Genomic DNA, 72,089 nt, shown 5'->3' on the forward strand with positions numbered 1-72,089 from the left:
TCTCTCAGTTTTTGTATATTTGAAAGTATTTTTGTGTTATATTTGGTTTTGAAATATATTTTTCTAGAGCTGGAATTCTAAGTTGATGTTTATTTAATATTCATGTTTGCTCTTTAAAGCTCATTTCATTGTCTTCTGGCCTCCATGGTTTTGTTGAGAATTTAACTGTCATTTTTATTGTTCTCCTGAATATAAGGTGTCATTTTTCTCTGGATTGTTTCAAGATATTCTTTTCACCTTTGTTAGAGATTTGACTATAAAGTATCACTTGCTGAGCTTTTTACACCTCTGGATTTATATTTTCACCAAACTTGGGAACTTTCTGGCTATTAATTAACATTTTTTCAGTCTTATTCATACTTTTATTTTGTTCCGAGACTTTAATTATACATATGGTGGATCACTTTACATTATTCACACAGGTCATGAATCTCTACAAATTGTTTTCAGTATTTTACTATCTTCAGCTTAGATGCTTTTTAATGTATCTGTCTCCAAGTTAACAAATCCTTTCTTCTGCCATGTCCAATTTGTCGACAATCCATCTGGTGACTTTTTCATTGCTGCTACTGTAATTTTAAGTTTTAGGATTTCTCTTTGGCTCGTTCTTTAGGGTTTCCATTTCTCTCCTGTGATTCCCTATTCATTCCTTGGCCTTCATTATGCCTTCTCACCCCATGCCCACACCTTTAAAATTATTCAATATACTTAATTTATGGTAAATCCAGCAACTGAGTAATCTCAGGGTCTATTTTTATGGATTTTTCTCTTGACTAAGCACTCAAGTTTTCTATTTTTCACATGTCTACTTATTTTAATGGACACTGTGGATGATAACATATAGAGACACTATATTCTGTTATAGTGTTCTACAGAATGCTGATTTTTATCTTAGTAGACTGAACATCTTGAACGTGTGGTGTCTTGATTTTACTCTCTTATGGGATATTTATTGCATTTTTTTCTTAAGAAAATCTCTTAGTTCTGGATCATAGTATTTACTCCTGTGACATGACAAAGCTCCATGTAAAGCCCCAGGTGTTCAAGTTCCAAGCCTTTCTAAGTGACTAGGATCCAACTCTGTCTCCCCTATGGTAGGCGGAAACTAAAATATCTCCTGAACATTTTCAGGCTTCTAGCTGTTGCTTTCCACTGAGCTTTTCATAATGTTTCCCATACATGTATATTACAGGCATCAGCCAAGGACTGAAAAAAGTTTAAATGCAGATTTTGTGGCTCCCCACTCTGTGGCATTCTATTTTCTCAGGGTTCCCTCCTCATTTTCCAGCCTCTTTGACAGTCCTGAATTTTTTTTCTCTAATACTTCAATTCAGAAAGACTGAGTCTTCCTGCTTGAGATTCAGATGTCTTAATGGAGACTGGCCTCCATGGAATAGATGTACAGACATGAAACTGACCATTTTTGGTTCCATTCTTTCAAGGATTGAATCCATTTTACTTTTTCTCCCTGCTTTTGACCATTCTTCAGTGCCTTTAAATTATTGTTGATGTGTTTATAAAATAATTTGTTTAAAGTTGATGATTGTTAATAGTGAAAGGTTCACTCCTATGCAAAATACACTGCTATTACTAGAACCAGAATTTCCAGTGCATCATTTAAAAACAAACCAAAAAGCAAGAACTGTTCTATCATGTTCCATGGAATCAGTATTCCCTGTTACATCATTTTTGCTTTTCCAGAACATGTATAAAAGTTCAGTGTGTCCCATAGTTAAGAGATCACTGATAACTGGATTTATTTTATTCAGTTACATATATTGGACACCTATATTGTAGATGGCAATGTTTTAGGCATTTGTGGAGACAAAAAAGGTAAAACTCAATCACAGCCTTCAAAGATCTTGTAGTCATTCATTCACTCAGCTAATGATTATTTAATGCCAATGATAGTGAGAAAAATAATGAAGGTTTTGCTCTAAAAACTGGGTGAAGTCTAAAGAATGAACCAGGAATTACTTAAATAAATACAAGATCATATAAAAATAATGAAAAATTCTGTAAAATGTAGTAAAAATCACTTTCTAGAATATAGAGGATTGAAAGTGTGATTTAGAGTGAGAACTACAAAAGACTTTATTGAGAAAAGGTATTTGAGCTGAAAGTGTAAGTTAATTAGGCAAAGAGAGGGACAGAAAGGAGGACCTTTATGTCAGAGGGAACAGTATAAGCAAAGACTCTGATGGACCAGGGAGTAAATGAACTTTGAGAAATATTTATGAAGTAAATAAACAGTTCTTAGTGAGAATTGAATGTTAAGACTATATGAAGGACAGGAAAAAATCAAGGATTATATTAGATGTTTGGTGTTCCAAGGCATTAGGTATGGTACTATTTACAGTGATATGGAATGCAGGAGGAGAAGCTGATAAAGGCAGGGTTAAAGGCACTGGGTTGGTTTAGACATGGTGAATTCGAGATGCCTTGAAGAACCACTTGATGATATTAACTAGCATATAGGATGTATGGTACTGTGGCCATAAGTGGATATGTCAGCCATTCTTTTTTGAGGTGGGTGGGAGTAATTCTTTCTTCTTTTTGAATTTTATTTATTTTATTTTTTAATATAGCAGGTTCTTATTAGTTATCTATTTTATCCATATTAGTGTATATGTGTCAATCCCAATCTCCCAATTCATCCCAGCACCACCCACCCCACCCCACTTTCCCCCCTTGGTGCCCACACATTTGTTCCCTACATCTGTATCTCTATTTCTGTCTTGCAAACGGGTTGATCTGTACCATTTTTCTAGATTCCACATATATGCGTTAATATACGATACTTGTTTTTCTCTTTCTGACTTACTTCACTCTGTATGACAGTGTCTATGTACATCCACGTCTCTGCAAATGACCCACTTTTGTTCCTTTTTATAGCTGAGTAATATTCTATTGTATATATGTACCACATCTTCTTTATCCATTTGTCTGATGATGGGCATTTAGGTTGCTTCCATGACCTGGCTATTGTAAATAGTGCTGCAGTGAACATTGGGGTGCATGTGTCTTTTTGAATTATGGTTTTCTGTGGATATATATGCCCAGTAGTATGATTGCTGGGTCATATGGTAATACCATTTTTAGATTTTTAAGGAACCTCCATACTGTTCTCCATAGTGGCTGTATCAACTTACATTCCCACCAACAGTGCAAAAGGGTACGCTTTTCTCCACACCCTCTCCAGCATTTGTTTGTAGATTTTCTGATGATGCCCATTCTGACCAGTGTGAGGTGATACCTCACTGTAGTTTTGATTTGCGTTTCTCTGATAATTAGTGATATTGAGCAGCTTTTCATGTGCCTCTTGGCCATCTGTATGTCTTCTTTGGAGAAATGTCTATAGAGGTCTTCTGCCCATTTTTTGATTGGGTTGTTTGTTTTTTGAATATAGACCTGCATGTGCTGTTTATATATTTTGGAGATTAATCTTTTGTCCGTTGATTCATTTGCAAATATTTTTTCCCATTCTGAGGGTTGTCTTTTCGTCTTGTTTCCTTTGCTGTGCAAAAGTATTAAGTTTCATTAGGTCTCATTTGTTTATTTTTGTTTTTATTTCCATTACTCTAGGAGGTGGGTCAAAGAGATCTTGCTGTGATTTATGTCAAAGAGTATTCTTCTTATGTTTTCCTCTAAGAGTTTTATAGTGTCCGGTCTTACATTTAGGTCTTTAATCCATTCTGAGTTTATTATTGTGTATGGTGTTAGGAAGTGTTCTAATTTCATTCTCTTACATGCAGCTGTCTAGTTTTCCCCTCACCACTTATTGAAGAGACTGTCTTTTCTCCATTGTATATCCTCACTTACTTTGTCATAGATTAGTTGACCATAGGTGCATGGGTTTACCGCTGGGCTTTCTATCCGGTTCCACTGATGTATTTTTTCTGTTTTTGTGCCAGTACCATATTGTCTTAATTACTGTAGCTTTGTAGTATAGTCTGAAGTAAGGGAGTCTAATTCCTCCAGCTCTGTTTTTTTCCCTCAAGATTACTTTGGCTATTTGGGGTCTTTTGTGTCTTCAAACAAATTTTAAGATTTTTTTTGTTGTAGTTCTGTAAAAAAATGCCACTGGTAATTTGAGAGGGATTGCATTGAATCTGAAGATTGCTTTGGGTAGTATACTTTATAGTATAGTCATTTTCACAATATTGATTCATCCAATACAAGAACATGGTATATCTGTCCATATGTTGTGTAATCTTTGATTTCTTTCATCAGTGTCTTTTAGTTTTCCAAGTACAGGTCTTTTACCTCCTTTGGTAGGTTTATTCCTATGTATTTTATTCTTTTTTTGCAATGGTGAATGGGATTGTTTCCTTAATTTCTCTTTCTGATCTTTTGGTGTTAGTGTATAGGAATGCAAGAGATTTCTGTGCAGTGATTTTGTATTCTGCAACTTTACCAAATTCACTGATTAGCTTTAGTAGTTTTCTGGTGGCAGGTTTAGGATTATCTTTGACTAGTATCATGTCATCTGCAAACAGGGACAGTTTTACTTCTTCTTTTCCAAGTTGTATTCCTTTTATTTCCTTTTCTTCTCGGATTGCTGTGGCTAGCACTTCCAAAATTATGTTGAATAATAGTGGCAAGAGTGGACATCCTTGTCTTGTTATTGATCTTTCAGGAAATGGTTTCGGTTTTTCACTATTGAGAATGATGTTTACTGTGGGTTTGTCATATATAGTCTTTTTTATATTGAGGTAGGTTCCCTCTATGCCCACTGTCTGGAGAGTTCTTATCATAAATGGGTGTTGAATTTGTCAAAAGCTTTTTCTGCACCTATTGATAGGATCATATGGTTTTTATTCTTCAGTTTGTTAATATGGTTAGTCACATTGATTGATTTACGTATACTGAAGAATCCTTGCATTCCTGGGATAAACCCCACTTGATCATGGTGTATGATCCTTTTAATGTGTGTTGGATTCTGTTTGCTAGTATTTTGTTCAGGACTTTTGCATGTATGTTCATCAGTGATATTGGCCTGTAGTTTTCCTTTTCTTGTAACATCTTTGTTGGGTTTCAGTATCAGGGTGATGGTGACCTCATAGAATTAGTTAGGAAGTGTTCCTTGTACGCAAATTTTTGGAAGAGTTTGAGAAGAATGGGTGTTAGCTCTTCTCTAAGTGTTTGATGGAATTCACCTGTGAAGCCATCTGGTCCTAGACTTTTGTTTGTTGGAAGATTTTTAATCACATTCTCAATTTTAGTGCTTGTGATTGGTCTGTTTATATTTTCTGTTTCTTCCTGGTTCAGTCTCAGAAGGTTGTGTTTTTCTAAGAATTTGTCCATTTCTTCCAGGTTGCCCATTTTATTGGCATATAGTTGCTTGTAGTAATCTCTCATGATCCTTTGTATTTCTTCAGGGTCAGTTGTTACTTCTCCTTTTCCATTTCTAATTCTGTTGATTTGAGTCTTCTCCCTTTTTTTCTTGATGGATCCGGCTAATGTTTTATCAACTTTGTTTAACTTCTCAAAGAACCAGCTTTTAGTTTTATTGATTTTTGCTATTGTTTCCTTCATTTCTTTTTCATTTATTTCTGATCTGATCTTTATGATTTCTTTCCTTCTGCAAACTTTGGGGCTTCTTTGTTCTTCTTCCTCTAGTCCTTTTAGGGTTAAGTTTAGGTTGTTTATATGAGACGTTTCTTGTTTCTTGAGGTAGGATTGTATTGCTATAAACTTCCCTCTTAGAATTGCTTTTGCTGCATTCCATAGATTTTTGGTCATCGTGTTTCCATTGTCATTTGTTTCTAGGTATTTTTTGATTTCCTCTTTGATTTCTTCAGTGATCTCTTCGTTATTTAGAAGCATATTGTTTAGCCTCCATGTGTTTGTATTTTTTACAGTTTTTTCCTGTAATTGATATCTAGTCTCATAGCATTGTGGTCAGAAAGGTACTTGATACGATTTCAGTTTTCTTAAATTTAGTAATGCTTGGTTTTTGACCCATGGTATGATTTATCATAGAGAATGTTCCATGAGCACTTGAGAAGAAAGTGTACTCTGTTGTTTTTGGATGGAATGTCCTGTAAATATTAATTAAATCTATCTGGTCTGTTGTGTCATTTAAAGCTTGTGTTTACTTATTAATTTTCTGTCTGGATGATCTGTCCATTGGTGTAAGTGAGGTGTTAAAGTCCCCCACTATTATTGTGTTACTGTCGATTTCCTCTTTTGTAGCTGTTAGCATTTGCCTTATGTATTGAAGTGCTCCTATGTTGGGTGCATATATATTTTTAGTTATTGTATCTTCTTCTTGGATTTATCCCTTCATCATTATGTAGTGTCCTTCCTTGTCTCTTGTAATTGTGTTTATTTTATTTTATTTTTTTAACATCTTTATTGGGGTATAATTGCTTTACAATGGTGTATTAGTTTCTGCTTTATAACAAAGTGAATCAGTTATACATATACATATGTTCCCATATCTCTTCCCTCTTTTAAACTCTTTTATCTGACATGAGAATTGCCACTCCAGCTTTCTTTTGATTTCCATTTTCATGGAATATCTTTTTCCATCCCCTTACCTTCAGTCTGTATGTGTCCCTAGGTCTGAAGTAGGTCTCTTGTAGACAGCTTTTATATGGGTGTTGTTTTTGTATCCATTCAGCTAGTCTACGTCTTTTGGTTAGAGCTTTTAATCCATTCACATTTAAGGTAATTATCGATATGTATGTTCCTATTACCATTTTCCTAATTTTGGGGGGTTTGTTGTTGTTGGTCTTTTCTTTCTTTTGTGTTTCCTGCCTAGAGAAGTTCCTTTACCATTTGTTGTAAAGCTTGTGTGGTGGTGCTGAATTCTCTTAACTTTTGCTTGTCTGTATAGGTTTTAATTTCTCCATTGAATCTGAATGAGATCCTTGCTCGGTAGAGTAATCTTGGTTGTAGGTTTTTCCCTTTCATCACTTTAAATATGTCCTGCCACTCCCTTCTGGCTTGTAGAGTTTCTGCTGAGAAATCAGCTGTTAACCTTATGGAGTTCCCTTGTATATAATTAGTCTTTTTTACCTTGTCATTTTAAATAATTTTCCTTTTCTTTAATTTTTGTCATTTTGATTGCTGTATGTCTCAGTGTGTTTCTCCTTTGGTTTATCTTGCCTGGGACTCTCTGTGTTTCCTGGACTTGGGTGGCTATTTCCTTTCCCATGTTAGGGATGTTAGGGAGTGCTATGAATATTCTAGGCCTCATACAAGTTGTTGAGGATACAATATTTATTTATTTATTTATTTATGGCTGCATTGGATCTTTGTTGCTGTACATGGGCTTTCTCTAGTTGCGGTGAGTGGGGGCTGTTCTTCATCATGGTGCATGAGCTTCTCATTGTGGTGGTTTCTCTTGTTGCAAAGCACAGGCTCTAGGCAGGTGGGCTTCAATAGTTGTGGCACGTGGGCTCAGTAGTTGTGGCTCACCCTCTCAGTAGTTGTGGCTCACAGGCTCTAGAGCACAGACTTAGTTGTTGTAGTGCATGGGTTTTGTAGCTCTGCAGCATGTGGGCTCTTCCTGGACCAGGGATAGAACCTGTGTCCCCTACATTGGCAGGCAGATTCTTAATCACTGCACCACCAGGGAAGTCTCAAGGATAAGATTTTAGACGAGACAAGGAGCTCGGATTCTTGTTGGGTGACACAGGCAAAACATACATAAACAAATGACTGAATAATAAAATTTCAGACAATTAGTGCTTTGAAGAATATTAAACTAAGGCAATAGTATTTTGGGTTGGAAGTATGTGCAACTTTGTGTAGAGCAGTGAAAGAAGTCTTTTCTGACGTTTCATCTGCAACCTAAATGATGAGAGAAGAGTCACAGGAAGATTTTTGAGTGGGAAATTTCCAGATAGAGAAAAATCTAGAGAATATCCCAAGGTAGGAAAGAACTAATATTTTCTTGTGTGGCTGGATTTTAGTCAACGAGGAGAAGAATTCTAAGGAGCTACTCATGTATGGATGTCTGCATAAAATGTCCTAATCAGACCAGCTTTCCAAATGACGGCTTTTGTAAGCCTTTTGACACCTTGTACACAGTCTGACCTGCTAAATCAGAAAAGTATTTAAATAGAGTAAGGAATGTCAGGAATATCACTTTTTGAGCATTTCCTTGAGACTGTAATAAATCCATAAAATAAAGCATCTGTGGGTCTTTTTTTATTCTGAGTCATCCTCATGTCCTCATTTGTTTGAGGAAAGAAGAGACAAGATTGGTATCTTTGAGCACGGTGTTCTGTTTTATGGGGCACAAAGGTAGGCTATGGTTTGTATGATTGTGAATGATTTCAACAGGAATAGTCAAAGTGGATCAGTAGTCAAAGAGTGGTATAGAAAAGAAGATAATGAAATAAATGATAATGGAATATTTTTTGTCCTGTTAAGTTACTTGATGTGATTTAAAGGAGGAATCCTCCTGACAGGAGCTGCCACATCCTCTCAACAATGCTTAGTGACAGTTGAAGTTCCCTGTTTCCTTCCAGATTGTCACTATTTGGGGGTGAGGTGGGGGATATGACAAATCACTTTTGCCAACTAAACAATGCTCCAAATTCATGTTATTTTCTCCCTCCATTCATAGTTTTTCAAGTGTCAGAATCTTCTGTGGAAAATGATTGGACCTAATTGGAAAGCATAAATGTGCATGCACATCTGAGTTGCAGACATGCATATAGAGCCATTAGTGTCTAACGGGACCTGTTCAGGTTATTTATGCCCTGGTTACTCTTTGGAAACAAGAATAAACTCCATGGAATTTTGTGGATGAGAACATCACAAAAACCTAGTCTAATAATTGTGAAATATATGTCCTCCTACGATTTTCGTAAAAATCCTTTTCTCCCCCACTTGTCTTCAGCATGTCCACTTAGGTTAATTTAGGTAGTCTGCCCAGGTAAATTGAAGTAGAGAGGTGAGATAAATACACAGATATTTTAGAAATAGAAATTTTCTATTTAGAAAAGAAAGCACCCATTTTGGCCTGGATATCTAGAGAGTCTTTAAAAAAATTTTTTTAAATACCATTTATATTCATCAGAGGACCAATTATTCATTTTCTACTTTATCAGGATAATTTTTTTTTTTGGCCTTAAGTATTTGGGGGACTTGGGACATCTAGTCAAATCACCTAGGCCCGATAGATTTTCATGGATCCTAGAAAATTAGCCCTAAAAAGATTCTAAAATATCATCCTCTCCTACAGTCTTTTTTAGGCTCAAATGCTGAAACATTTGATTAAGGCTATTCTGTCAGTTGGCAGAGAGAAGCCAAGTATTTCTAGCCCAGTGCTCTGTTGTCTAACCCAGAAAGAATAACTCATCTGAATGTCATTCCCACTTGGCTTCGGTTATTCAGGTGCATTCTTGTGGCTTCACACAGAGCCTGAGTACAAGGGGCACTTTTTACGACAGGTGCTTTGGCCCAAATTAGGTTAAACTCCCTTTCCAGGTATTTCTCTTTAAATACCCACACATGAATCTGTGGACAGTTGACTCGATGTGTAAGTTACCATTACGTATAAAAAATCTCAGCTTAGTTTTCTTTAGCAAGAGTCTGTCAATAACAATCCTTTCAGACTACATTGCATAGTCCCACAATTTTATATTTCACTTCCTATATTTATTTACCACAGACAGGTCCTAGATTAATATTTCCTCTTGGAAATTTCCAGAAATGCTTTTTTTTTCTCTTTCTTTTTTCTTTTTTTTTTTTTTTTGTGGTACGTGGGCCTCTCACTGTTGTGGCCTCTCCCTGTTGCAGAGCACAGGCTCTGGACACGCAGACTCAGCGGCCACGGCTCACAGACCCAGCCGCTCCGCGGCATGTGGGATCTTCCCGGACCGGGGCACGAACCCGTGTCCCCTGCATCAGCAGGCGGACTCTCAACCACTGCGCCACCAGGGAAGCCCCAGAAATGTTTTTTTATAGCACTTTGAGTTTGGTGGGCTGCAGTCAGATGGTCATGTATATGGAGAACCAAAGAACAGGCAGAGCTTTTACCACATACAATTGATATATGTAAGAAATTGTATAATTAGGTAAAATCTAACTGTTGTCTGCCTATACCATAACATTTCAATTTTAGGCAAATAAAAGGCTTAAATTTGTTTGCCAAGAACTGTTTCTCTCCTCTTATCTGTTATCTTTCTGTTGTAATAACCTGGTTATCTGATCCACTGTTCACTTCTTCGATTTTCATTTGCTCAACGTTCAATAGATATTTACTGAATACTGCTCTGTATTTGATACTGTTTTACAAGCCAAGAACCCAAAGGTAAATAAAACAAATTCGTGCTTCTCAGGGAGCTTACATTCTAATGGGGGAGCAGGAAAGTAAAGCAAGAAAATATGATAAGTGATTTAAAGGCCAAAATAATTGGACAAATACATAATTTCTTTCAGTACATTTCCTGGCATGGAGGAGTTGTTCAGAGCATGGAAAATTACTCATTTTCTAGAAATTGTAATCCAATAGCAGTAACACACCTCCCAGATGCCAAAAATCTAATGATGTCATCACCAGAATCCAGAAACTTAAAGAGACTGTGGAAAGAGAAAGCATTTCAATTTGGATATTGACAGAGTACTTCTCTTTGCATTTATTTCAAGCCAAATAGTTTTCCTTCCAGTTTTGTTTACATTTGGTATTTGTATCAAGCTCTTCTTTTCTTTGGATAATGCATTAACTTAAAAGTAGCCCTTATGAAGTAATAGTGACTTTTCCATGTTTGAGTAACTGTTTCAAAGTCATTTAATTTTCCAAGCAGAATTTGTTGTGTGAAGCTTTATACAGCCAAGAATAATTTATTTGCAAATGTAGCAATAGCATAGAATCAGCCAAATAAATCGAGTTTTTCCTCCAAATAATATTCTACTGAAAATTTAAATGTTTCTAATCTATGTTTCATTAGAATTTGAATACATATGTGCAGCTACTCAAAATGTTCTCTGATAGTGAAATATTATTTAGGAAACAGAACCCTGTAAACATAGACCCTCCTTTCAGCATACTAACACATTCAAATGTCCTACTCACGGCAGGTATTATGTGGAAGGCAACATTGTTTAAATGAAAGAATATAATTCAGATTATGATTAGAGTACTATAAACTAGCTAATTAAATTGGCAAATATAGGTATAAAGATACAGATGCATTCTCTTACAATAATTATTAAGAATTTTCCCTTTACTTCAGCAGTGTTTTTCAAAAAGGTTGTAATAAACATTGAAAGTTTAAGGGAAATTTTAAAATTATCTATGAGGTCATAAGCTTTGTTGCAATACTTATACAGTTCGCCTAAATGAGACAGGGGTTTACCTGTTAAGCTATCAGAACACTTAAGAGTTTGCCTGTTTTGCATGGCTGGTCCCATTGGATTTGCATCCAAATTCCCTAATTTGGATGCTAATAAATGTATATGGGGGCCTTGAGTTATTCAGTCTCCAGAACTTTGATATACCTCATTGGTATTGACAATAATAGCCAAACATCAGTGTTAGCTAGGTAACGTAGACACTATTCTTTCTTAGGGTGGGGATAAGTTTGTGCTGAACTAGCCTTGTCCTACTCTCTGGTTCTTTTGGCCATCATGTGTGGCTATAATCAAGAATGCAGCCCTTGTTTATTCAAAAAGCTTTTTGATGTCTATGGTGGAGGGATGAAAATTGGAGCCACATCTTTGGATGTTACAAGTGTAAGGTCTAAAGATCTAAATTAAGAGGCGGAGGGACTGAGGAAGGACTACCCATGATGTGCTGTTGAAACAGATAAAATTATGATTTCCCAGCCTTATATGGATGCTGGTTTCTAGCATTGTCTAAATGTCTTAGAAAGATCTGTTCCTTTTACGGCAACCAAAACAGCACAGACATGAGGATACCTCTCAGACTTTTTGCCCAGGAGTCATCACTGATACATCATGGGAACAAGCATGACTATGTTTATTCTCATGATTTTCCTGATGTTGCAAAAGGATTTAGTAAGCCTAGATTGATCACAAGACTCTCATTTTTCTCCCTTAGTCCTAGATCCTTGACCTACAGCAGTTCTTTTCATTTCCATGAGTGAAGTATATTCCATTATTCATTCACCCAGCCATTTAGAAAATATTTATTCAGTGCATATTATATACCAGGCTCTAGGCCATGCTTGGAGGACACAAAAATGAGCAAAACTAGAAACCTGTTTTCAGGGAATCAGAGCAAGCAGACGAGAAAGTGATCACGACAGCAATATGATTAGGTGGTGATAGTGGTATGAACGTGTGCCTCTGTGGAAATACACAGCAGAAAGTGCTTTACTATGCTTGAAGATACGAGGGAAGTTTTCCCAACTACATGAAACTTGAAGGATAGGTTTGAAGACTCTGAAGATGGTCAGATCTCCCAGCCCCTTCCTCCTCAACCTCCATTTCTTTAAATGAAAGTCTTCAGATGCTCACCATTTCAATACATTATCTTGACTAGGTGGTAATTCCCAGATTGTTTTTCCTATTTCCTTCATTAAACCTATATTTATTAGGCACCGATGGTACTCATAGCACTCTACTGGGCACTGAGAACAGTAATGAATGAGACGGATGATGGGCCCACTGTTGTGGAATGCATATGCTAGTGAGGAAGCTGATCATAATATCATAACCTGAGTACTTATTTAATCATGATTGTGTTGAGCACTATGCATGAGCAATACTAGTGCTCTGGGTCCATGTAACAAGCAACCTGGAAGAATCTGGGGTCACAGAAGTTCCTTGAGCCACTAAACTTTCAACTGAAATATGAGGCACAATATAGAATTTTCCAGAGAAAAAATGGGGAGGTAGGTGAGTGGGAATGTTGCTTTGCTGTGAGAGGACAGAGTGAAGGTTCTAGAAACAGAATGAAGGCCAGTTAGTGTCACCCAGAGATCACAGAAGAAGGTGAGGTGTGGTTCCAGAGGGCCTGATAGAGGAGTTAGATCATGAGGAGCCTTGTGGGTCAACTTTTTTTTTTTTAACATCTTTATTGGAGTATAATTGCTTTACAATGCTGTGTTAGTTTCTGCTGTATAACAAAGTGAATCAGCTATACATATACATATATCCCCATATCTCCTCCCTCTTGCCTCTCCCTCCCACCCTCCCTATCCCACCCCTCTAGGTGGTCACAAAGCACCAAGCTGATCTCCCTGTGCTATGCGGCTGCTTCCCACTAGCTATCTATTTTACATTTGGTAGTGTATATATGTCCGTGCCACTCTCTCACTTCGTCCCAGCTTACCTTCCCCCTCCCTCAAGTCCATTCTCTACGTGTGAATCTCTATTCCTGTCCTGCCCTTAGGTTCTTCAGAACCATTTTTTTCTTTTTTAGATTCCATATATATGTGTTAGCATACGGTATTTGTTTTTCTCTTTCTGACTTACTTCACTCTGTATGACAGACTCTAGATCCATCCACCTCACTACAAATAATTCAGTTTCGTTTCTTTTTATGGCTGAGTAATATTCCATTGTATATATGTGCCACATCTTCTTTATCCATTCATCTGTTGATGGACACTTAGGTTGCTTCCGAGTCCTGGCTATTGTAATTAGAGTTGCAATGAACATTCTGGTACATGACTCTTTTTGAATTATGGTTTCCTCAGTGTATATGCCCAGTAGCGTTATTGCTGGGTCGTATGGTAGTTCTATTTTTACTTTTGTAAGGAACCTCCAACTGTTCTCCATAGTGGCTGTATCAATTTACAAACCCACCAACAGTGCAAGAGGGTTCCCTTTTCACCACACCTTCTTCACCATTTATTGTTTGTAGATTTTTTGATGATGGCCATTCTGACTGCTGTGAGGTGATACCTCATTGTAGTTTTGATTTGCAGTTCTCTAATGATTAATGATGTTGAGCATCCTTTCATGTGTTTGTTGGCAGTTTGTACATCTTCTTTGGAGAAATGTCTATTTAAGTCTTCTGCCCATTTTTGGATTGGATTCTTTGTTTTTTCGATATTGAGCTGCATGAACTGCTTGTATATTTGGAGATTAATCCTTTGTCAGTTGCTTGGTTTGCAAATATTTTCTCCCATTCTGAGGGTTGTCTTTTCGTCTTGTTTATGGTTTCCTTTGTTGTGCAAAAGCATTTAAGTTTCATTAGGTCCCATTTGTTTTTTTGTTGTTGTTGTTGTTTTTATTTCCATTTCTCTAGGAGGTGGGTCAAAACGGATCTTGCTGTGATTTATGTCCTAGAGTGTTCTCCCTATGTTTTCCTCTAAGAGTTTGATAGTGTCTGGCCTTACATTTAGGTCATTAATCCATTTTGAGTTTATTTTTTTGTGTATGGTGTTAGGGAGTGTTCTAATTTCATTCTTTTACACGTAGCAGTCCAGTTTTCCCAGGACCACTTATTGAAGAGGCTGTCTTTTCTCCATTGTACATTCTTGCCTCCTTTATCAAAAATAAGGTGACCATATGTGTGTGGGTTTATCTCTGGGCTTTCTATCCTGTTACATTGATCTATATTTCTGCTTTTGTGCCAGTACCATACTATCTTGATTACTGTAGCTTTGTAGTATAGTCTGAAGTCTGGGAGCCTGAATCCTCCAGCTCTGTTTTTCTTTCTCCAGATTGCTTTGGCTATTCAGGGTCTTTTCTGTTTCCATACAAATTGTGAAATTTTTTGTTCTAGTTCTGTGAAAAATGCCAGTGGTAGTTTGATAGGGATTTCATTGACTATGTAGATTGCTTTGGGTAGTAGAGTGATTTTTACAGTGTTGATTCTTCCAATCCAAGGACATGGTATATCTCTTCATCTGTTGGTATCATCTTTAATTTCTTTCATCAGTGTTGTATAGTTTTCTGAATACAAGTGTTCTGTCTCCTTCGTTAGGTTTATTCCTAGGTATTTTATTCTTTTTGTTGCAATGGCAAATGGGAGTGTTTCCTTACTTTCCCTTTCAGATTTTTAATCATTAGTGTATAGGAATGCAAGAGATTTCTGTGCATTAATTTTGTATCCTGCTACTTTACCAAATTCATTGATTACCTGTAGTAGTTTTCTGCTAGAATCTTTAGGATTCTCTATGTATAGTATCATGTCATCTGCAAACAGTGACAGCTTTACTTCTTCTTTTCTAATTTGGATTCATTTTGTTTCTTTTTCTTCTCTGATTGCTGTGGCTACAACTTCCAAAACTATGTTGAATAAGAGTGGTGAGAGTGGGCAACCTTGTCTTGTTCCTGATCTTAGAGGAAATGGTTTTAGTTTTTCACCATTGAGAATGATGTTTGCTGTGGGTTTGTTGTATATGGCCTTTTTTTGGTTGAGGCAAGTTCCCTCTATACCTACACTCTGGAGAGTTTTTATCATAAATGGGTGTTGAATTTTGTCAAAAGCTATTTCTACATCTATTGAGATGATCATATGGTTTTTCTCCTTCAATTTGTTAATATGGTTAATCACATTGATTGATTTGTATATATTGAAGAATCCTTGCATTCCTGGGATAAACCCCACTTGATCATGGTGTATGATCCTTTTTTTGTGCTGTTAGATTCTGTTTGCTAGTATTTTGTTGAGGATTTTTGCATCTATGTTCATCAGTGATATTGGCCTGTAGTTTTCTCCCTTTGTGACATCTTTGTCTGGTTTTGGTATCAGGGTGATGGTGGCCTTGTACAATGCGTTTGGCAGTGTTCCTCCCTCTGTTATATTTTAGAAGAGGTTGAGAAGGATAGGTGTTAGCTCTTCTCTAAATGTTTGATAGAATTCGCTTGTGAAGCCATCTGGTCCTGGGCTTTTGTTTGTTGGAAGATTATTAAGCACTGTCTCAATTTCAGTGCTTGTTTTTATTTTCTGTTTATATTTTCTATTTCTGTATATTTTCTAAATTTTCTCTTTCTTCCTGGTTCAGTCTTGGAAGGCTGTGCTTTTCTAAGAATTTGTCCATTTCTTCCAGGTTGTCCATTTTACTGGCATATAGTTGCTTGTAGTAATGTCTCATGATCCTTTGTATTTCTGCAGTTTCAGTTGTTACTTCTCCTTTTTCATTTTTAATTCTGTTGATTTGAGTGTTTTCCCTTTCTTTCTTTTTTTTTTTTTTCTTGTGGTACGCAGGCCTCTCACTGTTGTGGCCTCTCCCGTTGTGGAGCACAGGCTCCGGACGCACAGGCTTAGCGGCCATTGCTCACAGACCCAGCTACTCCTTGGCATGTGGGATCTTCCCGGACTGGGGCACGAACCCATGTCCCCTGCATCGGCAGGTGGACTCTCAACCACTGCGCCACCAGGGAAGCCCTCCCTTTCTTTCTTAATGAGGCTGAGTAGTGGTTTATCAACTTTGTTTACCTTCTCAAAGAACCAGTTTTCGTTGTATTGATTTTTGCTATCGTTTTCTTCATTTCTTTTTCATTTATTTCTGATCTGATCTTTATGATTTCTTTCCTTCTGCTAAGTTTGGGGGGGGGGGTTGTTCTTATTTGTCTAATTGCTTTAGGTGTAAGGTTAGGTTGTTTGTTTGAGATGTTTTTTGTTTCTTGAGGTAGCACTGTATTGCTATAAACTTCCCTCTTAGAACTGCTTGTGCTGAGCCCATAGGTTTTCGTTTGTCATGCTTTCATTGTCATTTTTTTCTAGTTATTTTTTGATTTCCTCATTAATTTTTTCAGTGATCTCTTGGCTATTTAGTAGTGTATTCTTTAGCCTCCATGTCTTTGTATTTTTTACAGATTTTTTTCCTTTAATTGATATCTAGTCTCATAGCATTGTGGTCGAAAAGATACTTGTTATGATTTCAATTTTCTTAAATTTACCAAGGCTAGATTTGTGACCCAAGGTATTATCTAACCTGGAGAATATTCCATGAGCACTTGAGAAGAAAGTGTATTCTGTTGTTTTTGGATGGAATGTCCTATAAATATCAATTAAGTCCATCTTCTTTAATGTGTCATTTAAAGCTTGTGTTTCCTTATTTATTTCTATTTTGGAGAATCTGTCCATTGGTGGAAGTGGGGTGTTAAAGTCCCCTTCTATGACTGTATAACTGTTGTTTTCCTCTTTTACAGCTGTTAGCATTTGCCTTATGTATTGAGGTGCTCCTATGTTGGGTGCATAAATATTTATAATTGTTATATATTCTTCTTGGATTGATCCCTTGATCATTATGTAGTGTCCTTCTCTGTTGTATAGTCTTTATTTTAAAGTCTATTTTTTTCTGATATGAGAATTGCTACTCTAGCTTTCTTTTCATTTCAATTTGCCTGGAATATCTTCTTCCATCCCCTCACTTTCAGTCTGTATGTGTCCCTAGGTCTGAAGTGGGTCTCTTGTAGACAGCATATATACAGGTCTCATTTTTTTATCCATTCAGGCAGTCTGTGTCTTTTGGTTGGAGCATTTAATCCATTTGCATTTAAGGTAGTTATCGATATGTATGTTCCTTTTAGCATTTTCTTAATTATTTTGAGTTTGTTATTGTAGGTCTTTTCAGTGTCTTGTGTTTCCTGCCTAGTGAAGTTCCTTTAGCATTTGTTGTAAAGCTAGTTTGGTGGTGCTGAATTCTCCTAGCTTTTGCTTCTCTGTAAAGTTTTTGATTTCTCTGTCGAATCTGAATGAGATCTTTGCTGCATAGAGTAACCTTGGTTGTAGGTTTTTCCCTTTCATCTCTTTCAATATGTCCTGCCACTCCCTTCTGGCTTGCAGAGTTTCTGCTGAAAGATCAGCTGTTAATCTTATGGGGATTCCTTTGTATGTTATTTGTAGTTTTTCCCTTGCTGCTTTTAATATTTTTTCTTTGTGTTCAATTTTTGATAGTTTAATTAATATGTATCTTGGTGTGTTTCTCCTTGGATTTATCCTGTATGGGACTCTCTGCCCTTCCTGGACTTGATTGACTATTTCCTTTCCCATATTAGGGAAGTTTTCAACTATAATCTCTTCAAATAATTTCTCAGTCCCTTTCTTTCTTTTTCTTCTTCTTTGGGACCCCTATAATTTGAATTTTTGTGTGTTTAATGTTGTCCCAGATGTCTCTGAGACTGTCCTCAATTCTTTTCATTCTTTTTTCTTTATTCTGCTCTGTGGTAGTTATTTCAACTATTTTATATTCCAGGTCACTTATCCATTTTCCTGCCTCAGTTATTCGGCTATTGATTCCTTCTAGAGAATTTTTGGTTTCATATATTGTATTGTTCATCATTGTTTGTTTGCTCTTTAGTTCTTCTTGGTCCTTGTTAAACGTTTCTTGTATTTTCTCCATTGTATTTCCAAGATTTTGGATCATCTTTACTATCTTTACTCTGAATTCTTTTTCAGGTAGATTGCCAGTTTCCTCTTCATTTGTTTTGTCTGGTGGCTTTTTACCTTGCTCCTTCATCTGCTGTGTGTTTCTCTCTCTTCTCATTTTGCTTACCTTACTATGTTTGGGCTCTCCTTTTTGCAGGCTGCATGTTCGTAGTTCCCATTGTTTTTGGTGGCTAAGATTGGTTCATTGAGTTGTGTAGGCCTCCTTGTGAAGGGGAGTGGTTCCTGTGTTCTGGTGGATGAGGCTGTATCTTGTCTTACTTGTCACAGGGCTGCATCTGGTGGTTTGTTTTGGGGTGTCTGTGACCGTATTATGATTTTAGGCAGCCTCTCTGCTAATGGGTGGGGTTGTGGTCCTGTGTTTCTAGTTGTTTGGCATAGGGTGTCCAGCCCTGTAGTTTGCTTGTCGTTGAGTGGAGCTTGATCTTTGTTGTGATGGAGATCTCTGGGAGAGCTTTTGCCATTTCATATTACATGTAGCTGGGATGTGTCTGGTGGACCAATGTCCTGAACTCAGCTCTCCCACCTCAGAGGCACAGGACTGACACAAGGCCAGAGCACCAAGACCCTGTCATCCACATGGCTCAGAATAGAAGGGAGAAAAAAAGAAAGAAAGAAAGAAAAAATAAAATAAAGTTATTAAAATTAAAAAATTATTAAAAATTGAAAAGTAATTTTAAAAAAAGAAAGAAAGAAAAGAGCAACCAAACCAAGAAATCAAATCCACCAGTGATAACAAGTCCTATAAAACTAAACTAAAAAACAAAGAAAGAAACCAAAAAAATGGACAGACAGAACCCTAGGACAAATGGTAAAAGCCAATCTATATGGACAAAATCACACAAAGTCCATTGCCTCAATTTTGTGATGCTTTGTTGTCTATTCAGGTATTCCACAGATGCAGGGTACATCAATTTGATTGTGGAGATTTAATCCACTGCTCCTCAGGCTGCTGGGAGAAATTTCCCTTTCTCTTTGTTCACATAGCTCCTGGGGTACAGCTTTGGATTTGGCCCCGCTTCTGCATGTACGTCACCTGAGGGTGTCTGTTCTTCGCTCAGAGAGGACGAGGATGAAGTAGCAGCTGATTAGGGGGCTCTGGCTCACTCAGGCCGTGGGGGAGGGTGGTGTATGGAATGCAGGGCAAGCCTGCAACGGCAGAGGCTGGCATGACTTTGCAACAGCCTGAGGCACACCGTGTGTTCTCCTGGGGAAGTTGTCCCTGGATCATGGGACCCTGGCAGTGTCAGGCTGCACAGGCTCCTGGGAGGGGAGGTGTGGACAGTGACCTGTGCTTGCACACAGGCTTCTTGGTGGCTGCAGCAGCAGCCTTAGCATCTCATGCCCGTCTCTGGGGTCCGCGCTGTTAGCCGCAGCTCATGCCCATCTCCACGCCACCGTTTAGGCGGTGCTCTGAATCCCCTCTCCTCACACACCCCGAAACAATGGTCTCTTGCCTGTTAGGCAGGTCCAGACTTTTTCCCAGACTCCCTCCCGGCTAGCTGTGGTGCACTAGCCCCCTTCAGGCTGTGTTCACGCCACCAACCCCAGTCCTCTCCCTGGGATCCGACCTCCTAAGCCCAAGCCTCAGCTCCCAGCCCCTGTCCACCCCAGCAGGTGAGCAGACAGGCCTCTCGGCACTGGTCCTCTGTGCAGGAATCTCTCCACTTTGCCCTTTGCACCCCTGTTGCTACACTCTCCTCCATGGCTCTGAAGCTTCACCCCACCCTCTGCCCCACCCGTCTCCTCCAATGAAGGGACTTCCTAGTGTGTGGAAACCTTTCCTCCTTCACAGCTCCCTCCCACTGGTGCAGGTCACGTCCCTATTCTTTTGTCTCTGTTTTTTCTTTTTTCTTTTGCCCTACCCAGGTACGTGGGGAGTTTCTTGCCTTTTGGGAAGTCTGAGGTCTTCTGCCAGCATTCAGTAGGTGTTCTGTAGGGGTTGTTCCACGTGTAGATGTATTTCTGATGTATTTGTGGGGAGGAAGGTGATCTCCACGTCTTACTCCTCTGCCATCTTGAAGGCCTCTCATCTTGAAGATGTTGGAAAGGGGAAAAAGCTGAAGCTTTTAAGCATTGGGTGGGGCATGGGGATCCTATGAGGAGATCTCCAAACTGCATTTAGAAAATAGCCCTCAGACTGTTTGGTGATTTGATCAAAGGAAAATTCCTCTGGGGCCCTTTTCCATACCAGTCTGTGTTCCTTAATGCAACCTGAACATAAGATTAAATAGACAAAGTCTCAACAGTGACCAGAGCTATGTCTCAGGCTCTTGTCAGCTGTTGTAAGGGGCTCAGCAAAAGACACCCATTGAGGGAGGCATCTCTGGGAAGCATCATGGAAATCTTATTGTTTTCTCATTGTTTTAGGCTGACACTCGTTTTCAGCCTTGCTATTATCTGCTTTCATTTAGAAAGCCCTTAGAAAGCTTTCATAACAGAATAAACCAAAACACCTTGATGTTCCTGCTTTTCCCTTTAAGCAATTGCAAATGTATTCTCTTCACTGCACAGCTAGCCTCCAACATTAAAGACATTCTCTGGACAGTGGATGCATAATTGTGTACCATGTAACTGAGCACAGTCATTTCTCCATTCTGCCCAGTCCTGCTCTCACTCCAGCTGTTTTTATTGCCAAATGCTACTCTAAACTTTAGCTAAGGTATATTTGAGGATACATATTTATCACATAGGCTCTAATTATAGGAGAAGGCCTTACTTAAATAAGCAATTAGTTAGTCTCAACTTGATTACTGGGCCAAGCTAATTGGTATTCTTGATTCCAGCTTCCACCTCCTCTGATGCATCCAACAAAATAGGATGGACCAGCCATGGGCAGAACTGTGCAGGCTAGTGAATCATTGAGCCATTTCTGTACCTTCCTCCTTTCTTCCATTTCTTTCCTCCTATGAGACACAACTCCCTATAAGCTGCCTGCTGAGGGTCCCGAAAAGATCTTCAGTCCCAGCTTTCGTGGACTGCTACCTTCCTTCCTTCTTCCCCAAAAACTTCCTTGTTGTGGGTCTCATTCTCTCAATCTCTACATTTCAGCAAGATTAAACAATATGTTGTTTTGAGCTAAGGTGTCAAGAGCTGATTATAATTTATAATGCCACCTTCTCAGAAAACATTTACATTTTTTAACGTTAGCCTTTAGAGTTTTAACAGAGCTTTGAGTACTATGGCAATGCCAAAATACTGTGACATGAACATAAAGGAGGTGGCTTGGAATAGAAGAAATGTTCCCATTTGAGTAGTGTTTTAAAGTTACAAATTATTTTTACTTGGTATTTAATCTTTTTAACAACCTTGTAGGTTGGTAAAAGAGAGGACTGAAGTAAGAATATCTACTTGATTCCCTCCACAAGACATAGCAATAAGATACAGCTATTACCATATCTTGATGGAATTTAGACTACGATGAGTACTATGCAATAAGAATGTCATATTTATTTACTTATATGCCAGCTCTTACAACAAAAAGACATATGGAACAAAATTAGTATAATAGCATCATAAAGAAAAATCATGAACTAGAAAGGGATGTGGAGGTAAGCTAATTCAAAGAATTAGGGTTAGGTTTATTATGATGATGAAGTATAAGATTGTGTTATTGGCTTCCTAGAAGCCAAGTCAAAAAGAGAAAGGTGATGGATCTCTTAGTCTTACAGTCAGGAAGAATAGGTGTTGGTAAGGGGTATCAACATTTTTTATTTTCTGGGCATTAAATTTGGAAAGGTCTTTCTCATACTTTTTTTTTTTTTTTTTTTGCGGTATGTGGGCCTCTCACTGTTGTGGCGTCTCCCGTTTCGGAGCACAGGCTCCGGACATGCAGGCTCAGCAGCCACGGCTCACGGGTCCAGCCGCTCCACAGCATGTGGGATCCTCCCAGTCCGGGGTACGAACCCGTGTCCCCTGCATCGGCAGGCGGACTCTCAACCACTGCGCCACCAGGGAAGCCCCTCATACAACTTTTTATGGAATGTATACTGAATGATGAAATGTATACTGAATGATAACAGCCTCAGTAGCTGTTATTTTACAGATCAAGTATAATTGGATGCTGGCTGTCTCCATTCTGGATTCCAGCTCAGGACATGTTAAGGGTTTGTTCCTACGCCGTCTGGCTGGACTCTTAGTCCCTCCTCCTTGCACCTCTGTGAGAAATCTTACCTGCTATTCTGTGCTGACCACATTTCTTCCTCCCCACTATTCATTCCGACTGTTGTCTTTTCTCCCTGCTCTAGTGTCTGCTCTCATTCTACTCACTACCTTAGAGATGCCAGCACTGGCCTCCTCCTGCCAGTTTTTGCAGGCCGCCCACATGACAGTGTTGACATACTCTTGAAATCAAAGTATCCTCTGGGGGCTATTTTCCCTATTGATGTCACATTGTCTTCTTTATTTTCCAACTTCGTCTATACTTCCCTGTTGTGTGGCTTGCTTTTAAGAGAGGGGGGATCCCATCGGAGTGTGGGTGGGCCCCTAGTGATGCAGTTCCTTCAGCATTACTGGTCTTCCCAACACCTCCAGAAGCTCCAGGCTTCATGTAGCTTGACATGTCTGACTTCTTTTTCACTTATAGCCATTCTCACAGGAGTTCTATTTTCTCTAGCTCTGCCTCAGTGTATCTTATATGTTTGTATGAGATTGAACTTCACTGTGAACATGCTTAAAAAGTTTATTCCCATGAGGCTGTTTTGGACCAAGAGGAGCAGGGAACATGGCTTGCTAGCAAAATGTTACATAACTCAACATACCAGCATACATAAGCCTCAGCTCCACCCCAGCTAAGATCTCATTGAATAATGGAGCAGAAGTGGATTTCAAAAATTCTGTTTCTTATAGCAACCTCTGATAATAGTCATTAAAGAGAAATTCAGTGAGTAGTGTTCTATGAGCCTAATGTGGTACAAGTACATAGCTTTCTAGCTTTTTAACTTGGTCCAAGGAATGGCTTTTCAACAGAGGAGTGAATGGATAGTTCTGAAACCATGCTTACTTTTATGAGATTGGAAAAATCGATTCTGCATCTTATTTCTACCATATGGATGTAATTGATGTTGTGCTAACCATGGAAGAGCAAAGAAAACGTTTTGTTTCCTTATTAAAATTCCCAGTGGTCATTTTGTTGAGAAATTCTAAACAGTGTCTTTCTTAATAGGCAATCTCATTTCCTGCAGCCTTGCTCTTGATTGAATGTGGAACATCTGAGGACAGGGGGCGATTAATGGAGGATGGCCATTGTTCATTCTTAGTGGGCAGCTGTGATAGATTGAATGCCACTGGCTGCCTTGCACTAGGTTTTCTGGCAAATCCTGTTTCTGACAATACACTATGCAGAGTATTGATTATGCTAACCTCTAGTTGTAAATTCATGTCTGGAGTGAAGACTTGCAATAAGGCCCATTTGTCAAGCACAGGCTTAATCAAAGATTATAATTGGCATTAATGAGTCCTCAGTAAAAGAACAGGATTGGAATGCCAGTTAAAAATTGGTCCAGGTCAGTGCATGCATCCGTCATCACCATCTGAAAGGGAAGCTGACAGCTGTGCAGGGAATTAGGGGAGTTGCTGCTAGGATACTTCCCTTCTTGATGGGCAGGTGCCCACAGTCCCCATTATGAATTATGTTTAGAATGATTAGAAGACCTTTTGGCAAGGCTCAGTACTATCATCCCTTAATCTTCTCGTGTGGGAAATCCATTCAAAAAGTAATTTAAAAGCTTACAAAGAGGAAGCAGGGGGCCAGTTTAAACTTAATTCCAGAACCTTGGGTTTCTCAGTCACAGTTCTGCAGATATTTTGAATGTGTATTTGAGAAGCAAAATCAAGACCTCTCTCTACTACTTCTCTACCCAAGGATCAGTATCAAAAAGCATTGAAGAGACCCCTTTCCCTTTCATGGGATTCCATCTTTTGGGTACCATCTGTGTTTTAGTTCCACTATGTTAATGAGGTGACATCTTGCTCTTTTGCTTTCCTCTTCTCTTTTTTTGGTCATTCTTAACAATAAGGCTAGAATTAAAGTGGGCTAGCAGTTGTTTCCACCTGGAAAAAGACTCTGTCCTATCTTTCTCTGGCTCCCTTGGTTTTGTTTGTTTGCTTTTGTTTTTTTTCTCACACCACTGATGAGAGACAAGACAGTTGAGCTTTTGCTAACTCAGCAAGAAGTACCTTTCTTGCACCTGTCCGACCTTGTAGACGGGCCAACAGGAGCACAGTGAGGCTCCGGGAAAAGGAAACCTTAGATCTCTCAAGCTGTCCTCCCACCTTCATGCAATCTAGTAGAGTGTACAAGGGCAGGGGGGCAAAACCTAAGCCTATGGTCAAGTTCTAGTTTGCCTGGCCTTGTCTCTGTGCATACATTTCCTCTGTGAACTTCTATTTTGTGTCCGAGTTATCTTTCAATCTTTACATCTGTAACATTCTGGAATCTCACAAATACATAAGGCTTCATTATTAATATTAGCTACATTCTAAAAACCTGCCAAATGTTCTCTGATTTCTTAATCCCCACTTCATTATGTTTTCTTGGCTTTGCATTTCTGAGGGATTATTACTTTTCACACTTAATATAAATCACTCTCCTCCTTGAGATGAGGTCTCTGCAAAAGATGTAGTTATTTTGTAAGGCCAAAGAAGATTGTTTCATTCTTAAATCCCCAAACCTATTCTCCATTTTCAAACAGACATTTTGTGGTTCATATTGTGTCATTGTAAGGATACATGGAACATCAGAAATCCATGTCTTCATGTATGTTATACTTTATTGGCTGATAGGAGCAGTATCATTTGGAAAGGCCATTCAATCATGCATTCTTTCATACAGTCATTGTTAAATATTTCCTATATGTGCCAAACGTTGTGCTAAGGGCAGATGATGCAGTGGTGACAAAGAAAGACAAGGTCTCTAAACTCATGGAATATACATTCTGAATTAATGTTAAATTACACTGTATGCTGAGAAAAGGCAGTAAAATAGGCACAGTACCTGATGTCTTAAAGAGTTTCAATGACTGAACGATTGTATGTTAAATTTATAAACGAATTAAGTGTGTGCATTAGGGCACCTGTATAGTCAAATTGTAATTACTTTCTTGAGTCACAGCCAAGTTAGAAAAAACTATCTCCTCATATTCAAGCCGATATGTGCAGAGACATAAGTTATTTCTGCACACACACAAAATATTGCTGTTCGTAATTGAAGGTTCAATTAGAGTGTCTGGCATAGAGCATGTACATGATGTATTTTTAATGTTACTAGCAGTATTTATAGTGCTAATAATAATTGCTACATTTACATGCCCACTGTGTAGCATTGCACTAAACAACTATGTATCAGCTCATGCAACTTTCAGAACAATTCTGTAAGACAGATATCACTATCCAGATTTCAAAGATGAGGTTATAAGAGGTTAGTTAACTTATTTTCAGTAACATCATTAGTAAGTGACAGAACTTGGATTTAAATCAGTGACCACCAGACTCCCAGGCTTGTTTTTTTTCACTAGATTCCTTTTTCTTGACGTCTTGACAACCATCTTCTTGGTGGATCTTGCAAGCATGGGTGTGAGTGTATGCATGGCCTACTGCCTCTGACTTCCCCCCAGTAAATTGTATAAAATCCCAAGGTCCTTTTGTGTTCTAAACTCAACTGACATGTTAAAAACTTTAGTTAGCAAGGGACAGTGTAATCAGCAGAATCACCTTATTATGGTAAGAAATAAACATAGCTCTTTTCCTTAATCTCTACACACATGTACGCACACATATGGAGAGAGCAAATTTTCAAAAACACTTGCAAATGCATTTTTTAACCTTTAATATTTCCATTAGTCTAATTACATATGAGCTTACTGCAATGTGTCAGAAGGTTGTCTCAACATCCATCCCATCAATGTTGTGGTTAATCCCATGGCACTTTTTCGACATATTTTTTTTTAAGTTTTTCTTGTTTATTCAGGGAAGGTTTTTTTTTTTTTTTTTAACAATTTATATAATCTTTTTTCTCTTTAGAGAAAAATATCTTTAGGTGTCATTGCCATAACATACAACCCAAAGCCCCAACTAAGGAGCCCATCTTAAAATAAATCACCAATTATTATAAATCATGAATATTAAACACTATCTTTAATTAAAAGGCTCATTATATACAAGATAGTGGTTCTAGCCATTGAACCAATTTTCATTCCATCATCAATTTTGTTTGGTCTTCAATAGCACCAGTTGAGATACCCTTCATTGTTAGCACCACATAAAAAGAGAGCTTATGCAATCATTTGAGCCACTCAAATGAACAGTGTAGACATTGTGTGATAATTTAATTTGCCTAGTTGAGTAATTCTCTCTAATCTCCCCCTTTTCCCTAAAGTGACATAAAGAAAAAGTTTAAGAATGAACCATGATTTCATGAAGGATTATATAAATCCAGCCATTCATCCCTCTCTCTAGCATACTGTGGGTCAATATTACTTAGGAAATCCACCATTATTGTTATATTAGCCCACATATGGAATGGATTTGTTGTGGTGGACATTGTTTTAAGAGCCTTATTGCAGTAATTCTGTACAGGAACTGAGACAGAAAGTAGATGGGTATTGCTCTTGAGGTTAGAAATTTGCAGTGCTTATCTGCCATAATCAATTATACAGGGCAGTAGAAAGGTTCATTAATGAGAAGAACTAGTAAATTAGGGAAAACACAAATCTATGAAGGTAGGGAGCTTGTTTTCAACCAGGAATTTTCTTTTTCCACCATTCATGAATCCTGAGTATTGTCACCATTGATAGCCACTCCATCAAGAATGAAGAATAAAGAAAATGTGGACACCATCAAACTAAAATGTAAACATAGGATGTGGCAACCTCTCCAAACTATGTCTCCTAGTGTGGAAAACACAGTGGACTCGGGATATGAACTCAGGCTCAGCAGCCTGCTTTTGCAGTCTCCTAGTTATGGCATCTCAAGGAAAGTCATTGAAATTCTCAGAACGTGTTTCATTATCTCTAAGGGTGGGATGCTAATTCCACTCTCACAGACTTGTGGGGAAGATCAAATGAGAGTGTTTGGAAGGTGCTCAAAAATCACAAAGTGCCATCCAAATGAGAGGGGTTATGGTGCTGATGCCAGATTCCTTGGCTGCTGTCTCAGGGACTTGAGCTCAGAGTATCCTTCTTTCCTAACTCTTGGGCAGGAGAAGGAAGTACACAGGTTTAATTTCACAGTAACCATTGGATATGGTAACGACAACTCAGTAAAGTTAGTGAGAACCTAGAAGACTGGAGAAGGACCTCAGGAAACCCTTTATGACCATGCATGAGGCTCCGTTACCCCTCCCAGAGTACCCAAGTGGATGAGCCTTTGGGCTCTGAAGTCAGACAGTTGGATCAGAATTGAAATCTTAGCTCTGCCACTCATTGGTTGTGTAAGCTTAGGAAAGTCACTTCAGCTTTTAGTTTCATTTTCCTCTTTTATAAATTGGGGTTAATTACACTTACTAGCTGCGTTGTGAGAATTAAATGATATAAAACATTCCAGGTGTTTACCTATTGACTGGCCTGTATCAAATGCTCCATAGTAGTGTGCTGTTAATCATTCTATGAGACATATCCTCTTCATGTTCAGTAAGTGGTTTTACTGGACATGCTCTGGGTTCAGACCTCACAAGCCAGGATGCTTTCTTCCAGAAAATTCTCAACCCAGAACCTGGAAGAATGTGAGGTTCTCGCTGTCTGGGCTGCTGCCATATATGCAAATCTTTGCTTTCCTTCCTGGAGCACAGGAATCTTATATACAGGAGTCAAGCTCCAGAATCATCTCAGTTTTGTGCTAGTGGTCCCCTCAAATCTGATTCCTTATGAGCATGGCAGTTTGATATAGATTATGTGTACAGACACGTGGACATGTGTAAGAGAGATTATGGATAAAAAATGAGGGTGAGTGATGAGTGACACCCCATAAGAGAATGAGAAACAGATAACTGAATACACTTATTTTTCAGTCTCCTTGGCTGGGCTTAAATGAGCCCCAGTCAATCCTCAGCCTGCCTTCCTCGTCTCACCAGATGCTAGCCATCTCCCTGCTCACCATTACACTGACTCTTCCTTCTACTCCCTCCCTCCCAGTTTCCTCTACACATTGTAGGATTCCAAGCCGTAGAGCCTTTGTAGATCACTGTGCCTTCTGCCCAGAAGGTGCCTCCTGTGCTTCTTAACTGCTTAGTGAATTCCTGTGCATCCTTCAAGACTCAGACCAAATATCACTCTTTGGAGAAATCCTTTCTAATGATTTTCAGACTGATCATCTCTTCCTCACACAGCTTTTCTGGTACTGTGTAAATAACAATAAAATAAAGTTAAAAATTAAAAACTAACATGATTGTGAATCTACTATATACTAAGCACTCTTCAGGTCATATGTTATTTCATGCATACATAAACCTATGAAGCAGGTTCTGTAATTATGTCTATTTTATATATGAGGAAAGTAAGGCTCAGAAAATTTAAGTAAATTTTTGTCCAGGGTCACAAGTATAGTAATCAGAGTTCAATGCGTGTCTAAAGCTTGTGCTCTTACCCACTAGGGTTCTATTTATTTCATGGCATAATATCTCCTCTACTAGGCTGAAGTTATTGTCTTATTCCTCTTTAGATCTCTCCTTGGCATGAAGTAGGAATTTAATAATTGTTTCCTGAATAAATGTTGACATGCAGTCTCAAAAAATATTTATTGAGTGATCATTAAGCAGTAGCACTTACATTTAGGTGATTTGACAAACCATATTCTTCATTATTGAAGTACATTAATGGTGCTATAATTTTACAGTTTGGATTGATTTTTTGTGCATTTACTTATTAAAAACATATCTCAGAAATACTTATGGATACCGTGGATTTTAGTCTTTAATGCATGCTATTTTATAATGCATAATGTCAGCTGCAGAGATTTCTTTTTATTTTCTCTAATTAAAGGTGTGTGTGGGGGGGAGAAGGGAGATGTTTTTTTCACCTTCGAGATTTGTTTTTGGAGCATCTCTCCCTAGTTTCAAGAAGCAATTATCCTTCTAGGTACAGCGTTTGAGAGAAAGAATCAAATTAAATCATAGAATTGTGAGAGTAGCTTCCTCCTCTTAGTTCCTAGGCTGAGAGATATATTTAGGATTTGATTTTTAAATTTGGACTTTGGAGCTTGGTTCAGATATCTGATCATGAATTCAAGTATCTGAAGAGTATCATGGAGATAATTAATATTCACTGGATTTACCTGAAGCTAATATAAATACTGTAAATCAACTATGCCTCAATAAAAAATATTCATTGGATTTAACTGATTTAGCACAGGTAATATACTTTGTGTCAAAGGGAATATACTTTCTTAGTTCTGAATTTCAGAACACATGGATCCAAAGACATATCTGATGTTATCAGCTGATTTTATTGAAAAGATTACACTGAGAAAATGGACAGGCATTTATGTTATCAGGAGAGGAAACATAAGCTTATATTAAATATGGGAATGTATTTCTAAGAAGGTTATATTTATTATTTTTAAAAAATTAAAAAAATTATTGAAATATAGTTGATTTATAATGTGTTAGTTTCTGGTATACAGCAAAGTGATTCAGTTTTATATATATATATATATATATATATATTCTTTTTAATATTCCTTTCCATTATGGTTTTATTACAAGATATTGAATATAGTTCCCTGTACTATATAGTAGGACCTTGTTGTTCATCTGTTTTATATATAGTAGTTTGTATCTGCTAATTCCAAACTACTAATTTATCCTTCCGTCACCCTTTCCCCTTTGGTAACCATAAGTTTGTTTTCTGTGTCTGTGAGTCTGTTTCTGTTTTGTAAATAAATTCATTTGCATTATTTTTTAGATTCCTCATATAAGTGATATGATATTTGTCTTTCTCTGACTTACTTCACTTAGTATGATAATCTGTAGGTCCATCCACGTTGCTGCAAATGGCATTATATCATTATTTTTTTAATAGCTGAATAGCATTCCATGGTATATATTAATATATTCCACATCTTATTCATCCATTCATCTGTCATTGGATATTTAGGTTGCTTCCATGTCTTGGCTATTGTAAATTGTGCTACTGTAAACATTGGGATGTATGTATAAGAAGGTTGTATTTAAAATCAATCTGTCTGCCATAATAGTCAAATCAGGTTAAAAAAAAAAAGTCAAATAGTCAAACTGTTTGGATTAGACTGCTCTAAGCTAGCATTTCAAGTTTTTCCCTCCTAAAGTCTAACCATATTATATCCTCTCCTCATTATTGATTAATTTGTAAAAGAAAAAAATATATTAATATGGTAGCTACTCCAGATTGCTTAATCAAAGGTCTTTCTCAGCTTCCTTCTCCCTGGCCTGCTCAATGATAGAGAACCACTTTCCCTGCTTTCTTTGTATCAGTGGGTGTCCGTGTTTCCAAATTATGGTCAGTGACATATGAGAGAAATCTGCTGGTGACTTCTGGGAAAACATTTACTTCCCTAATTTAAAAGTACATAGGCAGTTGCTGCTATTTCTTTATACCCTTATTTCTGCCTGGAATTTGAAGATGATGCCCACAGATGTGGCAGTTTCTTTAACTTTGAGCTGCTAAGTATGAAGAGAAAAGTGAACATGTTAAGCACACCAGAGCAAAGAGAAAGAGCCTGGGCCCTTGATGGCATAGTTGTATAACCAAGGTCAGGAATTGATTGCCTTGGCTTCTTATTATGCAAGTATAGAAGATTCATTTGTGTAAGCCATAATTAATGAGGTTCTCTCTCACTTTCACCCCAAAAGTCAACATCTAGAATTGGTGGAGAAGCTTCAGGAGGACTTAAGGAAGCACCTGAGAGTTAGAAGGGAAGTGAACTGCCCCTTTTTATTCTCAGAAAGGAGCATTTCGGTTCTACCTTGGCCCCATATCAAGATAAGAATAAGAGCAGTATTATCAGCCTAACTTGTGACTCTTCCCTGGAAGCCAATCATCTATGACTATGATTGAGAGAGAAAATATCTGGGTAAATTTCTTCTTCATTTCTTGAGGAAAATGCATCTTGAGATCATCAGGAATGCGTAAAACCTGTTGGTTAAATTCTGTTTGAGGGTTTACCTAATGTGACTCCATGAAAAAGTCCGTGTGCTTCATTTATTCATTTAATAAATATTTATTGAATATCAGCAAAACCTAACATAGCCTTTCTTATATAGATTGTAGCCTGATGAGAGACTGTGTATGTATGTATATGCATGTGTGCATATATATATATGCACAAACATATATATTTTATATTTATATTTGTATTATAAAAATGAACACACTTTTACAAGCTAAGGTAAGTGCTACGAAATAAAGGGACACAGTTCTAAGAGTACATATAATAAGCCCATCTGGTTTTTGACATGCTACCAGATGGAAGACAGGTCCTGTGAAAGTGATACTTGAGTAATAAAGGATGAGCGGGTATTAACTAAGCATAGAAGAAGAGGGAAAAGCATTCCCAGAAAAAGGAAGAGCCTGCACAGGGGCTCAAGACAGAAGGCAGTGTGGTGAGTTTGAGGATCTCAAAGATCATTGTGATAGGAGTGCTGAGAATAAGGGAAAGTCCGGAGAGGCAGACAGGAGCCAGGGCTTTGTGGTCTACCTTAGTGTCTTTGGTCTTTATCCTAAGAACTATGAGAAGCCATTGAAGGGTTTAAACTAGATTCATAAATACGTTAGTGCTTTGAGAAGGTCAGTCTGGCTGCATCATGGAACATGGATGAGCAGGGAGCCAGTCTAAATGTATTTAGATGATTGAGACTCTTGCATTAATTCATGGGGGAGATGACGGTAGTTTGGTCTAGTTGTTGGTCGTGGCTGTGCTGTTGTTGGAGGTGGAAGAAATGGATGGCTCTGAGAATTATATTCAGGAGGTAAATGGGCAGACCTGGTGCTAGTTTGGGTATGAATTGCACAGAAAAGGGGACTATGGTGATTGACCCCAAAGTCCTTTGCTTGCTACCTAGATGGATCATGATACTACTCTCTCAGATTAAGAACATAGAAGGAGAACCAGAATCAGAGGAGCATGTTATGTGTCATTCCTGGATACACTGATTGTGTTTTAACGGGCTTACAGAGGGGTAGTGGTGGAGGCGGATGATAGAATGTGATGGAAAATCTTCGGTCACATTCACTAATCTGTTTGTTATTGGCAATGCTTTTATTATTATTTCTGATGTCTTTAATTGACCATGAATTTCTTACTGACATGGAGGGTCTCAGGATAAATTGCCTGTTTACAGCATCTTAATGACTTCTTCTAAGACGTTGTTCTTTGGGGGATGGTTCTCCTCACCTGCTCAGAGTCATTTTGTAGATAAAAATACACTGTGATTCTGACCTAAAATATGGGAGACATTTGATTTAAAAGAGTAAAGTCTCTTTTTCCCGCTCGTTCTGCTAAGGGAAAATCTATATTTAGAAAATTATTATCTTTTTTTATAGTCTAATTTTTAGAAGTTTTAGATTTTCAGAAATATTGAAGAGATAGTGTGGAGAATCCCATATATCCTCAACATAATTTATTATTAACATCTTACATTAGTGTGGTACATTTGTTATAATCAATTAACCAATGTTGGTACATTATGAATAATTAAAGTCTATATTCATATTTCCTTGATTTCTACCTAATGTCCTTTTTCTCATTCAGGATCATTCAGTTATCATAGTACATTTAGTTGTCTTGTCTTCTTGGGCTCCTCTTGGTGGTGACAGTTTCTCAACTTTTCTTGTTTTTCATAACCTTAACAGTTTTGTGTAGTACTGATCAGGTATATTGTAGGATGCCCCTATTCTGAAACTTAACGTTTTTCTCATCATTAGACTGGGATTGTGGGTTTTGGGAGGAAGAATACAGGTAAAGTGTTATTCTCATGATATTGTATCAAGAGTACATAGTATCAACATGACTTACCACTGTTGATGCTACCTTTGATCACCTAGCTGAGTTAGTGTTTGTAAGGTTTCTCTACTGTAAAGTTACTGCCCACCCCCTGCCGCCTTCCTATACTATACTCTTTGGAAGTTAAGTCACTATGTGCAGCCCATTCAAGGAGTGGAGAGTTATTTGGAATTCTTCAGCATGGGAGATTTCTCTTCTTATTTATTTATTCAATCACTTGCTTATATCCTTGGACTCTTGGAAATTTATTTTTAACTTTAGGTTAAAATACAATGCTATTTTATTTATTCTATTGCTTAAACTATTCCAGCCCTGGCTATTAGGAGCTCTTCAGGTTGGCTGTTGTGTTCCTTTGATATACGTCTATTACTGTGGGTGTCTTTTCCTCTTTCTTACTTTCTGGCACTACAAGATGCTCCAGATCCATCTTGTACATTTCCTGACCCAGTCCTAGAATCAGCCATTTTCCAAGGAACTCTCATTTATTTTATTGGAGAATAGTATTAGAAATGAAGATCTGGGGCTTCCCTGGTGGCGCAGTGGTTGAGAATCCGCCTGCCGAGGCAGGGGACGGGTTTGTGCCCCGGTCCGGGAAGATCCCGCATGCCGCGGAGCGGCTGGGCCCGTGAGCCATGGCTGCTGAGCCTGTTCGTCTGGAGCCTGTGCTCCGCAATGGGAGAGGCCACAACAGTGAGAGGCCCGCGTACCGGAAGAAAAAAAAAAAAAGAAATGAAGATCTGGATGCTACGTGTACTCCTTGCTGTTGGGTGTCATTTCTTTTAGGCCCTTTCAGCTGACAGAGCAAAGAAATATATGAGTATGTACTAACCTAGTACATACAAGTATCTATAGATATTTCCTTATGCAATTATCTATACCTATATTAAGAAACAAGATTTCTTACTGATGTCTCTTACTCTAAACCATTACCACATGTATCACTCTAGCTTCTCCCCTTGCTTATTTGTAAATCCCCACTACAACAGTGAGCAACCTGGCTCCCACCATCTTTCATCCATTTATTTGATTGTTCAATCCAGCATGCATACATGTCAGAATTGTTACCCACCCGCCCATGGGCAGCATCCTTGTCAACTAGAATACAGTGCTTATGTGCAGTTCCTTCTGCCTTTAGCCTTACCTAATCTACTCTTTTCCAAAGTTACTTAGGTCAGCACCTTTCTCCCCACCCACTTCAGAGAAATTGTTTCATTCATTTGTAGCAGTTGGATTCTTTTGTCACAGTCTGCATTTCTTCCTGGTATCCTGACCTCCCAAATGATAGTTGTCTAATTTGCATACAGTAAGGTTTACTCTTTGTGCTATAAGTCATATAAATTTTGACAAAAGCACAGTGTTACATATCCAGTATCATACAGAACAATTTCACAGCCCTAAAAATCTCCCCAAACAGAATGTTTTTATTTACTCAAAAGAAGGTGAAAACTTCTAGTAAGAGGCAGGAATGAATGCACACTTACCTAACTCCTTACTCTGAAGCTGCAAAAATAAGCACAAACAACTAAAAATAGAAAAAGTAAACTCAGTAAATAATGAAATAGCCACCATAAACTGCTATCACAAGCCCAGAATATTCTTGAGTTACGATGAACACACACAGAAGCTTTAATGCTGTAAAAACAAGTAGAAGGTGGGACAGAATGACCACATCCTTTCTGGAGAATGTGGATACATTTCTATATTCAGGTCAAGCAGCACTGAAGACCCATGGTCCAGATATGCTCACCATCAATTTATTTGCTTTTCATTTCATCTCTCTCAGTCCTAAAACTGATGGTCTTCCCTTCTGGCATTTAGAGATAAGAATAGTTCACACATAGGAAATGCAAGTCTAGAGAAATTATCAATGCTTTGAGACCAAAATTGGCTTCTCTCTCCATTGACAGATGAAAACATATCACCTGCTCAGAACCAGGGAGTAGGGTGTTCTCTTGCAAAGGGCCAGATGGTTTTGTCAATAATTTACTCTGACATGTAGAAATAGCTAGGCTCTAGGAAAAGAGATCCAGGTTTCTGATGCTCGTTTTGCTATTATAGCCCCTCTAACTCTTATTCTTAGCTGCTATTAGTTTTAAAGCCCCTAAAATGGAACGGGCCTGTTAGACTATCTTTAGTCAATAATTACCTTCCCAGTCTGAAACAATTTAGTGCATTATCTCATGCCAAGAATAGGAAAAGGGGAGGGGTAGCATTTTCCTTAAATGATGTCACTAATGTAACAGGCAATGTTAGTGATTCCACCGCTCGCACTGTCTTGAGAAGAAGCTATAAATGCTGTCAATCTTACATATCTGAGCAACCAAATAGATATGAGATTAAGATCACCAAGCCCTCACTGACTGTTTGCAATTCAAATGTAAGCTTAACTTCTTCTGAATCTCTGAGAGTTCCACGTTTTTACCTTTAGCTCTGGAGGAATTATGAACGTTAACACTGGAAAATTAACTCATGAGGTATTAGTGCTGAAGGGCTTTTAATATCTAGTTCAATCCCTTTGCCTCACAGATAAGTAAACAGGAGTGCACAGAGGTTGGGAAGTTTGCCTTAGGTCACAGAGCTGGTAAGAGGCAGAAAGGACTAGAGTGTGCATGGATTCCTGGAGAAATGATCTTTACCTGTATCATGTCACTGCACAAGCTGAGGCACCAGCCAACTCCCAGTGTTGCTGCAGTTTTCCATTTGCTCCTTTGTAGCTAAGACTCAGTTTATATATCTGAAATTTGCGATAAAAATGCCTGCCCTCATAGTTTGCCTATGATGCACGTGAGAAGGATGAGAAACGGCTGAGCGTGTATACGTGTGTGTATGTGTGTATATAGGTGGCGGTAATTTTGCAGCTTCATCAATCTCTAAGCATTCATATTTCACAAGTCAAAAGCTCTAATAGCCCAGCATTCAGCAATTATTTCCAGATTACGTTAATGTGTTTTTCTCTCAAAGCACTTCACTTGCAGAGATCGCAATCTGTTTACATGTGATTCTGAAACGAGAAGGCTGTTATTAGCTTGGAAGTAGGCAATACCAGATAAAGAGAGTTTCCCTTTACCCGGATATCATAAGCTAAGATGCCAAGAAAGGCTTGGTTGAGGAGCTGTCCTGACTTTATTCTCAGCTCATCCGGTCTTCCTTCAATATTCCTCCAGAGGGGATTGTGACAAGTTTGGGCGTTTCAAGGGTTTTGTTCCACTTATGGGTCAGTCTGGACTCTCTTATTCCAAGGGCTCAGGTGCTTCAAAAAATGAGTCTGTGGTTATAAGAGTCACTTGACTAGGAGACAGACAAGAACATGCCTTTCCTCAGCTCCGTGAGCTTGAGAAGAGAAGCTGCGTCTTATTCACCTTGAATACCCAGGGCCTCGCGAGAACACAATAATAATTAGTGAGATAAACACATGACACATCTTTACTTCACAGTAAAAATCAAATGAATTCCAGATGGGCAATAAAAGATATAAATGTCAAAATGAAACAAAAATGCTAGAAGAAAATACAGGGGAAGATTTATATGAATTTGAAGTAACACCGTAGGCAGAAACTACGAAGCTTGATAGTTGTGACCAGGTAAAACAATCAGTTTTTGTAAGAACACAATACAAAATTTAAAAGGAAACTGTAAATTGGGAATGAGATTTGGAACTTTCACAGTATAGGTTAATACTGGTTATGCATAAAGAACACTTAAAAATCAGTAAAAGATGATGAATATTCCAACGGGAAAAGATGGGAGAAGGACACAAATAAGCACTTCACTAAATAAGAAATGTAAGTGCTCAATAAATATGAAAACGTATTAAATCTTAGTAGTGAACAAATTGCATGTCTGAGAACAAAGAGGTAGTATTTGTAGCTATGAATTGGACATAGGTTCTGAGAATATCATAATGTCCAACGTTGACAGGGTGTCACTCTCATGTATTACAGGTAGGGGTGTGCGTGGGTAAAGTATTGTGCATTAGGTACTCAGTATCTTAAAGTCATATCTGCCTTTTGATCCAGCAATTAAACTTTAAAGAAATATTTGGGGGAATGTGAAAAGACACATATCTAGTAAAGCATAATTTATAACATTAAAAAATTAGATACATCCTAAATGCCCAAAACAGGGGATTTGTTTAAAAATTATTATATATTAGAATGTATTGGAATCTTCAAATTGTGATATATTAGAATGATATAATGCAACCTTATGCCACTAATACAAATGATAATATAGATGTGTAATTATTGATATGGAAATATGATCTATTACCACATGAAATAAAAACTTCCTATATATTTATATGATGATATATGAGTTGAAAAAGTCACAAAGATAATACTTCAAATACATGTGTATATTGAAGGTAGCTGTCTCTGGATAGTAGAGTGACAAGTAGTTCTTTAATTATTAAAGAAAATGAATATGCATACACTCTAACTTTTTCTAGACTGAATATATATAACATGTCCTTAAAAAGAAATAGTAAGGGTTAAAAAAACCAAGATGATAACACAAAATTAGTTCATGGATATTATTAAAACCACATTGGGTCTCTTACAGAATTATCCTTACTTTTAAAAGGCCAAATGTTAGACTCAGAATGTAGGAAGCTGCAGTTTGGTTCCCCAGAAACTGACTCTGAGTCAAGGATCAAGTGCAAATTTTTGATTTGGGAAACATTAGTAGGGCAGTGGGGAAATGAGAGAAGGAGGAAAAGAAAGCTGATAATGTTTCCTTTGGGAAGGAAGTTACTATTGCAACTAGAGCTTAAGCTTACTAAGGAACTCAAGGGAACTGTGAGGAACCCGTACTTCAGAATTACATCGTGTAAGAGGAAAGGCAGCTGGGATATTTATCCACCAACTACTATCAGTCACCGGCTGAGAGCTGTTCCAGGGGTATGTAAATTCACAGAACTTCTGGCCTTCTTTACTGGCAGGCAAAGAGATGCAGATCCTAGCAGTTGGGAATGGTCTGACATGTAGAAACAGTCAGCGCTGAGATCACATGGTGGGGCAGCAACAGTTGGAGTTGGAAATTCGTCTGTTAAACGGTGAAGACATGTTGGGTCATGAAAAGAAAGACATTTATTTGCATCAAGTTATGTAATTAATGGCTGAGCCGGCCTCAAACATCAAGTCTTCTGACTTCCATCCGGGACTTTTTTGGTGCATGATGACCAGGTCCATCTTTGTCATGGTCACTTCTAAGCGTGACTGGTACCGAAGCTCTCTCCATTAAAGATAGGATGCAAGATTCTTGTGCTCTTATTCCAACTGCCAACTACCACCCCCTCTAAGAGTCCCCAGGTTAGTGGTTTGTAAATGGATTTAAGCCAGGCAACCCTTATTTCTAATGAGAGTTTATGAGGATGATGAAGACACAAAATGAGTGAATATGTCGCTGCTCAGATGGAAGCAGGCGAAGGGGTCCTCATTATTTAGAGCCCTAAGGAGGGATTTCAAGAAGCACCATTCGAAAATGCTCATTTCCCCTGTATTCTGGCTAGAGAAAAAAGGAATCATTATTCCAAGGAGTCTCAGGTCAACAGTGGTTTTACAGAAGAAACTCATGCAGGAGAAGAAATAACTGTTAAATGCATGTGATACTAATTGTAAAGTAACAGATTTTCTTGGGAAAAAACACCACTTCTTTACTTTTTCTGCTAATTGCTCTCTGTCAGATGTTTAAGTAGAATGGCTGGACCTAGATGTCCCCCAAGAACTCATTTTGTTTTAGAAAATTAAAGGGGGGTAACTGTTTTGAAAATGACCACCCTAATCTCAGATGAATTGATATTTCAAAAGTTAATACAATAACCCAGCACAGTGCAATTGTTTGCAAATAACCTTAATGTATTTTTAAGAAAACATTTTTTTTCTCTCTAGGTAATTTGTTTATATGTTAGAATAATGAGTATGTAAGAGTGAGAAATAGCCTATGAAGTTCTTTGAACTGGGCAACTTAAGGAAGAGTTGTTCTCACTTGATAACTCACTAAAATTCCTCCTCTCCCCTATCTATACTTAAGGTGGGTGATCAGGCGGTACATTTAAATACATGAGCTATCTTTAAAACCTTGTTAAAATTGAGCTATTTTCATAATTTAGACGATTCACTTGAAATATGCAGATAGTTATGGCTAAAACTAGTATCTACTTCAATCTCAAGTACTAAGATTGATTTAACTGACTATTTACACCAACAGTTTGATTCATATATACTGCTGTTAAAAGCATGAACATAGGGGCATAGTGTTTAAGTACATAGGTACATGGCTTTGGAGCCAGACAAATGTGGATGCAAATCTCATCACCATGAATCAATAGCTGCGTGATGCTGCGTGTGTCACCTATTTTGAGACTAACGCTCACTGTGATTGAAAGTCAGATAGACTGTGCTGGGTATTGTGGCTGGCACATAGTAAGTGCTTAAAAAGTAGTAGCTAGTGTTCTTTGCTTGACATATACAGGATTAGTTCTGGTTAAAGAAAATAATTTCCAGCTGTGAAATGTGATGGGCTATTAAACATCAAAGTTTCATAGGCAAATTTGTTTCAAGCACATGTCAAACATAACACTAGCAAGAAAACTAATATGTTGCTAAAAAAAAGTCTGCCTGTTCAGAGGGGGTATAAAAACTGATGTGTAATATAGCTTGTGTGTGTGTATGTGTGTGTTTAAAAAGATTGCGGTTTCATTTCACAAGGTCATTAAAACATCATATCCCTATGATTTGTTACAAGGAAATGTGCAGCAGGTGGTCCAGGTGCACAAACTACCAGTCAGAGACAAAAACATCCCATCCAAGAAACAAATGAGAATGAATCTGAGTCTGAAATTAGAATAACAAAGTTCCTCCCCAAGAGTGGTGCTTATTAGATCAAATTAACATGGAAAAATGAAACAGTGTCAACAGGGACAGAAACCAGAATGACAGCAACATTTAAAAATTTTTTTGTGACCATGATTTGATGTATTACTTGAAACTTATGTATAAAATTTTGAATATAAGGAATCCTATTATATATATGTTTTTATTGAAAATTACTTTTAACAGACTTTTTTTCTTTTTTAGAGTTATAAATTACATTTTAAATTAATTTAAGTATGCACACAGTAAAATATATACATTTTGAGCATGACAGTTTGGTGAATTTTGACAAATGTCTACATCTATATCACCACCAGACTGATGAAGAGGTAGGAGATTTCCACCACTCCCAAAACTTTCCTCAGGCTGCTTTGCAGTCAGTTCTCCTCATTGACTGCCCCAAGCAATCAGTGATCTGATTTCTACCACTGAAATATTAGTGATTATTATTAGTGAATCATACTAAATATGAGTGAATGTTAGTTTTGCCTGGTGTAGGACATCATATAAATCGAATCGTACACTATGTACTCTTTGTGTCTGGCTTTTTTTCACTGAGTGCATACCTTTGAGATTCAGTCACGTTGTTGCACTATGGTGGCCATAAAAATGTGCTGCTTAGAGCTCTTGCTTCAGGGGACAAAACTGACCAAGGGCCCCGGCTGTTGTGCGCTGAGCCCACCACTGTGGTCATGGCTGAGTCCCTACTTCCCTCAGCCTGCTCCCAGCTAAGACTGCACATGGCAGGGATGCTAGGGCAGGCCCTATCCTGTGAGAAGCAGGACTTCCTGACTAGCAGCTTTGGCTCAAAGACGACCTATTGGCCTGGCCAAAATCTTCTTAGAACTCTGGTGCCGTCTGCGATGATTCTTACCCAAAGCTTTTTCTTTTCTTCTCTCCTTCACAGGAGCCATCTGCTGACGTTGGCTTCCTCCCCTTACCCCTCCCATTTTTCTCTGAAGGTGTTCTCCCCTATGTCTCCCATCATGTTTCCTTCCATCTTGTTGTTTGCTTCTTGGAGAATCTGAACTAAGTCATTTGCTATTTAGTAGTTCATTCCTTTCTTTGCTGATTATTATTCCATTTTTAGAATTTGTCATAACCGTTTATCCTTTCTTCTCTTAATTGAATACCTGGGATGTTTCCTATTTTTGAGTACTATAAATAAAATTGCTATGAATATTTATATAAAAGTTTATGTGTTTTCACTTATCTTGGATAAATACCTAGGAGTATGTTGCTGTGTCAAATGATAAGTGTACGTTTCACTTTAAAAGACATTTTCAAGGGCTTCCCTGGTGGCGCAGTGGTTGAGAGTCCACCTGCCGATGCAGGGGACATGGGTTCGTGTCCCAGTCTGGGAAGATCCCACATGCCGCGGAGTGGCTGGGCCCGTGAGCCATGGCCGCTGAGCCTGAGCATCTGGAGCCTGTGCTCCACAACGGGAGAGGCCACAACAGTGAGAGGCCCGCGTACCGCAAAAAAAAAAAAAAAAGAAAAGAAAAGAAAAGACATTGTCAAAAGGCTTTCCGAAGTTTATACTCTCCTGCATTCATACAAGCAGTGTATAAGAGGTCTTTTTGCTTCACATCCTCACCAATACTTGGTGTCAGTCCTTTTAATTTTAGCTGCTTTAGTGAGTGCATATTGATATTTCATTGTCATTTTAATTTGCATTTCCCTGATGACTAAGGATTCTGAGAATCTTTTCAACTGCCTTTGGCCATACATATATTTATTTTTTGGAAAAATATGTGTTCAACTCTTTGACTACTTTTATTGGACAGTTTATTATCTTATTGTAGAGTTGTAAGAGTGCTTTGTATGTTCTGAATACAAATCCTTTGTCAGTATATTTATTGGAATGTTTTCTCCCAGTTCTTGGCTTACATTTTCACTTTCTTACTGATGTCTTATGAGAAACAGCTGTTTTATTTTTGATAAACTACAATGCATCAGCTTCTATTTTTGTTTTTAACAGTTAGTGGCTTTTTTTTTTTTTTGGTCTTCTCTAAAAAAATCCTTGCCTACCACAAGGTTCGCACCTTTTATGGAAGTTATATATATCAGTTTTTATGTTTAGCCCTATGACTCATTTTTGTTATTTTTTCCTCTGTAGTGGGTGGTTGAGGGTTGAGGTTAATATTTTTTTCATATGGATATACAGTTGTGCCATCGCTACTTGTTAAAATGATAATCCTTTCTCCATTAATTTATCTTGATATGATTGTCAAGACTCAGTTGACTCTATATATATGGGTCTATTTCTGGACTTCTTATTCTATTCCATTGATCTATATGTCTATCTTTATTCTAATACCATGGGTTTTATTACTATAGCTTTAAAGTAAGTCTAAAATAAGATAGTAACATTGTTCATCTTCGTTCTGCTTTTTTCCAAAGTTATCTTGTATTTTCTAGGTTCTTTCATTTTCATATGAATTTTAGAATCATCTTGTCTATTTACACAGAGAAGACTGCTGGGATTTTGATCGGGATTGTGTTGATCAATTAAGGGAGAATTGACATCTTAATAATATTGAGTTTTTGGATCATGTACTTCCTGTTTTCCAGTGTCTATAAGGACACGTTTCATGTATTTCGGAAGAGCTAGTGTGGGACCAGTCATTCCATCATGGCTGAAGGCGAATTCTAATTGTATACAGAATTCCATAGGCTATCACTAGTGATTTTTCTCTACCTGCAAACAAAGTTTTCCCAGCCTCGGTTTTGTTTTGTTCTGTTTTTTTAAATTGAAGTATAGTTGATTTAAAATGTTGTGTTAGATTTAGGTGTACAAAAAAGTGATTCAGTTTATGTGTGTGTGTGTGTGTGTGTGTATACACATACACATGTATATCTGTTGTCAGATTCTTTTCTATTGCAGGTTATTACAAGATATTGAATATAGTTCCCTGTGCTGTTCAGTAGGTCCTTGTTGTTTATCTATTTTATGTATAGTAGTGTGTATCTATTAATCCCAAATTCGTAATTTATCCCTCCCCTCCTTTCCTGTTTGGTAATCATAAGTTTTTTTTCTATGTCTGTGGGTCTATTTCTGTTTTAATGTAAATTGATACAGCCACTACAGAGAACAGTATGGAGGTTCCTTAAAAAACTAAAAATAGAGTTACAGTATGATCCAACAATCCCATTCCTGGACATATATCGAGAAAAGACAAAAACTAATTTGAATAGATACATGCACCCCAGTTTCAGTTTTGATACTTTTGTCCCCCTTCTCTTTGATGTAGGGAGTAGGGGGAAAAAAAAAACGCTACAAAAATCTAATCAACATAGGCAGCCAAAGTTCATCAGTAAAGAGGCAAGCAAGGTAAATGAGAGAGAAAAATTTTGTAAGACCAAAGTTTGAGTACTGGCTTCACTTCAACTGGTATTGTCTTGGGCAAGCTACTTAATTTCTTCCAATTTTAAGTTTCTTATTAGAAAAATGGGTCTAATCCTACCTTGCTTTTTCGACAGGGATATTTTAAGTCCCTTGTAAAATAATACATGAATATGAAAACACTCTCTAATCTCTAAGGCAGCAAACACAACTAAGAATTATTTTTGTTACTCTTTAGTAAAATAAAATTCTGTCCTGTCAGACCACTCTAGTTTTCTCCCCACCTCTCCAATTACTTGGATATTTGTCTCAGAATTCTTTTATGCCTCCTCTTTTCTGTTATTTTGTAGTTTGCAGGAAGAGAGGGAGGTCTCTGAGCACTCATCTGGAAAGAAACAGTCTCCAAAGCATTTACCTGTGGGAAAATGTCCTCCTCTCTCTGGGATTATGCCTGAGAAATAATACATTTTGGGTTTTCAGCCAATCAAGATAGCAACAGCAAAAAAACCTATTTACCTTCACTTAGAGAGGAAAATGATGATTTCAACTTTATAAGATTTCCTTATTTAAAAATATTTTTGCACATTTTAACAAAGTTTAAAATGAAACTTTTAAAAGATTATTGCTTATAGGAAAGTGTCATGACTGAATCCATTGATGGCAGAAATTGCTGTGGCTTTGGTATCCTGTCATCTCCTGGAGACTCGAGCCCCTCGACTTTTCTGAAATGCTCACACATGAGATACAGTGCTAACCTTGTCTCAGTATATCACAGGAAATAGAACCTATGTATGCTTGCTTTTCTTGATTAGTTCTGTATATTCTAAAGCTTGGAAGCCAGAGTCCTTTCCTTCTAGTCCTGTCTCCTCCTCTTATTTAGCTATGTGACTTCAGGAAGTTATTCAAACTCTCTAGGCCTCAGTTTCCTCATCTGTGAAATGGGTTAACATGAGTACCAATACACAGAACTGATGTAGGATTGAGTGAATTAACAATATAAAGCACTTAGTATAGTGCCTTGTGTGTGGTAAACATACAAGAATTCAATAAGTGTTCAAAAAGCATTATCATCAAAAAATGCTCCCTTGGTCTTGTGCTATTCTTTTAGTATACGTGATATAAAATTTACTGTGGGACTAAATATATTGGCAGGAACTATTCTAGTTTTTGAGGATATGAATTGAGTGGGCAGGAATCTTGACATTTCCAAGTCAGTTATGTTCCATAGCAGGGAACTCTTGGAACTCTCCATCAACAAACTTGCACAGATCAGTTGTTTGGGGGAATATCTAAGCTTATGCAATTTACGACTTGTAACCTAGATTTTAGACTTGAAAGTCCCTCCTTTGATTTTAGGCCATCCAAGTGCTTCATAGGTGGAAGATGCGAACACCTGTGCCTTTTTGGACCTGTCTTTTTCATCATGGCCTTTGATGGGGGTTTGTGAAACGAAAGGGGTAGGATCCTTCCCTCTCAACAGTGCCATCTGGAGCATCCACAGAGATCTCCTAGCACCTTATAAATATCTCCAGTGAGTGATATTTCCCTCTTTTCTTGTAATTGCTTGTTAATTACTAAGTCTGGCTACGCTGTTAGTTAGAATTCTTTGTAGAAAGGGTCATTTGAGCCCTTAGCACCTAGCACAGTTCCTGGCATGTAATAGGTATTTAGTAAATGTTAAAATAACTTTAAATCAATTCCTGGTTTTACATTTCAGTCTTCTTCTTTGTCCCTTTATGTTGGCTGGCCATTTAAATAAGTGGTTAAAAGAGAAAAAAAAAATAGAAGGTAGTAATCAATCCCATTCTTTGTTGAAAACCACAGTCCTTCAGTGTTTTGTGCATGTCTACACTGTTTGCCCCAAGGAGAGAGTTGGGATTCATGCAGACCTAAGGAGAAGGAACTTAATGTCATTATCTCAACAATGCATATCTAACTATGACTCTGACTTTCATGAAAACTTCTGCTCTTGACCCTTTCTAAATATATTCTCCATGTAGCAGCCAGAGAATTGTTTTGAAAATGCAAGTCTGATTATATTATACATCTTCTCTGCTTAAAACTCTTTAATGGCTTCCCATTGGACTTGGAGTCAAGTCCACAACACCATAGCCTCCCAGACTCTTCTGCTTTAGCCCTTACTGACCTTGCAGTTGACCTTGAAGCCATTCTCCCTCTGATTCTCTGTGCTCCGGTTGCTCCTAACTTTCTTACAGGTCCTCAAGCAAGCTCTCCAGATTTGAATGCTTAGTACATACTTTTTCCTCTGCTGGTCCTCTCTTCCCCGCTGGTTTTCACATGCTTGCTCTTTCTTCTTTTGGGTCCTCCCTGAGAACTATTCTAGAGGAGAAGCTCTGCTTTAATTGACATCTCAGCACAGTGTTTATAGGCTTCTTAGCATTCATCACTATTTGTTTGTTTGGTTGGTTTTTTTGCCTTTTTCTTGTCTTTAAAATTTTTATTAATTTCCTCCATCAAGAATTTTTAACATCTATTGTCAATTTTTCTTAGGAATTTTATATATTTTTCTTGTCCTTGAATGTGGTAACTTTTAAGTTTTCATTATGCAACAATATCAATCATGCTAATCTTGTTCGATTTATCCTCTCCTCTTTCTTTCTGGATTATTTGAAAGAAAACCCCAGTCATTTTTTTACTTCACCTAAAAGTACTTCAGTATTCCTGTCTAGATAATACGGATTTTTTAAAAATTTTCTTTTATTTATTTATTTTACACAGCATGTTCTTATTAATTGTCTATTTTATGCATACTAGTGTATATATGTCAATCCCAATCTCCCAGTTCATCCCAACCCCCACCCCCCTTATCCCCCCTTGGTGTCCATACGTTTGTTCCCTACATCTGTGTCTCTATTTCTGCCTTGCAAACCGGTTCATCTGTACCATCACTCTAGATTCCACATATATGCGTTAATCTATGATACTTGTTTTTCTCTTTCTGACTTACTTCACTCTGTATGACAGTCTCTAGGTCCATCCACGTCTCTACAAATGACCCAATTTCATTTCTTTTTATAGTTGAGTGATATTCCATTGTATATATGTACCACATCTTCTTTATCCATTCGTCTCTCGATGGGCATTTAGGTTGCTTCAATGACCTGGCTATTGTAAATAGTGCTGCAGTGAACATTGGGGTGCATGTGTCTTTTTGAATTATGGTTTTCTCTGGGTATATGCCCAGGAGTGGGATTGCTGGGTCATATGGTAATTCTATTTTTAATTTTTTAAGGAACCTCCATACTGTTCTCCATAGTGGCTGTATCAATTTACATTCCCACCAGCAGTGCAAGAGGTTTCCCTTTTCTTCACATCCTCTCCAGCATTTGTTGTTTATAGATTTTCTGATGATGCCCGTTCTAACTGGTGTGAGGTGATACCTCATTGTGGTTTTGATTTGCGTTTCTCTAATAATTAGTGATGTTGAGCAGCTTTTCATGTGCCTCTTGGCCATCTGTATGTCTTCTTTGGAGAAATGTCTATAGAGGGCTTCTGCCCATTTCGTGATTGGCTTGTTTGTTTGTTTTTTAATATTGAGCTGCATTAGCTGTTTATATATTTTGGAGATTAATCCTTTGTCTGTTGATTTGTTTGCAAATATTTTCTCCCATTCTGAGGGTTGTCTTGTTTATAGTTTCCTTTGCTGTCCAAAAGCTTTTAAGTTTCATTAGGTCCCATATGTTTATTTTTGTTTTTATTTCCATTACTCTAGGTGGTGGGTCAAAAAAGATATTGCTGTGATTTATGTCAAAGAGTGTTGTTCCTATGGTTTCCTCTAAGAGTTTTATAGTATCCGGTCTTATATTTAGGTCTTTAATCCATTTTGAGTTTATTTTTGTGTATGGTGTTAGGGAGTATTCTAATTTCATTCTTTTACATGTAGCTGTCCAGTTTTCCCAGCACCACTTATCAAAGAGACTGTCTTTTCTCTATTGTAAATCCTTGCCTCTTTTGTCATAAATTAGTTGACCAAAGGTACGTGGGTGTATCTCTGGGCTTTCTATCCTGTTCCATTGATCTATATTTCTGTTTTTGTGCCAGTACCATATTGTGTTCATTCCTGTAGCTTTGTAGTATAATCTGAAGTCAGGGAGTCTGATTCCTCCAGCTCCGTTTTTTTCCTTCAAGATTGCTTTGGCTATTTGGGGTCTTTTGTGTTTTCATACAAACTTTAAGACTTTTTGTTCTAGTTCTGTAAAAAATGCCATGGGTAATTTGATAGGGATTGCATTGAATCTGTAGATTGCTTTGGTTAGTATAGTCATTTTCACAATATTGATTCTTCCAATCCAAGAACATGGTATATCTCTCCATCTGTTTGTGTCATCTTTGATTTCTTAAATCAGTGTCTTATTGTTTTCTAAGTACAGGTCTTTTACCTCCTTAGGTAGGTTTATTCCTAGGTATTTTATTCTTTTTACTGCAATGGTGAATGGGATTGTTTCATTAATTTTTCTTTCTGATATTTTTTTGTTAGTGTATAGGAACGCAAGAGATTTCTGTGCAGTAATTTTGTATCCTGCAACTTTACCAAATTCATTGAGTAGCTCTAGTAGTTTTCTGGTGGCATCTTTAGGATTACCTGTGTATAGCATCATGTCATCTGCAAACAGTGACAGTTGTACTTCTTCTTTTCTGATTTGTATTCCTTTTATTTTCTTCTCTGATTGCCATAGCTCGGACTTCCAAAACTATTTTGAATAACAGTGGCAAGAGTGGGCATCCTTGTCTTGTTCCTGATCTTAGAGGAAATGGTTTCAGTTTTTCACCATTGAGAATGATGTTTGCTGTGGGTTTGTCATATATGGTCTTTATTATGTTGAGGTAGGTTCCCTCTGGCCACTTTCTGGAGAATTTTTATGATAAATGCGTGTTGAATTTTGTCAAAAGCTTTTTCTTCATCTATTGAAATGATTATATAGTTTTTATTCTTCAGTTTGTTAATATGGTGTATCACATTGATTGATTTGAGTATGTTGAAGAATCCGTGCATCCCTGGGATAAATCCCATTTGATCATGGTGTATGATCCTTTTAATGTGTTGTTGCATTCTGTTTGCTAGTATTTTGTTGAGGATTTTTGCATCTATATTCATGAGTGATATTGGTCTGTAATTTTCTTTTTTTGTAGTGTCTTTGTCTGGTTTTGGTATTAGGGTGATGGTGGCCTCATAGAATGAGTTTGGGTGTGTTCCTTCCTCTGCAATTTTTTGGAAGAATTTGAGAAGGATGGCTGTTAGCTCTTCCCTAAATGTTTGATAGAATTCACCTGTGATGCCATCTGGTCCTGGACTTTAGTTTGTTGGAAGATTGTTAATCACAGTCTCAATTTCAGTGCTTGTGATTGGTCTGTTCATATTTGCTATTTCTTCCTGATTCAGTCTTGGCAGGTTGTGCATTTCTAAGAATTTGTCCATTTCTTCCAGGTTGTCCATTTTATTGGCACAGAGTTGCTTGTAGTAGTCTCTCATGATGTTTTGTTTTTCTGTGGTGTCTGTTGTAACTTCTCCTTTTAATTTCTAATTGTATTGATTTGAGTCCTCTCCCTCTTTTTCTTGATGAATCTGGCTAAAGATTTATCAATTTTGTTTATCTTCTCAAAGAACCAGCTTTTATGCTATTGTTTTCTTTGTTTCTATTTTATTTATTTCTGCTCTGATCTTTATGATTTGTTTCCTTCTACTAACTTTGGGTTTTGCTTGTTCTTGTTTCTCTAGTTCCTTTAAGTGTAAAGTTAGGTAATTTTTTTGAGGTGTTTCTTGTTTCTTGAGGTAGGATTGTATTGCTAAAAAATTCCCTCTTAGAACTGCTTTTGCTGCATCCCATAGGTTTTGGGTCGTCGTGTCTCCATTGTCATTTGTTTCTTGGTATTTTTTGATTTCCTCTTTAATTTCTTCAGTGATCACTTCGTTATTATGTAGTGTATTGTTTAGCCTCCATGTGTTTCTGTTTTTTACAGATCTTTTCCTGTAATTGATATCTAGTCTCATAGCATTGTGGTCGGAAAAGATACTTGATACAATTTCAATTTTCTTAAATTTGCCAGGACTTGATTTGTGACCCAAGATATGATCTATCCTGGAGAATGTTCCATGAGCACTTGAGAAAAATGTGTATTCTGTTGTTTTTGAATGGAATGTCCTATAAATATCAATTAAGTCCATTTTGTTTAATGTATCATTTAAAGCTTGTGTTTCCTTATTGATTTTCATTTTGGATGATCTGTCCATTGGTGAAAGTGGGGTGTTTAAGTCCCCTACTATGAATGTGTTACTGTCGATATCCCCTTTTATGGCTGTTAGTATTTGCCTTATGTATTGAGGTGCTCCTATGTTGGGTGCATAAATATTTACAATTGTTATATCTTCTTCTTGGATCGATCCCTTGATCATTATGTAGTGTCCTTCTTTGTCTCTTGTAATAGTCTTTATTTTAAAGTCTATTTTGTCTGATATGAGAATTGCTACTCCAGCTTTCTTTTGGTTTCCATTTGCATGGAATATCTTTTTCCATCCCCTCACTTTCAGTCTGTATGTGTCTCTAGGTCTGAAGTGGGTCTCTTGTAGACAGCAAATATATGGGTCTTGTTTTTGTATCCATTTAGCCAGTCTGTGTCTTTTGGTGTGAGCATATAATCCATTTACATTTAAGGTAATTATCGATATGTATGTTCCTATTCCCATTTTCTTAATTGTTTTGGGTTTGTTATTATAGGTCTTTTCCTTCTCTTGTGTTTCTTGTCTAGAGAAGATCCTTTAGCGGTTGTTGTAAAGCTGCTTTGGTGGTGCTGAACTCTCTCAGCTTTTGCTTGTCTCTAAAGGTTTTAATTTCTCCATCAAATCTGAATGAGATCCTTGCTCGGTAGAGTAATCTTGGTTGCAGATTTTTCTCCTTCGTCACTTTAAATATGTCCTGCCAGTCCCTTCTGGCTTGCAGAGTTTCTGCTGAAAGATCAGCTGTTAACCTTATGGGGATTCCCTTGTGTGTTATTTGTTGTTTTTCCCTTGCTGCTTTTAATACGTTTTCTTTGTATTTACTTTTTGACCATTTGATTAATAAGTGTCTTGGCGTGTTTCTCCTTGGATTTATTCTGCATGGGACTCTCTGTGCTTCCTGGACGTGATTAACTATTTCCTTTCCCATATTAGGGAAATTTTCAACTATAATCTCTTCAAATATTTTCTCAGTCCCTTCCTTTTTCTCTTCTTCTTCTGGAACCCCTATAATTCTAATGTTGGTGCGTTTAATGTTGTCCCAGAAGTCTCTGAGACTGTCCTCAGTTCTTTTTATTCCTTTTTCTTTATTCTGCTCTGCAGTAGTTATTTCCACTATTTTATCTTCCAGGTCACTTATCCGTTCTCCTGCCTCAGTTATTCTGCTATTGATCCCATCTAGAATATTTTAAATTTCATTTATTGTGTTGTTCATCATTGCTTCTTTCATCTTTAGTTCTTCTAGGTCCTTGTTAAATGTTTTTTGCATTTTCTCTCTTCTATTTCCAAGATTTTGGATCATCTTTAACATCATTATTCTGAATTCTTTTTCAGGTAGACTGCCTATTTCCTCTTCATTTGTTAGGTCTGGTGAGTTTTTATCTTGCTCCTTCATCTGCTGTGTGTTTTTCTGTTTTCTTATTTTGCTTATCTTATTGTGTTTGGGGTCTCCTGTTTGCAGGCTGCAGGTTTGTAGTTTCCATTGTTTTTGGTGTCTGTCCCCAGTGGCTAAAGTTGGTTCAGTGGATTGTGTAGGCTTCCTGGTGGAGGGGACTAGTGCCTGTGTTCTGGTGGATGAGGCTGGATCTTGTGTTTTTGGTGGGTAGGTCCACATCTGGTGGTGTGTTTTCGGGTGTCTGTGAACTTATTATGATTTTAGGCAGCTTCTCTGCTAATGGGTGGGTTTGTGTTCCTGTCTTGCTAGTTGTTTGGCATAGGGTGTCCAGCACTGTAGCTTGCTGGTCGTTGAGTGAAGCTGGGTGTTGGTGTTGAGATTGATATCTCTCAGAGATTTTCACTGTTTGATATTATGTGGAGCTGGGAGGTGTCTTGTGGACCAGTGTCCTGAAGTTGGCTCTCCCACCACAGAGGCACAGCACTTACTCCTGGCTGCAGCACCAAGAGCCTTTCATCCACAGGGCTCAGAATAAAAGGGAGAACAAGAAGAAAGAAAGAAAGAAAAAGAAAGAAAGAAAGAAAGAAAGAAAGGAAAGAAAGAAAGGAAGGAAGGAAGGAAGGAAGGAAGGAAGGGGATAAAAGAAAAGAAAATAAAGTAAGGTAAAATAAAGTTATTAAATAAAAAAATAATTATTAAGAAAAAAATTTTTTATAAAAGTAAAAAAAAAAACACCCCCAAAAAAACGGACAGATAGAACCCTAGGACAAATGGTGAAAGCAAAGTTATACAGACAAAATCTCACACAGAAACATACACATACACACTCACAAAAAGAAGAAAAGGTGGAAAAATAATAAATCTTGCTCTCAAAGTCCACCGCCTCAATTTGGGATGATTCATTCTGTATTCAGGTATTCCACAGATGCAGGGTACATCAAGTTGACTGTGGAGATTTAATCCGCTGCTCCTGAAGCTGCTGGGAGAGATTTCCCTTTCTCTGCTTTGTTCGCACAGCTCCCTGGGTTCAGCTTTGGATTTGGCCCCGCCTCTGCATATAGGTCGCCTGAGGGCGTCTGTTCTTCGCTCAGACAGGACGGGGTTAAAGTAGCCGCTGATTCAGGGGCTCTGGCTCACTCAGACCGGGGGGAGGGAGGGGCGCGGAGTGCGGGGTGAGCCTGCAGCGGCAGAGGCCAGAGTGATGTTGCACCAGCCTGAGGCGCGCCGTGCGTTCTCCCGGGGAAGCTGTCCCTGGATCCCGTGACCCTGGCAGTGGCGGGCTGCACCGGCTCCCCGGAAGGGAGGTGTGAAGAGTGACCTGTGCTCGCACACAGGCTTCTTGGTGATGGCAGCAGCAGCCTTAGTGTCTCATGCCCGTCTCTGCGGTCGAGACACTGCATCTTAAATCCAAGCCAGCATGTAACCAGAGTAAATGGAACAGAAGAATAAAATGTATTTTATTCATAATGAACTGAGACTGCACATAAAAGAATCTTTTAAATATCTGAATGGTTAAAAATGGATTATATTTCCCTTTGGGAAAGGGAGCAGTCAAAGGGATAGGGCTGGTGAACTGAGCTTATTAAATTGGTTTTTGGCTGTGATGAAAATGGTATTGACAAAAAGGCAGTGGTATATATTTCACACAGATTTGCAGGGGTAATGAACATAAAGTACTGCTCTTGTGAAAGTTGAGATGCTTTATATTCTGACACCTGGACTCTGGTGGCATGCTTATCATCCAGAGTGGAGCTCAGCTTTGAGACCAAAGTAATTTCATGAATAAACACCTTTAATCATTGGTGGGGCTGGTTTCCAACATGAGACGATTCTACATTACTGGAGAAAAGATTCAGAAAGAGCACAGGTGGATACCAGTTGCTTCAGTTGACATTATTAGGGAAGCTCCAGTCTTTTTAGTCCAATACCATGGAATCCTTAGCACTGTGATGGAATTCATGGCATATGAACTTGTGCCATTAACCTTGTTCTCAGAAACCCTCCTTTTCAAGAGCTTGCTGTAGAATACATGCAAGACTAGATGGTGAGTCATGTTATCATTCTTTTTTTTTTTAATTTTTATTTATTTATTTATTATTTTTGGCTGCGTTGGGTCCTCGTTTCTGTGCGAGGGCCCTCTCTAGCTGCAGCGAGTGGGGGCCACTCTTCATCGCAGTGCGCAGGTCTCTCACTGTTGTGGCCTCTCTTGTTGCGGACCACAGGCTCCAGATGCGCAGGCTCAGCAGTTGTGGCTCACGGGTCCAGTTGCTCCGCGGCGTGTGGGATCCTCCCAGACCAGGGCTCGAACCGTGTCCCCTGCATTGGCAGGCAGATTCCCAACCACTGCGCCACCAGGGAAGCCCCCATCTTATCATTCTTTATGTAACCCATTTGATTTAGACAAATTAGATTGCATGGAATTTCTGTCTTCATTAGCAAAATAAAATAGACACTGAAAATTTTAGCAAAGAAAGGCAATTTTGTGTGTGGAAGGTGGTGGCTGGGATGGACAGTTAAGGCTCAGCTTCTGAAATTTTTTTCCCCCCCCGGTATGTGGGCCTCTCACTGTTGTGGCCTCTCCCGTTGTGGAGCACAGGCTCCGGACGCGCAGGTTCAGCGGCCATGGCTCATGGGCCGAGCCGCTCCACAGCATGTGGGATCTTCCCGGACCGGGGCACGAACCCGTGTCCCCTGCATTGGCAGGCGAACTCTCAACCACTGTGCCACCAGGGAAGCCCTCAGCTTCTGAAATTTGCATGCCTTTGCTGTATCTTCCTTAAAATGGGTGGCATCACCGTGTTGGCCTTTTGGAAAGGTGGATACTCCTATAATACTTTAGCATAACATCAAAAAATAATCCTTCCCCCCCCCAAAAAAAATAATCCTTCCCTTCCTTCCCAGGAGCCCAGTCGAGACTTGACTGTAACTCTAAATAATATTTACTAAACATTTGGGGATAGTATGAATACACACTGCCTCAGTTTCTTAGAAAGTTTCTTTCTTTGTTATTCCATCTGTAAGGTGGAATAACAAAAATTCCTACCCCAAATGGTTGCTGAGAGTCCCCAGTTTTTAAAACAGTATCTGGCATCTAATAGGCTTTTGGCAAATGTTAGTTGCTATTATTATTATTACAATGAGATCTATGGAACTAGAATTTTGATAATCTGTGTGTCCATCAGGATCTAAGTAGGAACACAGAAATCACTTCTACTATTTATAAGAGAAAGCAGGCACTGGATACCCAGGTGAGGTGTTTACTGAGCATCAAACATGTGACAGTGAGATACCCTAGAGATGAGTACCAGTGGGAAACTAGCACCATTCCTTGGTTAGTTGTACACAGGGAGTAGGTGGTGTTACTGGAGCCCCGGGGACGAGATCACCTGATAGAAGTGAACCTCGAAAGGTTTTTATGGAGTGACCTAATGTCACAGAAGAGATTTAGCCTGCTGGGGCTATTCAATGACCACAGAAAAAAGAATACCCTGGCCTCTATCTTCTCTCCACCCTCTAGTCTCTCACTAACCCCTCTATTGTTCAACTCAGTCAGAAGTCAAATAACTTGGTATCCTGGCAAACAAAACTTTCAGAGGTCAACTTTCCTCCACCCTGCATTACAGAAAGGATCAGGGTAAGGGTAAGAAAAGAGTTTAAGGACAAACAGGCCTGGGAAAAGCACAAGCTGACTTAAAAGCTAAGTTTGTTTTTGGAGTTCACAGGCTACCCTGAATCACCAGCTTCCTAGCTGCTGGACTTCTTCCATCATAGGACCATTTTAAAACCCACCACTCAGGGGCACCCTTTTCTGCATCTTGGTAATGTCTTATCTAACTTTTATGCTCAGTGTATTCTGGAAAAAAATATTGCTAAAATGCACTGATACCCTTAAAGACCATTGTCGGGACCCAATGGGATGATGTATAGGAAAGCAAGCTTTAAACCGGACAAACACAAGGAATTGCCCTGAGTCCACAGTGGACCCCCAGTTATCTACTAATGAACTCTGACATTGTGTCTATTATACCCTTACTTTTAAACCACTGGTCTTCCAACTAGAAACCATTTCCTTCTACCACTGTGAGCCATAAAATGGATTCCAAAAGGGCAAGAAATATCTTGGTGGAATTTGATTTCTTCTTAGATAAAATGATCTTTTAGAAATATGATTAGTGAGATCAAGACTATATTCTTCAAAGTTAGATGGAATTGTGGTAAATGAGGGGGAAAGGACTAAATGAGACATCGTTTACATGCATACACATTGTCAGTGAGGGAGCAAACTTTGTTGGTAATTTTGATAGAAGCTCTTCTTTTATATAAAATGGCCTTAGGAACTGACATAAATGGGGTTCATCCAAACAAGCTGGGAAACATGATGTTTTTTTTTTTTTTTTTTTTTTGCGGTACGCGGGCCTCTCACTGCTGTGGCCCCTCCCGTTGCGGAGCACAGGCTCAGACGCGTAGGCTCAGCGGCCATGGCTCACGGGCCCAGCCACTCCGCGGCACGTGGGATCTTCCCGGACCGGGGCACAAACCCGTGTCTCCTGCATCGGCAGGCGGACTCTCAACCACTGCGCCACCAGGGAAGTCCAAACATGATGTTTTTAAGCTCTATTTCCCTAGTAGAAATACATCTTGCTCCAGTGAGTAGCCCTAACTCTCAGATCTAGGTCTAAGCTCCAATAAATACAGAATGTTTTGTGAAAACTGCAGGCAGTGATATGATTATAGGAATTGTTCTTGTATTTTTATTTTCACCCTGTTTCTAATCTGTCTAATAAACCTTTTAAATTATGGACATGTGGACCCAGTGGGAGAAGGGGAGAGTGGGACGAATTGGGAGATTAGGTTTGACATAAATACACTACCATGTGTAAAATGGATAGCTAGTGGGAACCTGCTGTATAGCGCAGGGAGCTCAGCTCGATGCTCTGTGATGACCTGATGGGTGGGATGTGGGGATGGGAGGGAGGTCCAGGAGGGAGGGGATATATGTATACATATAGCTGATCCGCTTCATTGTACAGCAGAAACTAACACAACATTGTAAAGCAATTTTACTCCAATTTAAAAAAGAGAGAGAGAAAATAAATAAATAAATAAATAAATTCTGCATCAGATTTCTATTCCTTGCACATTGGGAGTGGAGGGAAGAGATAGAGATTTTAGTGATATGATGTATGTTTGGGGGGATTGACACAGTGGTGTGCTGGTACATGTTTAACAATTGGGTCTCCAAGAATAGTTCCAACATGAATGTTGGTTGATGTTTTTCTTTATGTTAATGAGTAAGATCAAAGACAGGGACTTCCCTGGTGGCACAGTGGTTAAGATTCCACCTGCCATGGGCTTCCCTGGTGGCGCAGTGGTTGAGAGTCCACCTGCTGATGCAGGGGACACGGGTTCGTGCCCCGGTCTGGGAAGATCCCACATGCCGCGGAGTGGCTGGGCCCCTGAGCCATGGCTGCTGAGCCTGTGCGTCCGGAGCCTGTGCTTCACAACAGGAGAGGCCACAACAGTGAGAGGCCCGTGTACCGCAAAAAAAAAAAATCCACCTGCCAATGCGGGGGACACAAGTTCGAGCCCTGGTCCACAACTACTGAGCCTGTGCTCTAGAGCCCATGAGCTGCAACTACTGAGCCCCCGCGTGCCTCAACTACTAAAGCCTGCACACCTAAAGCCCGTGCTCCATAACAAGAGAAGTCACCACAAGAGAAGCCACCGCAATGAGAAACCCGCACACTGCAAAGAAGAGTAGTCCCCTCTTGTTGCAACTAGAGAAAGCCCACACACAGCAACAAAGACCCAGCACAGCTGAAAATAAATAAATTAATTAATTTTTAAAAAAGATAACAAAGACATGCGTCAGAATGTCACTAGTTTGTCAACAATGTGAGCAACTTCTTTGATGGTTCAGATAATAATTTTGAATACTGGAAGGATATTTCCTTTTTGTGCTATTGATAATGTCATAGTTACAGCAAAATTTTAAATGTAATCCACATTACTAACATTTTCTCCACTTGGTTAGTCTGGACAGTGAAAAACGAAACAAAGAAAACAATAACCAGGCCCTGATTTGTAGTGTTTTCTGGTTCCTGTGGTGCCAATACTTTTACCATGTCCAATTTCAAGCTACACATGTGACATCACTGAATGTGGAGCTGGGAGAAGAAATATAGTAGCACAACATTATGTAGTGCTTCCACCAGATACACACAAGAGAGGTAAATTACCTCAAGAGCACGGATAATAGTAAATATAGTAAAATAATTAGGAAATTATGAGTTTTGAGTATTATGTTTTAACAGTTTTTTTTGAGGTATAATTGACATATAAAAGTTGTATATATTTAAGACGTATGTATGACTTGATGTTTTGTTATACATATACATTATGAAATGATCACCACAATCAAGCTAATTAACATATCCATGATTGCCATTTTCAGTGTCCTCCATGCCTTGTGTAGGTTCAGTCTAGCATTCCATGTAAAATGTGCCACCTTAATATTTTTCATGGACATGTAGGTTATTTCCAGAATTTCCATCTTGTCAATTATATTTGAAACTGCCACTTGGTGCATATGTGTGAGGATATGCCATTTCCACAAAGAATGTCTAACTGGTATGATAGCTGCACAAAAAACAAAATAAAAAAGAACAAGCAGACTTCAGGACTTTCAGGTCAATTAGTCATGGAGAGAAAAAAGCTGAAGAAAGTGAAACTAAAATGTTCCTAATTCTTCACTTTATATAAAAAGGAGTTGGAGTTTATTCTTTCTCTTTGGGTACATCCATATGCATAAGTAGAGATTTAAGAATGATTGTAGAGTATATTAATAAAAGGGAGGATTTAAAACACAGTTATAACCTTCTAAATTTATTTATCTTTCAAGATTAGAGAAAACAAATTATAAGTCATACAATAAAAATTACAATTAAAAAACAATAGCAAAATATAAAATTCAGAGTCAGATAAGATACAGGTAGTAAAGGATTACTGGAAAAGCAACAGTAAATTACATAAATTTCCGTTATTAAAAATTAGAATCTCAGATACAAATAAAGAACAAATTCACAATGTTAACTTTTTAAGTGTCATAATAATATTATGTAGGACACTTGTCCTTAGTTTTGATTGACTAGAAATGATATAGCAACTTACTTTGAAATGATGCAGAAAAGAAATTAAAACTATATGGCAAAATCTTAATCACTGTTGAATCTATGTGGTAAATGTAAGTATAATGTATTATTCTTTATACTCTTCTGTATTTTTGAAAATTTTAAAAATACAAAGTTAGAAAAATAAAAAATAAATGTCCCTTCAAAACCCCTCTAACTCTTTCAGTTACTTTCTTGAAAATTTGCCACAGTCTTACTAATTTTGAAATTTGTAACACTGTATTCCTAAAGTGAATAAATAACTCTAAGTTGTCTCTAGTAGATGAAAAACAGATTTTGTTCTTTCCATTTTTTTGGAAAAATGGGAGTGAATGCTAATGGGTAGGGAGTTTCCTTTCTGGGGCGATGAAATATTCTCCAGTCGATTGCGGTGGTGGCTGTACAACTGTGAATATACTAAAAACCATTGAACTGTACACTTTAAAGGGGTGAATTGTAGGGTATGTAAATTGTATTTCAATAAAACTTATTTTAAAATAGTGGCTCCTTTAGGTTTAGCAAGCAACTAAACTAAACAAATTTTATAAGACTACTTACATGAAAATGAAAGATTGAGTAAGGCAAAGAACACACGGCTAGGCAGAGATACACAACATGTGTTTCAATCCTATGAAAAGCAGAGGGGATTCGGTCCCAGCAGTGCTGCTTAGTAGAGCTGTGTTCTCAGCTGAGTAACTATTTTGGCATTTCCCTTTCCTTATCCATAACAAAGGTCTCATGGTCCCTGCCTATTTCAAATATCCCCTAACTATAAAATAATATAATTTAAAATGCTTTGGTCAACTGTACAGTACTATGTAGTGTACTCTAATTACTTATGGCCAGGGTACTCAACCTGTCAGTTGGAAAATAGACACTTTGAAATGGCCACCAGAAGAGCTCTAGGGTACTAGGAGTTCTTAATGGTCACTAGTTCCCCTACTTACTAAAAAATGGGGGCTAGCTCAGAGAACTTTTTCAGATTTATTTCTTTATGATATTACACTATACCCTGGTACTTCAACAAACCATTTGACCTTTCTCAGTTTTTAAACCATGAGACTAGCCAAGTAATGTGATGCTGTGACTTTTCGGGGGGGGTGAGAAGTGGGAGAGAAACAAGATGAATATTCCTCTGCATACCCAGTCACAGAGTCATGCCACCTACTATGGAAGTGAAAATACATCCTCTCTGCTGCCATTCCAAATGAGCCCACCTTCCAGCCTCTTTCCTGCCAATACCACCTCATGGTACCCTGCAATAGTCATTGTAATTTGGCTGGACAGAACAAAGGGGCTATTGTCTGAGAACAGATGCCGGAGAAGTTTTGCCAAATTGTGCATTCTCAGGTGAACAGGTTTTCACAAATGGAGCGTTAATCACAATTCTCTGACAGTATCAATTATGGAAGCAGACCAAGAATAAACCTGCAAATAAGAAGAGCCCTTTCCTCCTCTCTCATTAAGAATGCAAGCATACTGGAAATGCAAAGGAATACAAAATTGCTGGAGGACAGACATCTCCAGCAGAGAAAAAACTTCATTGTCTCTAATTTTCTTTATAATCAAAAAAATTTTTAACCTTTTTTTTTAACCAGATGAGTATTTAGCAGTCATGCCTTTAAATATATATATTGTATTAACTTCCTGTTACATTATATATTTTTGTTTCATAGCATTACCTAGTACCTTGCTACCTACAGTGGGGTTTTATAGGCTGGTAACCCCAGAATTACTTGGAAACTTGTAAAAGTACAAAATCGCTGTCCCTTTTCAGAGCTATCAAGTCCAAAACTCCATTTTACTTAGGAGATTTGTATGCATATTAAAGTGTGAAAAGCACTACTCTAGAATATAAGCTTCCAGAGAGTGGGCATGCCATATCTTTCTGTGTTCCTCCATCTCATAAAACACCTGGGTGAATGGGAACCATTCAACCTGCTGGACTGCATGAAATATGATCAGAGTGTTCCTTTATCAGTCTGTTTAGCTGTAAGCATAGTGGAATTTGTGTTATTGCGCAGGGACATTCATGTGGCAGGCAAAATACTATGTGTTCACCAGTAACTATGGTATTAAAAGCTACATTTCCCAGCTACCCTTGCAAAAATCAAGGCCCTGGACTGAGTACTGGCCACTGGGGTAGGTCAATGGAGAGAAGATGTGCCCAAGTACTTACGGAACCCTCAGGATTGATTGTATAGTCTGTGGGGCCCCAGTGAAAAATGAAAATGTGAGGCCTTTTACTCAAAAATGAAAGTTTCAAGATAGCTATAGCAGAGCATTAAACCAAATATAGGCCCTTCTAAGTGGGGAATGAATGGGTGGATGGGGCCTGTGCTACTACCCAGGATGCATGCCACGGAGCCCCTCTCGCTCTTCTCTGGCCCTGGAAACCCGTAAACTCCTGTGTGGGATTGTAGCATTATAAGATGCTAGAGTCTCTGTGAGCTTGTGTCCCTGAGTGACCATGGGGATCAGAGCCCTTGCCAACACGTTTTGGACATATAGTGAATGAGAAATAAACCTTGGTTTCTGCACACCACCAAGATTTCAGAGTTAATTTGTTTCTGCCTCAGTAGTGGTTTTGAAGTGTTAAAAAAAAAAACAACCCAGAAACCAAAAACTAAAAAGAAAAAAAAAACAACAACAAAATAATTTAGCCCATTTTGACTTATACATCTGGGTTGTTGCCCATCACAGATGAATCAAATTGAGAGGAAGAGGTTAAAACTTAGAGACTGATGGGGTTAAGGTAGGAAAGGTTGGTATGGAGAACAGAATTGGAATACCCAGGCTAGTAATAAAAGGAAAATATTCAAGGGAGGATTGGAACGTTTATTTTGAGAGAGTTTGAGGAAGAGAGAAAGGGAGAGGAAGGGAGCCTTCCTCTGACACCTTTTTTCCTGTTGCTATTGAAGAAAAGTTATCTGGTAATCATGGAGAGTGAGAGTTAGAATTTATAAAGATGCATTTTGAAATAACTACTGCTGGAAACTTCCTAGGAAACCAATAGGAGGTGAATAAGAGGATGTGTGTCAGAAACGATCATGATGAATGTAACCTTTGGTGGGGTCGAGAAATCCAATAGATGGAGCTAGAGATGACAGAAGGAAGAGGTGACCCAGCATCATGAATCAGAAAAGGTAGTTTGAGTTAAATTTTACAGAATATCTATCATCTCTATAGTTAAGAATTGATTGCTCCATTAATATAAATCATGACCATTTTGACAGTTTCAAATAGGTCCACAGACTCTCACATGGTCATTGTCACTTGGATAAGGGCATCTGGACACTCAGAAATTCTTCCAAAAGTGGCATTTTCTTTGGTTAAAATTACCATAGTGTGGATAATGACAAACAATCTTTGAAGTTGATATTGTAAGGAAAAATATAAATATCAAACAGACTAGGCTAGAGTCATCATATTCTCTTCTACCCAAACTATTACATAGGAAGTCAATTGAAAACTGGATTACTAACTGATTAAATTTCCCCCAAATGAATAACGACAATTATAAACACTTACTAAGTGCTCACTCTGTGCCAGGTACTCTTCTAAATGTTTTACATGTATTCCTTTAATTCTCGCCACAAGCCTAGAAGCAAGATGCCATTATAATTGCCATCTTTTCCAGACGAGTAAGGTGAGGCAAAGAAAGACTGAGTAATATATCTAAAGCCATATGAATAGTAAGTGGTTAAGCCGTGATTTAAACTGTTTGTCCATGCTCTGATTTGGGGGTTAAGAGAAGCAGTCTGGTATCATATCATTTGGTAAAAACACATGACTGCAGGCTGACTGGGGCAACCAGCCTTTTCCTTAGGTAAGCTACAGGGAAGCTGTTTTCTTACAAGGCTTCTGAGAGAGGCAGGATAGCTTCATGGTTTCAGAGCATAGGTGTTGGAGTCACACTTTTGGGGTCATATCTTTGCTTTACCCTCTTGATCTCATATAATTTGTGCAAATTGCTAAACCTTTTGTTTGTTCCCTGAGCTATAAAATGTGGAGCTCATAGGGTTGTTGTAAAGATTAAGTGAGCTAGGAAGACGGAGCCCAGTACTTGGCATGTTAAGAACTCAGTCGACATTAGCTACTATTACTAGTGAGCATTGAACTGGATCAGAGGCAATTACAGATTATTTTATTAGGTCCATCTCATACCATTGTCAGCAAACCCTCTTTAAACACTCAATGCAACTTGTTCCCTAAGTTACAGGGCCTCCTGTTTGCCAGCAGGGCAAAGTTCTGTTTAGCCTAACTATTAAATCCTTCTGCAGTTCTGCACCAATTTTTTTTTCTGCCCTTAGTTTTTGCTCTTCTCCAGCATCAACACTTCAATACAGTCCCTCAAAGAAGCCCCCGTGTCTTTACCCATGTCATTTTTCTTTTTATCTTTCAGATCTAGCTTGGATGTCCCCTCTTCATGAACTCTGCTCAGAACACCCTGTTCTACAGTAATGCCCCTTCTCTTCAGAGATTCAAGAACATCAATCTCTGGTAATATTCCTGTGTTGATTAATTCTTACAGCTTTTTTTCTCTTCTTTATGTTTGCTGACAAATGCAGAGGAGAGATAAAGCCCCAGGCATCAAATACTACATTTTAATGCAACTGATTAAGCTCTATTATTTGACATGACCACTTTGAGGTAGAGATATTTTCATGTGTCAAAGTGTAAGAACAACTTCTAATGATCCAGTTTTAGATACAAAACAGTTCTCAGACCTTTACTTAATCCCTACTGCCTAAGACATTCCTGAGCCCTATTCTGTTCTCTGAGTGGGGTCACGGATTGATTGGGGCCTAGGGAATGTCTGTTTTGCCTCTTAATTTAGATAAAGGAAAAAAAATAATGGCATCAAAATGTCTCTGTGATCAACATGGCTTTGTGAAGACAGCTTTGTAAAAACAACAGTGCCTTTCAGAAAGTGTTCACATCCTATTTGAATCCTTAGTTGCCACCACCCATTTTTGAGTTCTTTCTAGAAGCTATATTTCAGTGCCCACAATATGTTAAGGCTCAGCTTGAAGTGCTGAAATTAATAAATGTTAAATAAATGTTTGCTGAAATAAGAGTACATTATCTTAGACAAAGGAATACCTTCCAACTCCTTAATTTAAAATATGTGTTTCTCATAACGCAAAAAGAGTCATGTACCACAATGTTCATTGCAGCACTATTTACAATAGCCAGGACATGGAAGCAACATAACTGTCCATCGACAGATGAATGGATAAAGAAGATGTGGCACATATATACAATGGAATATTACTCAGCCATGAAAAGAAACAACATTTAGTTATTTGTAGTGAGGTGGATGGACCTAGAGTCTGTCATACAGAGTGAAGTAAGTCAGAAAGAGAAAAACAAATACCGTATGCTAACACATACATATGGAATCTAAAAAAAAAAAAAAAAGGTTCTGAAGAACCTAGGGGCAGGACAGGAATAAAGACGCAGACTAGAGAATGGACTTAGGACATGGGGAGGAGGAAGGGTAAACTGGGATGAAGTGAGAGAGTGGCATGGGCATATATACACTACCAAATGTAAATAGATAGGTAGTGGGAAGCAGCCACATAGCACAGGGAGATCAGCTCGGTGCTTTGTGACCACCTAGTGGTGTGGGACAGGGAGGGTGGGAGGGAGATGCAAAAGGGAAGGGATATGGGGATATATGTATACGTGTAGCTGATTCACTTTGTTATACAGCAGAGACTAACACAACAGTGTAAAGCAATTATACACCAATAAAGATGTTAAAAAAATCTACATTATCTACCTACTTATGCACCTACCTATCCACCTATCTATTATCTGTCCATTTATCTAGATAGATATGTAGATAAATAGGTCTATACAATGACAGAGTAATCAGCATTAATTTGTAAGAACATTCTTGAATCAGTGTGCCTAGAGTACCCTGCAATATAGTTAGAAGAAATTCAACTTGGAATTATAATGTGTGAAAACTGAAAAGTAAGGACAGGCCATAAAAAATGTTTTAAAAGATATCACATTACAAAAAAGGAAGGCAAAGTGACCATTACAGCAGAGGAGATTGATGATTCTTTCTGTAGCTTAACTCTTTGTCGACTAGCACATCTATTTTGCTCCTAGAGGTATGTTTGTTAGCACTAAATCACAGAGCCATCCATACAGACAGGATATATGTGTACATATCCTAGAACTGCTGGGCATTCAGGTTCTACGCTTGTCTCTAAGAATAATGGCTAAGATAGGTAAGGGGCCATCAGTCATCTTGAGACACCTGGTGCCCTCTCTCAGTCTGATAATGGCTCATGCCTGCTGGGTAGCATAGTTAGTGGTGGCATTTATGAGAGTTTATTACTGCCTTCTCCCTTCAAAAGACACCTCGTTCACTGCTGCACTTCTCACTTTAACTGGGCTGAACACACACAGAGCTCTAGAGCAAGGAACGGTTAGGGGAAATCATATGTTAAACAGACAGACCCGAGAATGTGGGGTTCAGACTACCTCTGCCAGGAGGCCTGGTAAATGATCACACATAAATGTTCAGGTCAAGGCTGTTTTTCAGAGTTTTGGGAAAAGCACCAAAAGCAAATGGGATCTGAGCTAATATCCCCCTTTTTCCTGCCCTGATGGTCCTGCTGGTTCTGATGGTCCAGTTCCTATGACTCACATTCCCTGCCGAGGATACATGGGCTACTGTTGGGTACAGTTATCAGAGCATCTCTCTGGTTCCTACCAGGGCCCTCCACGCTGAACTGAAATGATCTGGGGACTCAATCTCAGATGGTTGTATTCCAAATGGAGCTAATGAACACTTGCTGGGTGTAGGTGGAGTCAGTTGAGTAGGCGTGTCACACACAGAGGACTGGGAGACTCTGGAGTAGGTGGGGGTGGGTCAGATTTGACATATTGGGGGTGAGGCGTAGTCTCCTTTTTGCAGAGTTACAGAGCATCTTTAGCAAGTATATCAGACTCAGTTTAAATGTCTTCCTAGATTCACTTGGCCCTATCCACCCACAAAACTTAGCTGCTTGTGTCATGGAGAGATAGGCCACCAGCTCTCTGAGCTCCCTTCAGGGTGAGGACTGAGCTCTGGCCTGGGCTCCATTGTACCTGCTGCAGAGGGAGGTCTGCAGCCTCCTGCACCCAGGACTGCCCCAACCAGACCCAGGAAGCGGTGGCTCCTCACATTGCATCAACATGAGATGAAGCATCATGCCTAAGGCCATGGGGTCTGGCTTCCCCTGCAGTTGCCTGGAAGGACTAAACAACAGAAGATAAATAACAGAAATAAAGGAAAGTTCACACTGTGTGTGGCAATTTCTAACCAGGTTCGCTGTTAACAATTGCAAAGCCTGGTAAAACTACTAAGATCATATGCAAATATGTAAAAGTTATAGACCAAATTAACCAACGGTAAAACTAAAATAAGTCATATAGCTCCATCTTACTCCACTCACAAAAATTAACTCAAAAAGACTTAAATGTAAGACCTGAAACCATGAAACTCCTAGAAGAAAGCATAGGAAAAAATTTCCTTGACATGGCAATGAATTTTTGATTGCAGAACTTAAGGCACAAGCAACAATATCAAAAAATAAACAAGTAGGACCGCATCAAGGTAAAAAGCTTCTGCACAACAAGAAAACAGTCAACAAAGTGAAAAGACAACCTATGGAATGGGAAAAAATATTTGCAAATCATATATCTGTTAAGGGGTTAATGTCCGAAATATGTAAAGAACTCATACAACTCAATAGCAAAATAAAACCAAATAATCCAATTAAAAAATGGGCAAAGACCTAAATTTTTCCAAAAACAGATGTAAAATGGCCAACAGGTACATGAAAAGATGCTCAACATCTTTAATCATCAGGGAAATGCAAACCAAAACCACTATGAGATATCACCTCACGCCTGTTAGAATGACCATCACCAAAAAGACAAGAGGTAAGAAATGCTGGCAAGGATGTGAAGAAAACTGTTGTGCACTATTGGTGGGGTTGTAAACTGGTACAGTCACTGTGGAAAACATTATGGAGGATCCTCAAAAAATTAAAAATAGAACTCCCATATGATCAGCAACCCCACTTCTAGGAACATATCCAAAGAAAAGAAAAGCACTAACTCTGAAAGATATCTATACCACCATGTTCATGGCAGCATTATTTACAATAGCCAAGACATGAAAACAACCTAAATGTCCATTGATGGATGAATGGATAAAGAAGTTGTGGTATATATACCCAATGGAATATTATTCAGCCATGAAAAATGAAGAAATCCTGCTGTTTGTGACAGCACGGGTGGATCTTGAGGGCGTTATGCTAAGTGAAATAAGTCAGACAGAGAAAGATTAATACCATGTGATCACAATTATGTGTGGAACCTAAAAAAAAAAGTCAAACTCAGATGAGATTTGTGGTTATTAGAGGCAGGGAGTATGGGGAGGGGGCGTGGAGGAAGGTGGTCAAAAGGTACAAACTTCTGTACCTTGTAAGATAAGTACTAGGAATGTAATGTACCACATGATGAATATAGTTAACATTGCTGTATGATATATAGGAAAATTGTTAGCAGTAAACCCTGAGAGTTCTCATCACCAATTCTTTTTTGCAAGAGATGAGATGATGGATGCTAACTAAACTTATTTTGGTAATAATTTCACAATACAGTATAAGTCAAACCATTACGTTGTACACCTTAAACTTATAGAGTGATACATATCAACTATATCTCAGTGAACTGAAACATATCTCCTACCTTGAAAGCATTATAATAACAATATTATATTGTTATTTATTTATATTTATTATATTTATTTATATTATTTATTTTTAATATATTTTTATATATTATATTTTATATATATATTATATTATATATATTTATATATATATATTATATTATTATATATATATTATATATATTTTTATATATATATATATATTATATATTATATATATATTTTTAATATATTATTATATTTATTTATATATTTATTATTATTAATTAATTATTAATTAATTAATTATTAATATATTATTTTATATATTTATTATTATATTTATTTATAATAACAATATTAAAAATATGAATCAAGTTGATTATTTATATGATTTAACATTGGTAAAATATCAAAGATGCTAAATTTAATAACTGTGACACGTATCTAGGTAATCTATTGATGGACAGGTGATATTTTGGTAAGTATTAAAAACGCAGGTGTATATGTAATTTATAAGTTAGTATAATATTTATTTTTGCTTTATACTTAGATTTGCTGAAATCAGAAAAACCTAATTATTATAATCAAGATTTTTATATAAGTTGGGTTGAACTCATAATAGTACTCTAAAAGATTAAAAAATAAAATAAGGTATACTCAAGTGTACACAACTTGAGTGTATTTTATCAAAGAGTAGATTAAAATAAATGTAAAATAAAACTATTTTCACTTATGTTTTCAAAAAGATTGTTTTCTTTGAAATAACTAATATAAAATTAGTTATTTATTTTTCTATTAAAGTTAAAAGGAAAACACAAATCAAGTATTAAGTTTTGCTTAGTTAAATCTTAAAATATTTATTTCATTTAAAAATTTTGATTAAATCATTAAATATTTTTATTAAACAAAAGTACTTTCAGTGGGAGTGTTCAAATTTCATCTAGTTGCGAGTGTAAACAATCAGTAATATTCACATATTTTATATTCAGATCTACATGTAATTTATACAAATTTAAGCGGCATATTCATTGTTTACTATTGCAAAATATCTTTAAACCGCCATATGTCACTGTTGCAAACACTACAAAATTGTATAACACTCTGCATTGTATTCACTTATGCATCAGCAGTGGCCCACCACAGGCTCTGAATAAAGATGATTCATAGGATAAGAGATGCAGAAAAGTATTTCCCTGGGGCCTGTGTGGTATCAGCTATGAGACTGACTCTTTAGGGTTAAGGGTTGCTCTGTGCCAGAGCTGAGTGCCCGTGTGTTTTGTAATAAATTCCTATTTTGGTGAGTGGTTATGCTTGACAGGACCTTTAATAAAATAAGTTCAAGGCAGAGGCCTCTCTTAGCTTGACTGATGAAGGACAGAAGAGAGTAAGCCCACTTCCCTTTCTCCCACTAATTTTTTATTATTTTATTAATATTGTGATGATTAGTGGTTACACGTGATTTGCCTGGAAGTGACCAGTTGTGTGTTCACTGTGGTACGTTACCCTTAGCTGTGCTGCATATCCCTACTGTAAAGACACCCTGTGTTTTCCTTCCAGAGAACTGACTCTTTCCTTGGAGTAGAAATGACAGTCATCTGAAAATAGAGTTGCATCTTTGAACCAGTCATTCTTTCTATAGCAGCATCTTTTGCTTGCTGCCACTGATTTCTGAATCTTTGATTGGTTCTACAGTGCAGATTGGTTTGCTTTTCCATTTTTCCCACTGCCAGCTTATTTCACATTTGCATATCTATTAACTCAATTGCTACTCATCCTTTTGCTTTCCAACTTCCAAAAGTTTGTTCCTGTCATCTCTTGGCAGATTCTTTTTATCTCTGGGTCTATATTTATGCTGTTAAAAATCCCTTTACTGTCATTTTCAGTGAAGTTTCCAAAGTTAATGGAAATAGTTGTATGTATTCAATCTGCCATCATTCATGACAGTGTAGTTTATCATAGTTATAAATTAGGAAACTTCTACATGTCCTCAATAGAAGATGGATTAATTATTAGTACTCCCAAAGTCACTTATTCATTCAACAAATATTATCTGAGTCTCTACTATGTCAGGTGCTGTTTTATATTATCTAAGTAAAATGCACTGATGGTTTTATTTACAAAACTTCTTAAGTAATATAGAGAGATACTCATAAAGTTAGTATAATATGTTTTTAAAAAGAAGGATAAGGCCTATGTATACCCTATGACTTTCATGGTAAAAAACTATATAACATGCATAACTTTACTAAAACTTAAGGAAAGATTCCTAAGGCTCTAAAAACCTCCTGCTAAATTATCTTCTAAGATGGGTTTTCCAGCTAAACCTCATGCAGTGGTGAGTGGGAGTACCAAAGGTGATTTCTTCCAATGCAAATGAAATGAATTATGCTAAATAAACTACTTGTTAACAAAATTCCACAATTTCATCCCAATAATGAAATTTAAAGAGATTAAAGTAGCACTCTCCTATGTTTCATGTCTTTTCTATACTATATAGAGAGAAATGTGTCCCATGAGGGCAGACCTACTTTGATCCCACAGAATGTGAATCTTTAAATGTGAGAATGACCCAGTGAACATAGTCTTGGTGTCTGGAAGTCGAAGGCTTAAATCTCAGCACTTATATAACTTTAATATTGAGAAAATGGGGCAGTGATGCATATTGGAAAGACTATATGCTTTGGAGTCAGAGTTACATGGGTTAAAATCTGGGCTCTGACACTTACTACTTATATGCCCCTGAGCAGATTAATCAAACTGCATCTTAGTTTTGTCATCTCCATAACAGGAATGATTAAATTCATTCCAAAATTTTGCTATAAAAATGGACAGAAATAAAATATTTATCTTGTCTAGCATAGTCATGATACAAACAAGATATATGCATGGGGGGAAACTATTAAAATATTGAGTGCTTGTCTCTGAAAGGTGGAGTTATGCATACATTTTTGTGTGACTTTGGACAAGTTACTTCACCTCTCAAAGGCTTAATTTCCTTTACTATATAAAGTGAATAATTATAGTAATAGTGCTTTCAGAGGATTGTTAATGAGAATTTGATTCATAAAATTTTTTTATAAATTTATTTATTTTTGGCTGCATTGGGTCTGTTGCTGCGCATGGGCTTTCTCTAGCTGTGGTGAGTGGGGGCTACTCTTTGTTGCGGTGTGCGGGCTTCTCATTGCGGTGGCTTCTCTTGTTGCAGAGCACGGGCTCTAGGCGCACGGGCTTCAGTAGTTGTGGCTCGTGGGCTCTAGAGAACAGGCTCAGTAGTTGTGGCTCACGGGCTTAGTTGCTCCGTGACATGTGGGATCTTCCTGGACCAGGGCTCGAACCCGTGTCCCCTGCATTGGCAGGCGGATTCTTAACCACTGCGCCACCAGGGAAGCCTGCTTCATAAAATTTTGCAAATAAAGTATTGGCATACCACATGGCATGTATTAGGTGCTCAATATATGTTAGCCATTATGTGTTATCTTTATTTCTTTTGCTCTATTTTGCCAATTTTCGATAAGTAGCCTACTTTATTTTCTTAATCAGAAACAACTTTACTGTTTTTAGAAGAAAATGTCCTCCATATTTCCAAATGGAAGCCAAATTAGGAAGGTAAAAATAAAGCAGCGTATCAGTTCCATCACACTCTGATGATAGTCACTGAATATAATTATACAGCTCCAACAGAGGTATCCTGAGTGCTAGAGAATGAATACAAAGACACACAGCACTGATGATCATTTCCAGTAAACTCACTTGTCCCTGAATACATCCTTGGGGTTTTACAGGACAAGCATCATCATCATGAAATGAAGCCCTTTTAATTGTAACAATAAAGCAGTCCCTTCAAGTTGGTGCTGTTACACTTTTTGTAATCAGTAGAAATTCAATTAATCCAGTTAATTAAACGTTGGTGAATCCAGAGTGAATTCTATTAATGAATGTTTCTGTATAAAGATATAGCAGACCACACAGTGCTTTCCATCAAGCTCGCAGATGGCTGCCCAATTGTAGCTGCCACATTTCCCATGTCACTCAGAGAGAAGGAAAGAAAGATACAGTAAACTGTGATTCCCAGCCCAGGGTTTACAGATGTGATCTTAGGAGACCATTAAATCACTATAAGCATTTAAAACAAGCTTAATTTCTATTAGATTATAGTGTAAAAGCAATATAAGACTCTGAATGTTCTGGATGATGACCTAAATGAAGCACTGCCACACAATTTTAGTGTCCACTATTCTCATGTGCTTGTAATCATATCAGGGTTATGTGGTTAACTTAAGGGAGTGGTGTTGACATCACCGTTTCTGTTAGGTGAGCATCAGAAACAACCTTTAAGCACCATCTCTATACTGAGATATAGCTTATATTGTATTTTTCTCTTTTTCTATGAGGGTGCTTTACAAACATTTTTCAATTCTGACAACATTATAAAGATGTCCATACTGACAATGTTATAAAGATTATTGTTGTCAAGTCCTGAAGCTTAGAGAAGTAAAATAATTCTCCTAGTTCATACAACTAGTTAGTGATAGAGCTAAGGCTTGAATCTATAACTGCTTGACTCCAAGACTGAGCTATTCCCAATGTTAACTGTGGTCCTAGAGCTTAAAAAATCAGATGGATGGAGTGGGGGATTTGTATTGTGTTGACAAAATGCCATGGTCCTAACAGCGTCGAAGCCCAAGTTTCCATCAATGGTTTTATGCTAGGCTCAAACAAATAAACAGTAACAAACCAGTGATCAGCTTGAAGAAATAACTAATTGATCAGCTGACCCAAGCAACATCTACACCTTTGGGACCACTACTATGAAAGAATGGATTGGGAACACAGAGTTATTTGTACATTCATATAGTTCTTAAATATATTCAGAAAAATATATTTTGTACTTTGTAGATTCTTGACAATTGAAACTTGAATCCAGTTCAGTTGTGCTTAATTCTCTTTCAATATTTTTTTACTCATTCAAAAGAATACTGGCTTCCTGATTTGGATAAGTCTTATGATAGATATTTTAATGACATGACTAATAGTCCTTGCAACAGTTCTATGAGATAGGCATTACTAATCCTCATGACAGATGAGGAAACTAAGGCTCATGG

This window comes from Leucopleurus acutus, assembly GCF_964270905.1.
Source record: "Leucopleurus acutus genome assembly, chromosome: 3".
Classification (NCBI taxonomy): Eukaryota; Metazoa; Chordata; class Mammalia; order Artiodactyla; family Delphinidae; genus Leucopleurus; species Leucopleurus acutus.